Source organism: Leptopilina heterotoma, unplaced genomic scaffold (assembly GCF_015476425.1).
Source record: "Leptopilina heterotoma isolate Lh14 unplaced genomic scaffold, ASM1547642v1 Lhet_11, whole genome shotgun sequence".
Taxonomy (NCBI): Eukaryota; Metazoa; Arthropoda; class Insecta; order Hymenoptera; family Figitidae; genus Leptopilina; species Leptopilina heterotoma.
In genome coordinates this window covers 740722-812810 of record NW_025110829.1, presented here as the reverse complement: position 1 = coordinate 812810, position 72089 = coordinate 740722, and the positions used below count along the sequence as shown (strand labels likewise).

At 29.8% G+C, this 72089-nt stretch overlaps 1 protein-coding gene across 1 annotated transcript; it reads right to left on the bottom strand.

Annotated features, from left to right (window-relative positions):
* Nucleotides 1-31679: 31679 nt before the first annotated feature.
* LOC122503723 (alpha-2B adrenergic receptor-like) lies at nt 31680-70287 on the bottom strand. The gene is made up of 3 exons (XM_043614388.1): nt 70270-70287; nt 68939-69313; nt 31680-33900 (listed from the first exon to the last, which is right to left on the bottom strand). Exons 1-3 carry the CDS (start codon nt 70285-70287, stop codon nt 33307-33309), a joined length of 987 nt encoding a protein of 328 aa, XP_043470323.1. The 3' UTR covers nt 31680-33306.
* Nucleotides 70288-72089: the final 1802 nt, after the last annotated feature.

The window sequence follows — 72089 nt, the reverse complement described above, 5'->3', positions numbered from 1 at the left end:
TATCAAAAATCACTTCTTTAAAAATTTAACCACTTATTAAGGAAGGTTCAAATTTTAAGAAAATAATTTTTCTAGAAAATTCCATGATGTCCTTTACTCTTTTTTTTAACAATAAAAAATTATTGTTTAAACAAATTATTGAAAAATTAATTTTTCTTAACTTTTTTTTAATATTATAAAAAATTAACATTTTTTCTACAATTTTGAATAAATGACTTTTTCTTGTAGAATCAATAGTTTTCGAAATAAAAATTCTCAAAAAAAAGTCATTTTTTTCAGTTTCCGATTTTTTAAATCTAAATATCTTGCAAAAAAAATTTTTTTTTACAAAACTGTTTGGCACAGTTATTTAGTACCCCAAGTACTAAAAAGTTTCAAAGTTTAAGAAAAATCGGTGATCCACCATTTGCTTTTCGTATGGAACTGCCCTATACCTAGCATAGCTAAAAAAAATGAGAAAATAACTAAGTTTCATTCAAAACAAAATGTGCACTTCTGCATGGTGCTGTCAATGCATTATTATTATTATTATTATTATTATTATTATTAATATAAATATTATACACTAAATAAATATTAATGTTTATTTACTAATTGATATCTTAATAATAATAATTTTTAAATAGTATACAAAATTATCATAAAAAATATTTTAATATTAAATAATTTATAAATATTTATATCTAATATTGTTAAGTGCACACGGTAACAAATAAACTATCAAGATTGATTCAAGCTTGAATAAAGATGGGATGTTCAAGCTTCACTCACGAAGATTGACCGAGCCTTGAATCGAGCATGGGACGAACATTGGTGTCCAATGCTGAATCAATATTGAGTGACAGTGATATAAAGACTGCTTCAACTCTGGGTTACCCACGCTGGGCGTTCAAGACTCAATCAAGCTTCAACCCATCGTCAGCATTGGTCTTTCGCGCCTGGGTATATTTGTTCAAAAAATTATAAACCCTCAAGTCTAAAATGAACGAAATAATTTTTCGATATAAATGTTTTCAAAACTTATTGTTTTTAAGAAAAGGCAAAAACCTGAATTAAACATTTTAAAAGTTTATAAATTTCTTTTTCTTTTCAACGTGACTGCCATGTGGTAGGTTTTCTTCCTTAAGGAGATGTCAAAGTCGATGCGATTTTCCCATTGAAGCTCAATGCAAAAATCCAATCGACTTTGACACCGCTTTAAGATGTATCTAAAGAGAAAAACATTGTCCGACCTAAAAGTTAGTTCGTGTTCACTTTTTACAGGCTTGGTGGGGGGGGTGAAGTTTGAGAAACTGATTTTTATGGGAATTTACTTAATTTCTATATAAATAAAGCTGAATTTTTGCGTCTTCTGAATGTTTTTTTGAATTCAGTGACTTTAATAACATATGGATCTAAAATGGTGGATTTAAAAAAAAATTTATTTATTTATTTAGATATATATACGGGCTGTGCCCATTCGTACAGTATACTAAATATAATAAGAAGTATGACAGAATTAATTACAAAAATTAGTTGGCCGCATTTACATTATTATTATTATCATAAACAATAGCTCGCAAATTTTTTATAAATGAATTGATTGAAACACCAAAAAAATCAATTATCAAGATAATTGGTTCTGAAAAACTGAATGCTAAACAATTGCGGATGTCTCATAGGTCTCTGTAGAATATGAAAATTAAATAAACGCAATAAGCAAGAACAATTGATAAAACCGTTAATAATTTTAAATAAAAATAGTAAGTCAGCATATAAAAATCTCTGAGATATGGATGGTATTTTGAGTGATGCTCTTAAGTCAGTATAATCGTGGTTATGATAGTCAAGTACAATACCAATTTTCCTAGCTGTAAATCTTAAAAACCTATTTTGGGCTCTCTCAATATCCATTATTAAATAAGTTTGACAAGGTCTCCACAACGCAGAGGCAATTTTAAGTATAGACCTAACAAGCGCAAAATACAGTGCTAGCAAGGCCCTCACATTATGAAATTGTTTTGCATTCCTCATGACAAAACCCAGGGCTGTAGTAGCTTTGTTAACTATATTTATGATGTGGTCAATGTAAAATTCAATCAGTCAATGTGTAAAATTGTTCAGATTTGTTTGAAAAATTCCTCGCATTTACTTAAAACTCGTTACTCGGGGGTTTTAGGGGTCGCTGATTACGAATATGATGTTAGTTTATAAAAATTCACTATGGCGGTTCCAATATGGCGGACAAAAAAGAACAGATTTCTTAATTTTTATGTCTTGAGTACCTTACCCTCTGGGTTTCAAATGATCTCCGGAGAGGATCTCTTTTTCTCTTCTTTGAAGTTTTAGTATCTGGTATATCTCTTTTTAGCGTCCAACTTTGTTCCTCGCTGAAATCACCAAGATTTTCATCAAATTCATCTAAATGTGAATCCAAAAAGTGAATTTTATAACTCATCAAACATCCCAGCTTTTTTAAATTCTCTACCATTTTTCCTACAATTTCCCTATATCTGTGGCTTTCTTTATTTCTTCAAAATTCCAAGCAAGGAAATCTAAACAATTTTTTTTTAAATCCACCATTTTTATTTTTCTTTATATATTCAATTCTTATATTATTAAAGTCACTGAATTCAAAAAAACATTCGGAAGAAGCAAAAATTCAGCCTTATTTATAGAAATTGAGTAAATTCTCATAAAAATATCAGTTTCTCAAACATCACCCCCCCACCAAGCCTGTAAAAAGAGAACACGAACTAACTTTTAGGACGGACAATGTTTTTCTCTTTAGATACACCTTAAGGAAAAAAACCTACCACATGGCAGTCCTGGCAATCCAGATTTTTTTTGTGTGCCGGTGTTATCAGTCCTAACAACAAAGTTTTAGGGCCATAGTTTCACCAACTCCGATTAAAAGTTAAATCAATGATTAAAGTCAGTTTAACCTCCCATGATTGGTCGGTTAAGGATTTAATCATTGATTAACTTTTAATCGGAATTGGTGAAATTGGCCCTTAAACTTTCTAATCTTCAATTATAAAGAAAAACTAAAATTTATAAAAATATCAATGAATACAAATTACTTATTTTACTGTAAATATATTTTATGTAATTTGTTTTTGTTATCTTCTTGTTATCTATTTTTAGGAATAAGTTTTTTATTATTAAATAAAATAAAATTTTAATTAATTTTATATTATTAAATTAAACAAAAATATTTCATATTTCACTATTAAAAACTATTTTTAAAATAGAAAAAAAAGAGATTGAAAATATGATATAAAGTGATTTACTAAGATTGAAATACATCGAATAGAAAATTGACGTAAAAAATTTTATTTACAAAATATTGAAAGTAAAAAAAAGTTATTTTTTTTCTTCATATTCTTCAGAGAGTGATTTTGACATCCTACAGTTAGTGTTGATAGGTTGATACATGAATTTTCTAGTCTTACACGAAAAGGAAAAGAAATTGCTTTCTTGATAAGCTGTTACAGCCCTATATATAGATATTTTCTTGTATAGAGTTGCTTTTTTTCCTCAAAATATATTCCTTTCTCGTGTGTATGTGATATATGTATGTATATACATATGAAAATAGCCATATAGTAAACTTACTATATTTATAAAAAAAATTGATGAGTTTAAAATGATTAAGAAAGTAAATATACCTAATTACTAATGGAAGTTCTCGTAAATCGAATTTATTTAAACGATCCAGTTCCGGTGGTGGTGAAAATGTAATGAATTGATGACTCTCAAAGATCAAACGATTAGGAAATTGGTTTAATCACTGTCGATAAAAATTTGAATCAATGCGGACAGAAAATTAAATTCTGTTCACCGATTAAAAGATTTAAAAAAAGTGAAATAATAGAATTTAGGATAATTGAGAATTTTTTTTTTTGCAAATATTTATTTAAGCTAATACTTTCTCATGTGATGAGAATGTAAAAAGAAAAAAAATTTTTTTTAAGGGAAGGGAAAAATATCGTCTTTTGCTTTCTTGAGTTATGTCGCATAAGCTAGTTACACTTGAAGTCTTTTCGCATATAACTCCTCTCTATAAACTCGTTCAATTTACGTTGGGGAACTTTCTTAACTTGAATTATGCACTGACGAAGTTTATAATCCTTTTATGTGAAGAGAGCTGTCGAGTTCCTTAGATTCGACAAGTCTCGAAGCATAAGACGTGCTAATGTTTTTGTCTTGATAATATAATAATTGTTGAGAGAGAGAGAGAGAGAGAGAGAGAGTGAGAGAGAGGGAGGGAGATGAAGGGAGAGATGTATACACACAAGAAAATAAATTAAAGGTTTTGCTTATTATACAAATTTCTAATGCGGTATTAAAGTTTCCTTTCTCTCTCCCTCTCACAGAAATTATGTTTTGTGAAAATTATTCTAAATGCGACAAAGGAAGCAAGGAAATAAAATACACAGTTCTCAATATTTGTTTCAATTTAATTATTTTTCGAAACAAATATTTTTTGTTTATTCTGTAATAAAATCTTGTTCATAATATTATTTAAGGAATTCACTTTTAATTTAAATCTTTTGTTTAAATTTAAATTTTTATTTAAATTTTTATTTAATTTAACATACTTTTTGTTACTTTATATAATATTAATTCTTAATTCAACTGAATTTTATTTTAATTTAATAACTATTATTAGGAACTTTCACTGTTAAACTTTTGATTATTAAAACACTTACAAACTAGAATTATATATAAAAATATTTACAAATTTTCATTCTTTAATAATTGAACAAAATAATAATTCTATAGGCAAAAAGAGTAAATATTAGACTTTTTTAATTCAACTAATTAATTATTAAATAAATATCGAAATAAAATTTATATAATACAACAATTTTGTAAAATTAAGTAGAAGTAGAATTAAGTAGAAATAAAATTATTCGAATCAATAAATATTGCATATTTGATTTAACTCTATTTATTCAATTTAAAATATTCTTTAAAAAATGTTAATGTTATAATACAAATGAAATGAAATTTTTTTTTTAAATTTAAATTTATAGCTACCTAAATTATTAAAATTAAAAATTAAAATTTATTTTATAAACAAATAACAATTTTGAAATTGAAATTTCGTAAAATTAAAAATATTTATTTTTACTTTTCGTTATAATTTTTTTCATTGTAGGGAAGTTTTACATTCTTTATTGATTTTTTTACAATATTTAAGACATGCTTTATTTTCAAATTCGCTAATATTTCTTTCAGTGTAAATAATCAATTATTAAACAATATTTAATCATTTAAATTTTTTAGATAAAGAGAAAAAATTTTTTTTTTAATTAAAAGTGAATTCAATTTTTCTACTTTTCCCTTTTTTTAATTTGTGACAGTTTGGTGCAAGTACGACGAGTGATAAAAATAGAAACAATATTTATAATACAGAAGTGAGGTTGAATCCCTACATCAACTTTGATTAGTAACGTACTGTTTTTAAAAGTTATCAATATTAATGAGAATTATAATAATAGCATTCAAATCGTATTATACTTCATTCTCTCGTTTTCTGTATGCATAACGTTTCGCTTATTCTTTTTCTTCCTTTTTTGGTGTAACTTATATATTTTATTTGATTTGTTTAATATATATACATCGCGTGTAATGGTTAATTAGGTTAGGAATTTTCTTTTCTTATCTTTGCTCTCTTTCTGCGTCTCCTTGCAATTATTATTTTTTTTTGCTTAAAAGTTAATAGTATTTTTTATTGGTGATAATAATTTAAAAAGTATACTAACACACAAAGATTTTGCTTCAAAATTTATTTATTTTGTGCATTCAATTTTCAACAATAAAATTTTTTTCATTTTTTACTTCATTTTATTTCATTTTATATTGCGATTGAATGTGATTTGTTTTTATCACACGGAAAAGTCGAAATTTCGTATAATAATTATTTAATTAGTTCTTACTTTTCAATATTAATATAGATTTATTTATTAATTAATTGACTGAAATTATATTTTAAAAACGGTTTTTTAATTGAAATCTAATTTATTTAGAAATAAATGGTAAAATTAATTGAATGGAGAATTAAATTAAGGAAACGAAAGATTAAATTAAAAAGAAATAAAAAATTGTGCAATTGAAGATGGAAAGATTAAAAGTTAAACAAAATATAAATTGAGAATAGAAAAAATTTTGAATTTGGAAATTTCGATTTTCCGGTCTGAAAAAGACACTCATTACAATAATTATGCAAAAATTTCGTATTTTTAGAAATGCCTAATAATTGTTTTTTTAGCAAATTTCACTGTGTGACAGTAAAATAACACTTTAAATCGGACCTATCCTAACTTGTTCGTCTTGAAATACTAAAAAACGTAGTATATAACAAACCCAAACACCTCCAAAATTTCATTTTGGGAACAAAAAACGGTTTTTGTGTGTTCATGTAAAGAATTACTATAACTTCCTTAATCTTCAACCGACTTTCAAAACTGTTTTTTGTTTGAAAGGGAAAAAGTACAAATTTTTAACCGTGTATTGCTTGTTTAGTTAAAATGAAAATTGACAAAACCGTAGTTGAAAATATTTGCAATTTTTCGATATCTTTTCCATTTTTCAACTTTAATGAGATTTTTAGAATAGTATTCGAATTTGGAGATTTTTTTCAATATAATTTTTTAAAAGTATACTTAATTTTGCGTAAAACGGTCATTTTTTGAAAAAATTTTAATTCAAATGAATGAAATATTAAAAGTCCATATTTAAGAGTAGGGTTCGATGAAATTTCAACTTTTCTATATTTACATTGTTTAGGTGCGTCAATGTTTTTTCAAACATTATTTACGATTCAAATATATTCTATATATTATCAAAATTTATAAAATTGTTCAGAATTGTGAAAAAGCATATGAAAAATTCGACAATAAAAAATAATGAAAAAATGTGGAAATTCAAATTTATATTTTTCGAAATTTCCAGGCATTATTTAATAAATTGTCAAATAATTAACGTAGTTTTTGGTGCGCTGAATCCGAATGTGGCAACGAAAACCTCCCATTACGTCATGATTTTGAGAAAAGTGGGGGTAAAAATCCCAAAAATAACTTTTTTAGAAGTTTTTGAAAATTTCTGCCTGGTAAAACCCTCTACTTTACAAAAACATAGCGATATTGCCAACACCGAACTAAATTAGCTGTCAAAAATGATTTTTTTAACAGTTGGCAAGCATAAAAATTGACTCACACTGTCCGTGAATACAACTATTTGAAAAAATGTTTGTATTCGCTTAGAATTTGATACTCAGGGGTTTTTGGGGTAGCTGATTACAAATATGATGTCAAAATAAAAAAATCTGTGGTTAGATTCGTAATCAGCGACCCCGAAACCCCTCGAGTAACGAGTTTCAAGCAAATTGAATCGATTTTAAAAGTCGTCTGCCATATTGGTACATTCTTTGTAAAGTAGAGAGTTCAAGCTTAAATTTGACTTCTATGACAAGTCTCTAGCTCGTCGGACTTACCTAGTAGAAATTTGCAAAAGCTGATAAAAAAGTGATTTTTTAGACTTTTACCCCCACTTTTCTCAAAATCCTAACGTGATGGGAGGTTTTCGTTGCGACATTCGGATTCGGCGCACCAAAAACTGTGGAAAATGACTTCTCGTTCTCAAACAACGGAAATTTTTATTTTTCTTAGGCTTGTGTTATCTGTTTCTTAATTTGAATTAATATAGAATAGATTTGACTACTAAATAATGTTTGAAAAAACATTGACGCACCTAAACAATGTAAATACAGAAAAGTTGAAATTTCACCGGACCCTCCCCTTAAATAGGGGAGACCGGGGCGTAATGGCTAACTTTTCACTCTTTGTTGTTTTACTCGGACATTTTTGTTCTAATTAAATGTTTATCTTCCAGAAAAGTTACTCTAGTATCTCAGCTTTCTTTTAAGACTACAAACGTCCCGATATTACTCTTACTTTTTATTCTACAACAGTTTTTCTGGAGCAATGCAGAGCTCCAAAATACGCCCCGAGCCGGGGCGTATTGGATGACTCCCGGGGCGTAATGAATAATAACACAGGCACACAAAAAAATAAAAAAGTCAAAACCCAGAGGTTACATCCCCCTCTCCCCATGTTTTTGGGGTCGCTGAAACCGAATATGACCATGAAAAATTTTTTTCGTCGGCCATTTTCCCGCTACCACCCCCTTACACCTGCTCCCTGGGGTTGGAATTTCAGTTTTAAAAAAGTGGAGTAGGGTGTCTATTCCTATGTTTTTTGGGTCGCTAACACCAAAAAAGACTACCAAAAACAAATTCTTCCCTCCCTTAACCCCCTACAACCCCCTTAACAACCCCAGGGTGAGGGGTCGAAATTCGAATTTTCGCGAAAAGTCGATTGCGGTGTCTAAACCTACGTTTTTTGGGTCGCTGAAACCAAAAAAGACTACCAAAATCAAATCCTTTCCACCCTCAACCCCCTACAACCCCCTTCAATAATTTTTGATAATTAATATTTAATTTTCAATTTCCCAAAAATCGGTCCGTTTTATTTTAAAAAAATTATTGCAGGGGGTAGTAGGGGGTTGAGGGTGTAAAGGATTTGATTTTGGTAGTCTTTTTTGGTTTCAGCGACCCAAAAAACATAGGAATTGACACCCTTCTCCACTTTTTTAAAACTGAAATTCCAACCCCAGGGAGCAGGTGTAAGGGGGTGGTAGCGGGAAAATGGCCGACGAAAAAAATTTTTCATGGTCATATTCGGTTTCAGCGACCCCAAAAACATGGGGATAGGGGGGTGTAACCTCTGGGTTTTGACTTTTTTATTTTTTTGTGTGCCTGTGTAATAGATAATAATTAGCAAATTATTATCTAAAGTTTTGAATCTTATTGTATATTGCAAATTAAGGTTTATTCGACGGCACGAATAATTTAACAGACAAATGATTACAAAATAATGTATAAAAAGGGCATCTGCCTGATCGGACAAATCTTTGGTTACTTAGACAAGAGAACGGAAGAAAATGACGATTCGGAAGAGGGCTTTCCGGCTTTTATGCAATAGCCCCCATTTGCGGAAAAAGGGCGCAAAGTAGTGAGTAGCCAATACACACGCATAGAAAGGGTTTGCTGTGGCAGAGAACATTTTGCTGCCACAGCAAACCTTGTTCGTTGAAATAGGGACAGCGAACAAGTTCGCTGTGAGATCAAACAAGTTCGCTATGACAGCAAACTCGACTAAATTTTTACTAATGTTTGCTGTCACAGCTAACATGTTCGCTGCCACTGCAAACTTCTTCGCTGTGGTAGCTAATTTTCAGAGATTTTACAGCAAACATCTGTTTACTGCTGCAGCTAATTTCTTTTTTTCCGTGCAGATGTTTAGAAAAATGTATGTCGTCTTCCACACCAATCTGGAGACGAGCTATTTTAGTTAACCAATAAAATTTAACCGAACTGGCCCTAGGTTACTGAACTTTGCTTTGAGTGGGGTCATTATGCGTTGGATATCCCTCTTTAGAGTCGTTCTGATATAATACAAATTCGAAGAATTATTAAGATATTATATAAGTTGAATTTTATTATTAACAATTCATACGTATACTCATATATGATTATAACAATTGATTCATGCATAAACATTACCATAAAGTTGTTAAATATAATTTTTCTTTAGAGGAGAATTTATCTATATAATATAATGTTCACATATGAAATTATATAGTAATATTAATATAATTGGTTGTAAAACTTGTCATAAGAATATCTAATTATTGTTTAAACGATTTCAATTTTAATTTGATTTAATCTTCAAATCTCATATAGTGGAATTAATGGAATATATACACATAAGATGAATTTGAAACAAGAAAAGAAAAAGTTACTGCAAACGTAACAATATTAATGAAACTTCCTACAAACTTGCAGTATACCAAGTACAATAACTTGTGTATCGAGCGAAATTATTTCGATTTACGGTTTTTAAATAAATTACAATTATTCATTACGCCCCTTAGCCATTACGCCCCGGTCTCCCCTACGGACTTTTAATATTTCATTCGTTATTTAAATCAATCAAAAAAAAACAGTTTGACATGCTTGCCTTTCTAGTTAATCAATTAAATTTGGTGAAAACAAAATTAAAAGCGCCCTGATGTGAATTCTATAGGGAGCGTTCACAAATGATATCACGTTTTTGGGGGGAGGGGTGGTCTCTACTAAACGTGACACAATGTATTTTTACATGTGAAATTGCGTGACAGGGGGGAGGGGGGTCAAAATCCCGAAAAATTGAGTGACATCATTTATGAACGCTCCCATATCAAATTTGAAGTATTTGCAAATTTAGCAAAAAAAATCTAAAATCTTAAAATTCACGTAACTCCGTCAATTAATTAACAATTAATTAACAATTAATTAAATTAATTAAATAATTAAATTAATTAAACAATTAAATAACAACGGTTCAATCACAACAACAAAAGAATGTTTACTTTAAAAAAAGAATAAACAATTAGTTTTTATTAAAAAAAATAATTATTATAATTATTTTTTTCAATAAAATTAATTTTCTCACAAAATAATTTTAATTCTTTCCTGTCAGTAGTGTGCCAACATTGGGTCAGTACTGGAATTCCTTTACTGGCACTACGGTATTGGCGCTATACTGATGCATTGTTGCAGTCATTACCGCGCCAATTCCGGCACGCCAGTGTTGGCAGACAAGACTGGTGCGGTACTGCACCTATTGTCAGCAATGGTACCAATATGGAAATTTTTCATTGGGTTTACATGAATAAAAAAAACGGTTTTTTTGCCCCTAAAATGAAATTTTGGAGGTGTTTGGGAAATTTCTTATATACCATAGTTCATAGTTTTACTAGAACTACAATTTGTACTACACGGAAAAAAAAAGTTCACGAATCTCTCGTGAACTAGTATATCACTTTTGGATGGGACACAAAATTCTTGAAAATCAACAAACACAGTTCGTCAAAATTTCATCAACTCCTTCACTAGAAACATAGTACGGTTTCCGAACTTTTCGTCAAAGTTAACGAAAAATTCGTGAACTTTTAAAAAATGCTAAAAACAAGAAAAAATAATTTCCAGACACTACTTTTTTATAGTATTTCACTTTATTTGATAACTTGACGCCTATTACGCACCCAACTACACAGAATACACAATTTTATCGCCATTAAAATTCGTAATTCGCTTCACGGGATTCGAACATAGTACCTATACCCTATAACACAATATTTCTAACAACTAACCGCCACGGCTAAATCTAGATACACTGTCCTTCGACAAACGAAACGATTAGCTTTGTCTGCTGTAAAACTCAGGACCGTGCAAAGTAGAAAAAGTCCCTTATCGTAACTTTTAATTCATTTTATGAATTATTTGTTTCACAAAGGAAATTAGCAAACAAAAATATATTCACTTAGTAATAAAAAACACTGATTCTAAATAATAACTTTCATCAAAGAATTTTCCCGAATGTAAACACCGATGACACCGACTGAATGATGAATGCTTGATCAGCCATATTTGATGCGCATTACGAACTGCGCATACTACTGACACTCGCGAGTTCACGATTTTTTCGTGAACTTGTACCTCTACTTTTGACGAACTACTCTTCATTAACAGTTCATCAAAAATCCATTAACTTTGTTTCAGTTTTTCGTTGACGTTCGCCATTTCTAATCAAAAGTGAAAGAAAATTTTGAAATTTTGTGTCCCATCCAAAAGTGATATACTAGTTCACGAGAGATTCGTGAACTTTTTTTTTCCGTGTAGGTCTCTATATAAGTGTAGGCAACTTTTTTTTGTTACACAGTGTTTTCATTCAGTTCGTCGATATAGATGAAATTAATTAATACATAAGAAATTTTTAAAAAAGTTTAAGTCATTTGCACCTTTAAATTTCTCTATTAATTTACAAATCTACTCTCCAAGAGTATAAACAAATAACAATTTAATATTTTAATTTTAGACTTTAAATCACATCAAAAATAAACTATATTTAACTAATTCATTTTTTCATTCATTCATTCATTTTTTAATTCATTTTTAGGAACTTATTAATGAGTTGACAATTATTGTTTCGTGAAAAATTCTGGGAAAATTCAAATAATTCATTTTTGTTATTTACAACCATCAAAGTTAAATTATATTTCAGCAAATAAATGACTAATTGATTGATGTCTCTTTAAATTCTAGTGAATTAAAATTTTAACTAATCCAAATTATCAATTGTTCACTTCTTGTCTCTTTTACTCTTACACTGAAAAAAAATTTTTATTTGATTCAAATAATCGATTATTTTTCTATTATCAAATAAATATTTACTTGAATCAAGTAAGTTTTATTTACTTAAATTAAATTGTATAATAATATAATAAATAATATAATCATAATACCAGTATTTAAAGCAAATATTATTTAATTGATTTAAATAAAAATTATTTGATTCAACTAAATATTTATTTTATAGCAGACATCATTAGTAATTAATTATTAATTAGTATTATTTTGGTTTATACTGTTGGGCTTTGTTATTTTAAATAAATAAATCTTTAATTAATTAATTATTGATAATTCTTTATTAATTATTATTATTCATTGTTAGCATATAATATTTTCATAAAGTTTTGAACTTTCAAATGAAGAAAATTTATTTAACCCTCCATCCGTCGTATGGTAAGAAGTTTCCTCATCCAGTTTCTTTTTTTATTTATAACTTTTAAAATACAAAAAATTATAATTTCATATTCTCAGTATAGGGTAAATGCACTAGTAGTCGGACACTTAAGCATACGATCTTATATTATCCCGTGTAGAAATGGTGGTCGGGTTCTAGTGGGGACCTCACCAGTTTACCCCATTTGAAAAAGGGCTCCAACTAGAGAAACTGGTGGGGTTCTAGTCGATTTTGTCACGCTCTAGTTGATAGGGCCCCGACTAGAAGTTCTAGTTCACTTCTACCGGTTTTAAAAATTATTATTTTTCAACTTAACTTATTTATAATTGAATTCTCCATTCATATTAACATTATTAATGATTGTTGCACACGAAAAATCTCGTGCCTATGAGGGTTCGAACCTTGGACCTTGGGGACACCAGACGGATACACATACCTCTCGGCCATGATAGGTTGGATGGACTTCCGCTTAAAGTACATCCCGTTTGGAAATTCCGCCATTTGTCCCTATCTCTAGTAGGGCTCTCGCTAGATTCTGACTAGAATCTCTAGTCGAGAAAAACTAGTCGGGTTCCAATCTAATTCTAGTTAGATGATTCTTACAAGCATTATTTATTAAAAAAGTTTGCATATTATTTGATTACTTAATTTTTTAATTATTTAAACAAAATCTTTTATTTATTAAGTAAATTAAAAAGAATAAACCATAAATAAATATTAATTATGTGGATATAATTAATTTTTATTAACTAAATATTGTAATATATTATTTATTATTATATTATTTATTATTATTATTATTTATTAAAACAATTATAGTAAATATAAAAATATAAAAAGTAATGTAATAAATTAGTTATGTTTAATTTTTCAATAACGTTATAGATATAATTAATTCATAATATTTTGAATTTTAGGGAGTTATTATTCATCACTCTTATTTAACTCTGCATTCCTAATGATAGTTAATAATAATTAATTATGACATTATTGAAAAATTAAACATTACTAATTGCAGTGCTTTTTATATTTACTATAATTATTATAATTATATTATTCAATTTATTATTGTAATTATAATATTATAGCATCTTTTTAATTATTATTAAATACTTGCATTAATTGTGAAAAACATTTTAAAGTATAATTGCACATACATATCTTTTTAAAAAAAAATTATTTTTACGAATAATATTACAATATTTAGGTAATAAAAATTAGTTATACCCACATAATTAATATTTATTTATGTTTTATTCTTTTAATTTACATATTAAATAAAAGATTTTTATTTAATAAAATTGCTTTATTGGAATTTTTTGTAAAAATATTCTACAATATTTAAAATTTTGTTTAAAAAATGTTAAAAAATTAAATAATTAAATAATATGCAAAATTTTTTAATAAATAATGCTAGTAAGTTTTTCTATCTATTAATCTGAATTATTTATATCTATAGAAAGATAATTTATGTATGTCATACTTGTACACTAGTTTGTCTAGTTTGAAATCGATAAGGTCCTAGTGAGTTTTTTCCAGTCTGAATTATCTAACTAGAATTTGATTGAAGCCCGACTAGTTTTTCTAGACTAGAGATTCTAGTCAGAATCTAGCGAGGTCCCTACTAGAGATAGGGACAAATGGGGAAATTTCTACACGGGATGCTTTTTTTCTTGAAATAACAAATATCTACTGTGTTTATAAGCACATTATCAATTAAAGGAGTTCTTTAGGATTAAAAATCATATAAATTTGTTACAACACAGGAAATGAAAAGTGTTGTTTTAACCTGAATTCGGGTTAAAATAACACGCAACAAATTTTACCCTACGAGGGTAAAATTTGTTGCGTGTTATTTTAACACAAATTCAGGTTAAAACAACACTATTCATTTCCTGTGAAATACTTGAGTATTTAATAAAATATAAGCATTTTTATGAAAAATTACGAATGCTTTTGTAGTCGGACACCATGATTTTTAAAATATTAAATAAAATATTTCTTGTTTAATTATTTTGTAAAATAACAGTATTTTCATATAATATCAACTTCACACATTCGTCCGGTATACTTTTTAAAGTAATTATCACAATGCATTATTATTTATTTGCCAAAAAACACGAAAGTGTCTGACTACAAGTACTGTCCGACTATACCCGCACTTACCCTACTTTACAGCATTCTTCTTCTTTACATTAAAACAATTTTTGTGTTTTTTTATATTTTAATTTTTTTGTTATTGAATTTGAAAGCAGCAAATGTCGGGGAATTTTGACGCGAAGTGGGAAAACTTCTCACCATGCGTCTGACCGCGTATACTCGATTTCGTTTGTCATTAATTTTTTATTTTTTCAGCAGAAAATAAAAGTTAATTTTACTGCCAATAGGTTGTTTAGAAATTCTAATGAACATTCAAAAAAATTTGCCATTTTACAACAAGTTTGGACTAATTTATGAGGGTGAGAATTTTCCTCATCTGCGACGGATCGCGTTACAAAAAAAGATGCGACGGATGGATTAAATTTATTCTTCAAAATAAAATTTTATTGCAATAATTGTGTGTCACTTAAGAAAAATATTAGTTATAGTTTCTAAATGTTAGATTTCTATTTCTAATTTTTATTGCAAACAAACATATTTGATATTAAATATTTTAATTGATTTAATTTGAATAAACAAACAAACATGCAAATTAATAAACATATTGCAAACAAAATATTATTAATGACAAATTTTTATCTTATTTGAAAATTCAAAATTTGTGGATCATTATATAATAATTATTATAAGAATGAGTAAATAATATTTATTTACGACGGGGCTTTTTCCATTTATTATTAAATGAATAAATGGTAAAATTAACAAATAAAGAAAAATATTTAAATTTGTTACATTTGGTATAAATTAATTCATAAAATATAATTTGTAAATATTTAATAATTAATATCAATAAATATTAAAAAAATATCACAATCATATGTTAATGGTTGTAATATTTATGTAAAATTAAAAAAATTCGTATAAATAAAATATAAATTTTGTTTCAAAATAATAAAGAAATAATGAAGACAATATTATAAATAATTTTGTCTTTTAGTAGAAACAAGAAGTATCAACTAATTTAAAAAAGTCAGAATTTCTCCATTGAATTTAGAGAGTATGTTTTATTTTGTAGTTTTATGGCACATTTTTTCCTCATGTCCTTCCTCTTCTTTATATAAAATTGAAGTTTTTGTTTTATTTAGAATTTTTTGTGAATTGAAATCAATACGAGTCACGATTGTATTCTTTCTTTTTACTTTTTTTAATTTTCTGGAATACAGGTCAATTTATCGATCGATGCAGTGCAAAAAAATAACAATAAACTATCGCTTCTATTCTATACTATGAGAAAGAATGAGGCGTCATTAACCATAGATTACTATAGTAAAGTAGCTCGCCGATTTGCAATTTTTATGGACAATGTTGTCTAACTTTCATGAGAAGAAGCATCAGTGGAAGCGTGTATTTTATCTTGAAATAAAAGCAAACGCCTTTTTTGTGTAAATTGAAAATGAAGACTGAGGGAAAATAAAAAAGTCGAGTTTCGTGATTTTTTTAAAAAAAGAATTCTTTAAGGAATTTCAGGTTTTAAGTTAATTGAATCTTTTACTTTTAGATTTATTTATAATAGGAGTACATAGAAATAATATTGTTCAGTATTTTTTTATTGATTGAAATTACATTTCTGTTCATTTAGTTTTATTATTTTATTTTATTGTTTCATTTATTTATTATCTGGTTGTATTATTTAATTAATTCATTATTATTATTTCATTGTATTATTTATTTAATATGTACTCTAAATTTGAATTAGTAAAAATATTTACTATTTTGAATTAGTGACTGACTTTTTGATTTGAATTATATAATAAACTAGCTGTCGAACCCGTCATCGACGAGTTTTAGTTTCTATATTAATATATTTAAATGGCTGTCTACCCTACGTTGCGACTGATAAAATCTAAAATAACACGTCTATATTGTAGGCTGAAAATAGGGCTTAAATTTTGACAAATAAAAATTAAAATAAATAGCAATTTTTTAAAAACAAATTAATATAAAAAACTTGTTTTAATTTGATAAGAAAATCCCTGTTTTGGCAAAAATTTCCCGATTTTTCCTAGTCAAATTAAATTCCCGGCTATTTCTAAATTTTCTCGCGCGATTGGTAGACACTTTGTTAAATGTATTAGTAGAAACTAAAACCCGTCTTCGATTTCCACATCGAAATCTACATGCACTGAAAAACTGTTGGTAGAGCTGTTCGCCCAATGCGGTGAACTGCTGCGTTAAAAAGAAACGCACAGCTCACTTTATTTTTGGGCGAGCAACTCTCCTTTTTGATAGAGCTGCTGACCTTTTTGTCAAGCAGCCGCTCGCCAACGCCATTGGTAGTCAAGTTTAGGAGAGCAACTCGCCTAATTTTGATAGAGCTGTGAGTTTAAAGTTAAGTAGCGCTGCACAACAGTCAATAGCGGAACTGCTCTATACCAACAGTTTTTCAGTGTGGGACCCTATATAAAAAACCATGTAAAAGCCCACTTTCATAAAGGAAACCACATGGATTTCCATGTAAAACTGTATAGGAAATTGAGATACGATTTTAGGTAATAAATATACATGCGAAATTGTAAACGTTTGTCTATAAAACCATATGAATATTCATACGTAAAATCCTACAAATTTTTCGACATTTTTCCTGTTAATTTCCTTAAGGTTATGTTGTTCAGTGGTCACATGACTTATAGTAAAGTATATGGATCACGTGACCACTAAATAACATGACCTTAAATGAACCCAAAAAAACCTATATTTCTTTAAGTACATTTTTAATACATATTTCCCATGACAAATCCTACATCAAACCTCATGTGAATTACACTTTCATTTCTCGAGAGTAAATTTCCCATATTATTCCTCATGTGAAATCTTTTTTCATTTTATGAAAAATATTTCCATATTAAATCTTACATCAAATCCCATGTAAAATATATTTTCATTTTTCAAGTATAATTTTTCCATATTCCTATTGAAACTTCCCACATGGGATTTCACATTGGGTTTTATATGAGGTCTGACTTAGGCTTTCATATAAGGTTCGTCATACACGGAAAAAAAAGTTCGAGGATCATTCGGGAACTTCGTTCTTAACTCTTGGATACGGCGGGTAGTACACAGATAACTAAAGGTTGCCTCGTTTAAATATGTACAGTAGGATCTTTCAATAGAGCAGTCGTCGGGAATATTGTGCACTGTTCGAAGCAAGCAAAAACTAAAATATTCAGGTCCGTGTCAAGAAAATTAAGGGTCCCCCACTACTAAATACCGGGCACCACTAAATTATACTAAATAATGAAATGAGCGACGGCACTGTATTTGACGTCATAGATTCCCTTTCCCTTTACCCCTCGAAACCCCTTGTCTACTCAACTCACTAATGACTGCACTGTTCAGAACTGCACTATTGAAAGATCCTACTGTAATTTACTATTTCTCTACAAAAAATTATAACTATTTCAACACTTCTCGGCAAACTGTTCTTGAAAAAGTGGGGAACTGTTCAAGAAAATCGAAAAGTTAGGCGAATGCAAGAAAAAATGGATTCTGCTTCCCCCCTCCCACTTCCCCTCCTTGACACGTCCGCACACACACACACACATTTATCCTTGAAGGTCACATACAATTTTTATTTTTTATTAAGTTTCTGAAATAGAAAAAACCATATTAGAGAAAAATCGACGGCGGCTGAAACAGAACTCGCGTACCCGAGAATAGAAGTCCGGCGTCTTATCCAGCTGAGCTAAACAGGCGAGTTAAATACCTCAGCATAAAATAAATATACACGGAAAAAATCTTGGGTGACGTGCCGTTCCAAGTAGACCGAAAATGTACGAATGCGATACGACTTTAGTTTGGAGGAGCTGCATTTCCAACTTGGGCGTGCTGAACGCCCAAGATGCGGCTATTGCAGTCCCAAGGTTTTGAGTCTCAAATCTTGGGTGTTCAGCGCCACCAACATGGGAACGTAGATTTCCCGAATTGAGAACGTAGCACATCCAAACTATAGTTCCCCCACTTTCCGACGATTGGGATTGCACGTCACCCAAGATTTTTTCCGTGTATAAGGCACGCAAGTCTTACTGACGGTGAGACTTGTTGAGACTGGTGCGCACAGTTTCTGCGCACCAAGATTCCTTGACAAGTTCCCGAAAATTTCAGAAACAGTTGCGGCCAGTGCCATGAACTTTACATGAGAAAGTAATGAAAAAGAGACTAATGGACTATTTATAGCTTTTTCTAATACAGTTCCCGAATTTCTTTCAAACATTCATTGATTACCATTGAATGTTCGTCGCTAGTTCAGAGCTGTTACCACGTATCCAAAAGTTAGGAAATAATTCCTGAAATATCTGGGAACTTTTTTTTTCCGTGTAGAATTTCATGTGAGATATTATATAGGATTTTATATCACATATTTCCCGTATGATTTTACATGGAAATCCATATGGTTTACTTTATGGATGTGGGATTTTACATGGTTTTTGATATAAGATCCCATGTGAATTTCCATGTAGGGATTTTCAATAGGGAAACTAATCAAAACTCCTGAATCGATTCACCCGTTTTTGCCTAATGCCAGTATAGAGTTTTGGAGAGCAACACATTCCCCAAACATTTATAAAATTCAAGAAGAAAAGTTTTAATATATAAATAAGAATTTGTTATTTCTTTTCAAAGTCATTTCTAAAACATTTCTATAGAATTGAAAAATAGGAAAATTTTGATTCATAAATCCTAATTTCCTCTAATGTCGCTTTAAGGACTATCTATGTTCTAGTGCTGAATTTTTAAACTTTAAACCTTAAAATATCAATATAGAAATTGTTTGCAAACTCACGTTCATAGATTTTAGAAAATTTGTATTGAAATCAATTTCTTGACTCTAAACTTTTTAATAAAATAAATATAATGAACATAATTTAAAATTTTTAAACATCAACCGATAACAATACTAACATTAAAAAAAATTAAACAATATTCAACAAACAAATTAATTAAAAATTTTGACGAAAATCTAAAATATGATTTTTGCTTAAAAATTCGGATTTATTATTTATATTTCCTTTTTATAGTGAAAATTAGTTGTATTTATATTAAAAACTTGCTACAGAAAGTGTCACATCAATTTGACAAAAAATTAAAAAATTTGCATTTTTTTGATTTTTTGAATTTTGTGAAAAAATTTATAACTTTTGTTCCTCTTAATATTTTTCAATCGGATATGGTTAAGATTTCAACTTAGACTAATACTTAAGAGGCTGCAAAGTTTCGTTCTAATCAGTCAAGTAGTCTTTGTATAATTTCCGGACAAAATATTGCAGACATACATACATACATAATTTTTTTTATTGTCCTTTTTGGAATTCTTACTACTCGAACAGAAAAACTAAACATGAATTTACAAATTCTAAGCAATGTACAGACAAAAGTCTGATTTTATTTATATAGAAGATAGATAGATAGTAATTTTTACTAATAAATAGTAATTTCTCCTAATTTATTAGCAAAATTGACTAAATTCAAAAGCAAAAAGTTAGTCAATAATTTAAATTAGTAAACTTTTTTACTACTTCAAATTTTAAGAGTATAACAATGATTAAATAAATAAATGATCTATTATTCATTAAAAAGTCAAAAATATATTCTAATCTAATATTGATAAAAATCAAAGTCTTTTTTTCGTTCATGGTCAGAAAATGTTTTTCTAAATATTAGAAAGAAAAAAAATGTGTGAAAATTAATATTTCTCGACATGTTGTGACAGATTTATAATTTGAAAGTGATGATGAATGTCAAAAATGCAATTTAGTGTTTTTGATGTTGATTTAGGTGAGCTACGTTGAAATCTGATAAAAATGATATTGCAAATATCTCCGAGGAAGAGGTAAAAACGTTTTTCGTTTGTTTTTTTTCGTTCACTTTTGATTTATAGAGTAGAGAAGAGAGTGACAGTATAGTAACTTTTCTGTGGCATTCTTTCAGTTTGATTTTAATAAATGAGAACTGTATAATATATACCTGGAAATATTGAATTCCAATAGATTGTGTTTCAAAAGGTGTCAATAGTCTTTTATCCGCTGGAAGCGTATTGTCGTGAATGGATGATGTTTCGGTTCTTTGATTTTTAATTCTGAACGCCGATTTCGATAGGCCATCTATACATTGATGGTATTAAAAAAATTTTTTAATTGTTAGTTCACGTTAAGTCTTTGAAAATTACGTTTTAACGATGACTTACGAATAGAGGATGTTTTTTAAATTTTTATATTATATATATTTTTGCTTTCTTTGATTTTCAATTTTTGTATCTTTACATTTGGATTTTTACTTCGGTGAATTTTCGTTCGGCAAAATATTCAATTAGCGGAATTTCAAATTCAAGATTAATCAAATTTTTTTAGCTGGATGTAAATTTAATATTATTTTTATTAACTAAACTTTCGCATAAATAGAATTCTCATTTAGCAGAAGTTATATTGTATATCAGAATCTTCAGTTATTTGAATTTTTGTTCAGGATATAACAGAATTCTCATTCAGTCGAAGTTTTAGTTAAAATAATTTATATTTAACCAAATTTTTATTTAGCAGAAATTCTATTTAATTGAATTTTTATTTAGCGAACTGAATATTTTATAAAATTTCCACTTAGTATCTAAAGTTTTGTATTCAACCAAATTTTTATTTAGCTGAATTTCCACTTAATAGAATTTTTATTTAGCCCGCAGTTCCATTTAATTTTTATTTAGTCGAAGTTTTTTTTCGCAGAATTTGTATTTATTTCATTTGCTGAACTTAATTGAATTTTTATTTAGCGAACTTAATATTTTATAGAATTTAGACTTAGTAGCGATTTGTATTTAACCAAATTTTTACTTAGCCGAATTCCCATATAATAGAATTTTTATTTAGCTGAAATTCCGCTTAATTGGATTTTTATTTAGTCAAAATTTTATTTAGCTGAATTTCCATTTAGTCAAATTTTCTACTAATTGGAATTTTTTATTTGGGATAATTTCTATTTAACAAAATTTTCATTCATCAGAATTCTTTTCAATTATGAATTCCAATAAAATATAAGTTCTATGTTTCGACGGCACCGCCGCCCTCTTCAGGACTGTAATTTATTATAAAAATTTTGGTATATACAAACAAGAAGGGCTTAGTAATCCTGACTAAAAAAAGAAGCAACAAGAAGGTTTTTTTACCGTGTAATAAGATTTTTATGTCAAATAGACATTCGTCAAAGTATTTTAATATCACGGTACGACCACATCGTCAGAAACTTAGAAACAGGCTGAAGGAGATATCGTTGAAAGACGTAGTATGTAACAGAATAGCGGTCAATGAAGTTAAAAAAAAGGTAAACACAGAATAAAAGAATAATATATAAAATTGAATGACAGAGAAACAGCACCGTAGATTTGAAATCAAAATGAGATAAAGAGTGTATATATAAAATCAAAATAAATAGAACCACGTGTAGTAATTAAAAATCCTCTATTTGATGAAAAACTGTTTGTACCTGGAATTCAAATTATTGGTATTATCTTTTTTATTTAAACTATAGCGTTGCAAATTAATGTGCAACATTTCAGAAATCAATCTTTTATTAAGTGAAGGTTCTCTGTCAAGAATTTTGAAATTTCGCCAATCAAAACTATGTCCATGATTCTGTTTATGCACAGCAACGACATTGTCTTTAGAGTTCATATGCTCCTTGATTCGTACACCAACCATCCTTTTTGTTTGTCCTACATAAGAGGCAGAGCAATCAAAGCAATTAATTTTGTAAACAGCATTGGTGGTCTCTGTTTTAGGAGTGGGATCTTTTCCTCTTTTTATTAATTTATTATTATAACAATTTGTAGGAATAGATGTTATGTTAAAATTGTTTAGAAAAGATGAAGTTTTTTCAAACACACTGGGAGAATATGGCAAAACAACCTTGGGTATGGGACAAAAAATTGTTTTCTTTTTAGGGACATATTCTTTAGATTTAAGCAAATTAATTCCCTTTTTTACGTGTTTTTCAATTAGAGAAAGAGGATATGAATTTTCAATAAGTAAGGACTTTATAATATTTAGATTTTTTTTATGAAATTGTTGATCTGCTAGTTTTATTGCACGATCAACTAGATTATAAATTATTGCAACTTTTTGTGAAAAAGGATGTTTTGACATAAAGTTTATAAATCTCCCAGAAAAGGTCGGTTTAGTGTACCAATCAGAAAGCAGTACATTATTTTGTTTAATCGAAAGCACATCCAGAAAGGCAATAGAGTCATTACTCTCAAGTTCATAAGTAAATTGTAGTCTTTCATCATAAGAGCTAAACACATCAATAGTTTCGTTTACACAGTCACAGACATGCAGTTTCACAATCGGTCATAACAATGTCTCCGAACAAACCCGATATGGGTGAACCCATTGGAGTGCCGTAATTCTGTTTATAAAACTTCCCGTTGAATTTGAAAAAAATGTTATTCATTAAGAATTCACAAGAAGTTAATAAAAGATCCAACGGAATGTTGTAAGATGTGGAAATGGTGGCATATCGTTTTTCAATACTTCTAAGAACAAGTGTGGTACCAACATTTGTAAACAAAGATTTGACATCTAAACTGATGAGAACATGGTTATCAGGAATAATCATGTTCTTAATTTTTTCGCTAAATACAAAACTATTCGGGACATATGATTTAAGTTTGCTTATGGCGGATGATAAGGCATTACATAATTTTTTTGCTAAAAAGTGCGTAGGAGAATTACAAATAGAGACAATTGGTCTAAGAGGGTTATTTTCTTTATGAATCTTAGGTAAACCATATATTCTCGAAAGTTCGGTATCTGTTTGTGTCAATTGGTTGTTCTTATATACTTTGTCAAGACATTCATTCTCATTCAAAACTTTCAACAAACAATAGGTGTTTTTTGTAGAAACAAAAGGGGGTTATAATTAACATTCAAATAAGTGTCACTATCAGATAGCAGGTCGTTCATTCTGCTAATATAATCAGACTTCTTGATAGCAACAGTAACATTTCCTTTGTCCGCCATTGTGAACATTAAGTCATTATGCTGCTTTACAAAAAGTTGTGTTTTGTTCAATTTGTTTGTTAAAATTCGATCTTGTATTTTTGTGTGTTTAGTCTTGTTACGAGTGTGGATCTTAATATTATCAAGGACATTTGATCTTATATTATCAGCAATATTGGTGTTAATTTTATTTAAATTAATGAAATTTTCAATAGATTTTATGTAGTTGACAATGTTGGAAGAATTAAATTTGCTGTCATAAATAAATTTGTCCCCAAGTGAAACAGTTGTTAAAACATCAGATGGTATATCAATATCTGTGAGATTAACAAACCATTTTTTTTGATATTTTTAGTTCAGGTGGAATGTAAACTAAATCAAATTTACTCTTATGTTTTTGGTTTAAAGAAGAACGCCAATTAGAATCCAACGTTTGGCAATTGTGTGTTAATTGTTTTAGTATGTCAACTGAGAAAAGATTTTTCATTTAGATGGTTAAGGTTTTTGTTTAAAAAATGAATGTGTATACATTTATCTTCAATAATAATATTAAGTAACTTGATCTTACAATTTTTAATTAATTTTTGAAACGACGAATAACCAGACGCACTGTGAAGAGAATAGTGTTTTAAAGATGTTTAAAAAGAGTTGATGTGTTGAGGACAAGCATCATATGTTATGCATTGTAACAGGTATTGTAACTGAGAATTGTGTCGAATTATTCCTTCCTTCGTCGATAGCCAAAACTTCAGCACTTTTTTCTGTTCGTAATCCAATTTAATTGTGGAGAAGATACTCATAGGTGAGACCAAATTAGATTCACGGTCTATTGACTATTGATATTGACTATTGATGTGTTTAACTCTTATGATGAAAAACTACAATTTACTTATGAACTTGAGAGTAATGACTCTATTGCCTTTCTGGATGTGCTTTCGATTAAACAAAATAATGTACTGCTTTCTGATTGGTACACTAAACCGACCTTTTCTGGGAGATTTATAAACTTTATGTCAAAACATCCTTTTTCACAAAAAGTTGCAATAATTTATAATCTAGTTGATCGTGCAATAAAACTAGCAGATCAACAATTTCATAAAAAAAATCTAAATATTATAAAGTCCTTACTTATTGAAAATTCATATCCTCTTTCTCTAATTGAAAAACACGTAAAAAAGGGAATTAATTTGCTTAAATCTAAAGAATATGTCCCTAAAAAGAAAACAATTTTTTGTCCCATACCCAAGGTTGTTTTGCCATATTCTCCCAGTGTGTTTGAAAAAACTTCATCTTTTCTAAACAATTTTAACATAACATCTATTCCTACAAATTGTTATAATAATAAATTAATAAAAAGAGGAAAAGATCCCACTCCTAAAACAGAGACCACCAATGCTGTTTACAAAATTAATTGCTTTGATTGCTCTGCCTCTTATGTAGGACAAACAAAAAGGATGGTTGGTGTACGAATCAAGGAGCATATGAACTCTAAAGACAATGTCGTTGCTGTGCATAAACAGAATCATGGACATAGTTTTGATTGGCGAAATTTCAAAATTCTTGACAGAGAACCTTCACTTAATAAAAGATTGATTTCTGAAATGTTGCACATTAATTTGCAACGCTATAGTTTAAATAAAAAAGATGATACCAATAACTTGAATTCCAGGTACAAACAGTTTTTCATCAAATAGAGGATTTTTAATTACTACACGTGGTTCTATTTATTTTGATTTTATATATACACTCTTTATCTCATTTTGATTTCAAATCTACGGTGCTGTTTCTCTGTCATTCAATTTTATATATTATTCTTTTTTTCTGTGTTTACCTTTTTTTTAACTTCATTGACCGCTATTCTGTTACATACTACGTCTTTCAACGATATCTCCTTCAGCCCGTTTCTAAGTTTCTGACGATGTGGTCGTACCGTGATATTAAAATACTTTGACGAATGTCTATTTGACATAAAAATCTTATTACACGGTAAAAAAACCTTCTTGTTGCTTCTTTTTTTAGTCAGGATTACTAAGCCCTTCTTGTTTGTATATATTAAAATTTTTATAATAAATTACAGTTCTGAAGAGGGCGGCGGTGCCGTCGAAACGTTAACAAAATAATGTGTTAATCAATTGTGACACTACTTGACTCAGAAAGATTGATAAAATCTCATCCTCTATTCATTTACCGAGTGATAAATTCTTAAATTTATATAAGTTCTACCATTTAAATATATTTGGTAAAATATTTATGGAAATTGTTTTTAACCAGAGGTTGATTAGGGTGAAGTTTTATTTAATAAAAAATTAAAATCCATTCAAGTAGTAATTCTGAAGAGTAAAAATTTATTTAAATGAAAATACGTTTAGAATTTGAAAGAGTGTGAGATTGATTTTGTTTTGAAATGGGTTTAATAACTTAAAATGTATACGCTTGTGTGCTATCGATCTCACGCTGGCGCTAATATAATCCCATCGAGTGAAAGCTATTGTCTTATCAGTGAATTCCATATTGGCTTCGTCTGCCATTAGGCTACGACCTGGTCATAAAGCCGTTCACTATACGGAAAGAGAGAGAGAGGAATATGGGAATGTTTATCGATTTATCGCAGCAGTCGTGGGATTGCATTCAGTATGTGGAAATGCGTACATCGGTAAACCCTATGTAAACAAACACTCGACTATACTCAAATAAGTCCCAGTGCGTGCACTTGTCCTGGTACATTTACCTCCTCACTCTCTTTCTCTCTTTTCTCTTTCTCCTTCTCTTTTACCCTCAAACATCATTTTCATTTTATTTATTAAAATTTTTACTTGATTTTAACATTCGATACTTTTATAAGACAGCCACACAAAAAAAAAAGTTCTGATCTGGGGGTCTCAATATGTAGACTTTATGTTTTTTGGGTCGCTGAATCCGAATCCGAGGTCCATTTAACCTCATCAGATCAGGATTTTGACATAACCTCAAAAAACCAATGTGGCGGACACATTTTTGAAAAGTTCATTGGATTCGCTTCAAATTCGTTACTCGGGGGTTTTTGGGGTCGCTGATTACGAATTTGAAGTCTGATTTCAAAAATTCAAAATGGCGGATCCAATATGGCGGACACGTTTTTGAAAAATTCATCGGATTCGCTTGAAATTCGTTACTCTGGGGTTTTTGGGGTCGCTGATTACAAATCTGATGTCGGTTTTTCAAAATTCAAAATGGAGGATCCAATATGGCTGACACATACATATTGGATCCGCCATTTTGAATTTTTGAAATCTGACTTCAAATTCGTAATCAGCGACCCCAAAAACCCCCGAGTAACGAATTTCAAGCGAATCCGATGAATTTTTCAAAAACGTGTCCGCCATATTGGATCCGCCATTTTGAATTTTTGAAATCAGACTTCAAATTCGTAATCAGCGACCCCAAAAACCCCCGAGTAACAAATTTGAAGCGAATCCAATGAACTTTTCAAAAATGTGTCCGCCATATTGGTTTTTTGAGGTTATGTCAAAATCCTGATCTGATGGGGTTAAATGGACCTCGGATTCAAATTCAGCGACCCAAAAAACATAAAGTCTACATAGTGAGACCCCCAGATCAGAACTTTTTTTTTGTGTGGCTGTGTAATTAATGACTAAATTCAATAAATATTTATTTATTATTTTACATGGAATTCATCCGATCTTTAATACGTTTATAAACAATTTATAAGTTTAGTATGTGAAATTGAATTATGTTATTTTGTTTATTTGCTATTTAAAGAATTGAGAAATTAAATAGTTTTTTTAGAATAATGTATATAGTTAATTTATTCAAATTTACAGTAGGATCTTTCAATAGTGCAGTCGTCGGAAGTATTGTGCACTGTTCGAAGCAAGCAAAAACTAAAACATTCAGGTCAGTGTCAAGAAAATTAAGGGTCCCCCACTACTAAATACCGGGCACCACTAAATGATACTAAATAATCAAATGAGCGACGGCACTGTATTTGACGTCACAGATTCCCTTTGCCCCCGAAACCCCTTGTCTACTCAACTCACTAATGACTGCACTGTTCAGAACTGCATTATTGAAAGATCCTACTGTATTTCAAAACATTTGTTTATTTATTTTTTTAATAGTTAGGTATTTTTTAACAATTTAAAGCAGTTTTTAGTAATTTAAAAATAATACTCAAATGTCAAAATAATTCCCCAAATGTCCGTCTAGATGGCGAGAAAACTCGCTCATAAACGAGATGAAATAGGCAGAATAATCACCGATCAAAAGCTAATCTTTTCAAATTTGAGTGCAATTAAAATTTTTTTTAAATCATATATAATAATTGATTTATTTATGCCTACATGGACTTTAAAAAATATAAAAATGTGCCTTTTCGGACAAGACAGAGATATTTAAATAATTTACTTATCAATTAAATAAATACATTTTACCTAATAATAGTTAAAAAAATTGCTTCTATACTTACATGTTATAATTAAAATAATTATTTTCTAAGAATTATTTTTAATTTTTTCCGTGCACAATATATAATAATAAAAAAGAACAAATTTAAATTAAGTTCTTTATAAAAAATTAACAATTAATTTTTTCAATAACTGCTTTACTGACATTATTTTTCAAAGAGGAAAAATAAATAAATTTTGCATTGGGAGGTTTCAAATTTTGTTGTTACAATTTGCTTCTCACCCCCCTCGAAAAGATTTACTTGAATGAGAAATATAACTTTATCGAAGAAAACGTAAAGTACTTTTTGTTATTGATAAAGTAAAATCTAAAGTGGAATTCTTTCCTCTTTTTTGTATAATAATCATTACTTATTTTGAAGTAAATTTTACTAAACCGCTTACTTTTTACTAAAATTTACTTCGGAAAAAGTAAATATTGCCCTAGAAGTATACAAAAATTTCTGATAGTTTAAATTTTACTGTAATTCTAGTAAATAGTACATTGCACAACTAGTGGAAAAATCATTATTTCACCACGTGTTGTGCACTACGTTTTCTCCAATGCCTTGCGAGGAAATGTTTCTTCGTGAGTTTCGTATAATTTTAATTTAACGTGTGCTTATGTTTAATATAATAAAAGACGAATGTTTTGAGTGGGGAAGAAGTTAGACACAAAATATATCTCGGTCAAAGAACAAAAAAAAATTAGGTCATGATTTACTTTCGCCAAGCCAAATTTACTTTCGCTACGCTAAAAATTACTTTCGCCACGCCAAATTTTACTTTCGCAACGCTCTTCAGAGGAGTTGAGAAATGTTCTACTTTCGCTACACTTTTCTAACAAGAAAAGTACTCCTTTCAGAGCAGGCGTTGGATAAAAATACTTTATTCCATTTTTGCTTCTTTTTCCCTCAGAAAGAGTTATTCTAATGAGAAATATAAAGTAATTTTCACTATTTCTAAAGTAAAACCTAACTGAAATTTCTGCGTATTTTTGATAATGTAACTTTTACTAATTCCAATATAAATTTTACTATACGGTCGAAGTAATTTTTACTAAAACCTATTTCAGAAATAGAAAAATTAAAATTTCTAAATAGATTAATAATAAATAAATTTGAATATCCACTATAAATTTACTTCGAAAATAGTATTTTTTCTATAAAATTTACTTCGGAAATAGTAAAATTTATACACTACCGTCCACGAGTATCAGGACGATTACATTCGACTCTATGAAAAAACATGGCATCACTTTTTCAATCATATCTCGGAAATAAAAGGAGATACAAAAAAAACTTAAATACGGTTAGAAAGCTGATTAAATTTTGCGTAAAATAAGCCGTCTTTAAAGTCATTTCGTTAACTTTTTGTTGAGTTGTAAAGTGAGAAAGAAATAAAAAAAATGATGAAATTTTCTCATTATTGCCTCTTGACTTCAACTTTTTCAAAAATCAAGAAAAATTTAAATAAAATTTTTCTAAAAACACAGAAATCTTCGTTCGAATTTCAGCTTTAAAATATGCCTTCGAAAATTAAAAAAGGTTAATCCGTCTTCGATATATCATTAAAAATGTGAAGCCGTATTTCGACCGATTGGTGCATTGAAATTCAACTGTGACTACTTGATTCTAGCTTCGCGCGACAGTGAATGAGAGAGAAAACAAGAACGAATTTATGCTGGAGAATAATAAATAATGATGTTTCACGAGTAATATAAAGAAACTCAAAAGTTCATCGTTCCCCCGCATGAATTCGTCCCTGTTTTCTCTCTCATTCGCTGCCGCGCGAAGCCACAATCGAGTCGTCACAGTTGAATTTCAATGCACCAATCGGTCGAAACACGGCTTCTCATTTTTAATGATATATCGAAGACGGATTAACCTTTTTTAATTTTCGAAGACATATTTTAAAGCCGAAATTCTAACAAAGTTTTCTGTGTTTTTAGAAACATTTTATCTAAATTTTTTATTTCTTTCTCACTCTACAACTCAACAAATAGTTAACGAAATGACTTCAAAGACGTCTTATTTTACGCAAAATTTAATCAGCTTTCTACCATATTAAAGTTTTTTTTGTATCTCCTTTTATTTCCGAGATATGATTGAAAAAGTGATGCCATGCTTTTTCATAGAGTCGAATGTAATCGTCCTGATACTCGTGGACGGTAGTGTAATTCTAAATCAATTAGTAATAAATAGGTACTTAAATAAATTTAAATAAATTTAAATTTTCTTCACACTTCAAAAATAGTAAAATTTGCTTATTTTTACTAAAATTAATATTTCGAAAGTAGCAAAAATTTATATAGAAAATACTCAAAAATTTCTAATAGTTTAAGTTTCACTGTACGAATATAGTTAAAAGTTAGGTACTTTAATCGATTTTTTCCATGTGCAATAATAAAAAGGAAAATATTTCTTTTAAAAGTCGCACTGAGACGATTTTAATACTTAGAGAGGAAATCTTGGCTTCTCAGCAGGTGAAATGAAACGTAATTTTCGATTTTTCAACTCTCTGCGCGCTACGTATAAATGTAGCAACACTTTTTACAAAGTTACATTTATGATAAATTTTTATATTTTAAAACAGGTACACCATTATAAACTTGCATGTGTCCCAGAGCGTAAAAAATCAATCGCAACTCGTTAAATTTAATTGAAAAAAAAATTTAATAAGTATCGTATTGTAATAATTATGACACAATAGAGAAAAAACGGTCGTGGTTATTGAAATACTTTTGGAGATGACGCGTTTTTTTAATTATTTATAGAAAAAGAGTAAAGCACTTTTTTTAAAACACTAAATCATTTGTTTATTATTTTTTTTGTGGATTAGATTGTAGATTAAAAAAGTGAATAATAAATAGATTCAAATTTTAAAATTAATTTGCAAGACGAACCGAAAGAGTTATTTGTGGATTCAATTTTGCAGAAACAAGGAAGAGCAAGAGGCGAAAGAAAAGGGACACGGATAAAAGCAATAAAGTAATTTTTACCATACTTTTATAGTCAAATATATACTGTTTGGAATTTTTACGTATTTTTTTTGTTATTTTTACTATTTTCAGAGTAAATTTAACTATTCTTATTGTAATTTTTACTATTCTTGTAGTAAATTTCACTATTTATTTAGTAATTTCTACTATTTCTGTTATGAATTGTATTACTCCTATAGTAAATTTGAATTTAAATTAGCAAAACTTACTTCAGACGTACAGTAAAATTTACTATCCAATAATAGTGAAAGTTGCCGCAGAATGGCATTAGTTTCGTTTTACGTTGTAAATATAGTAAAAATTACTTTATAAATTTTTTCCATGATTTTTTGTTTATTTTTAGATATATTAAATATAGAAAGATAATTTTAATTTAATAACAAGATAAATTTTCAAGTAAAACATCATTTAAAGGGCGACTACATTTTCTTCATGACTCGCAGGCTTTTTATAATTAATTAATTAATTTCTTTACATTTTTTTATTATATTTACATATATATTTGACGTTCAGGATCCTTCGGAAATTCTATAGAAGTCATTAAGAAATGGACTATTGACATATTTGTTTAAAAATCTAACAATAAATATATTATTTATATATTGTATATCATGTAGAAACAAATCTAACAATTAGGAAATAGTTTTTTTTGTTAATTCTATACGTTTAATATATCGCTTCACAATTTGATTGGTCTCCAGTTTATTATTATTTATTTAATTTTATTTTTCGATGAATTTAATGCATTTGATGCGCGGAAGACTACTTGTTTAAATTTTTTTTACAAAGAGAATTTCTATAATTGAAAATTTTTGACATAGTGATTATTTTACTTCTATAGGAATACTTTTTAAAGGGATGAATTTCTTTTTTTCGAAAATCTTGTACATTTTTTTATTATTTGGTCTTGAAGTGTTAGTTTTCTTTTTTGTCAAATTATTTCTTCTCTTCTAAGATTTCCAAAGAAGCCGTGTCGTCTATTCGAATTGTCACTATACACAAGTATTTTTTTAAAAATTATTTAAACAAGATTTTTTTCTTTCTTTCTGTATCTTACATTGAGAGTCGTTCTATTTATGATTTATTTACACGGACATTATAGCGATTTCGATGTTTTGGAATTTCGAGTTAGTTAACTCGATGTTTTTTTTGTTCTATATAGGAATAATTTTTAAAAAAGTCTCAAAACTTTCGGCATTTATTTTTTGTTTTTCGTCATTTCGCTTTTTATTTATGTTTGTTTTTACGAACCTGCGTTTTATTTTTGTTTATAGGGGGAGATAATATCTATATTAGGTTTATTTGTTTGTTTTTTTGAAATATACACTCGAGTGCTTATATTCTTTTTTTGAGAAAGTAAAAAAGTGCGCGAGGACACTAAGTAGTTTTCGTTCGGACGTCGTACCACAAATATTTTACTCCGGCGGAATTTTATGGATTTTGCAAATTCGCAAAAGAGACCGCAATTTTATTTTTATGTTTTTCTCTTTCTTCTCATTTCCGTTTTTCAAGCCACGACACCTCGTTTACAGAACACTCCCTTTTCTTTTTTTCGGCGAGGAAACTGAATCTCGGTTCTTTAGAGAAAATTTTATCAAATATTATCTCAATGAGAAATATCATTTTTCGAAAATATGGATTAAAAATGGACTGTGATTGATTTAGTTGGTAAAATTAATTTAATTCTGGGTTCAAATAATATTTTTTCCATTTATCTTTTTTACCGTTTTTTAATATAAGGTATTATTAGATATTTAATATCTTTATATTTAATTGAAATTTTCTCATTCTGATATTTGATAAAAAATTTCTCTTTTTAATCGAGATTCTCGATGAAGATAAAGTCTTCTTTGGTCCGTTAAAATTAATCAAAAAAGAAAGAATGAAGAAAAAAGAATTATTATACGGAGGTTCGAATTTCTCATTTGATGAGTATAACGAGGTGAACACGCGCAAGCACTGAGTGAATTTTCAAAGATTCAATGAAAAAATGTTCAATTTTTTTAATAACTGTTTTAAGGTGTCAATATGACACCAGAATAGGCTCATTTAAACAGTATCCTTCGAAAGGCTCTTCGGAAGTCCTTGTTAAAGACGGTGTAAATGACTGGATTGAGCGCTGAATTCATATAGCCGAGCCAAAAGGCAATTGCAAATGCCTCAGCTGGTATTGCTAAATTGGGAAAAAGGGGCTTAACGATATAGAGGAAAAAGAATGGTAACCAACAAGCAATGAAACTGCCCATGATTAGACCAAGTATTAATGTTGCACGCTTCTCCTTTTTCCTTGCCAGTCTTCGTTTTTCCCTTTCTGGATCGCGTGGCTTTGCTGGTTTTGCCTCAATGGAAGAAATATCCTTTCCATGATGACGTCCATGTTCGCCGTGTTCACGTTTTAATTTTCCCATCATTTTCTTACCGAAAATTGGCTGGCAGAGACGTATTTTTAATGGTTTCACCACTGCACATCTTGATACAACTCCACTGTCTGATGACGATGGATCAAATTCGGATACCATGTCCACATCGATACCTACACTTGGTGCACGACACCTTGACATAACACTCGATTGACCTTCACCATTCGATGATAGACTGGCTTTGAGATTTGTCTTCTGTACAGTCATTACCATTGATACCTATTGGATAAAAAAAATTGTGTCATTAGTAAGGAATTTACTACTTCTTAACTTAATAATTAGGACAACAAATGTAAAGAATATCTGCACAGTTTTTTTAAGGATATCAAATTGAGGCAAAAAACGAATCAAAACGTTGCTTTGCAACACTTTTTATTCGTTTTTTGTCTCAATTTGCTATCCTTAGAAAAACTGTGTAGGAAAAGATGTGTCATTTCTATAAATTTTTTTCGGGGAAAATTCTAATATATTGTGAATTATGTTTGGCTCATTTTTCTGAATTTTTGTTTTAAAAAAGGAAAAAGATTGTAGATTTTATTGAATGAAAGAAGTTGGTATTGAAACAGTGAGAGGCTGCGCATTGTGGCACTCTGAAAATAGGCGCCGCGCATGAGCTGCAATGAAAGTGGGGAGCCCCCCACTACTCAAGCCCATTCCTATATAAGCCTAGCGCGCGACGCGACTGGTACACTTGCGGCGGTACCGGTCAGTACCGCTGCGAGAAGTGTTGTGCATCAAAAAATTACATCTCTTATTTTCACGTTTCAAAAAATCGACTTGACTTAAATATTATTTAATGTGTTTCTTTCCTTCTTTATAAATTCAAGAAATAAATAGTCAACTTCCAACTTTTTTAATATGAATCAGTTTTAATTTATTTACTGTTTGTACAAGAAACAGTATTAGTTATTTACTGTTAATTACTGTTTCTACAAACAGAAATGAAAATTTTTTGTTTTGTGTCAAAGTACAATAATTATTAAAAATAATAATATTGTTAGGATCAAAATTATTATTACAAGTAATAGTGATATTGTTAGAAATAATAATTATTATTTTACACACTACTGACCATATGCGAACCAATAATTGTTTAAAATACTAGTGTCTGTGTTATAAACAGCAATTATTATTTTAAATAATAGTATTGTTAAGAATCATAATGATTTTCATTTTAACTTATTCAAACAGTGCGAATAACTTTGTTCATAACAATAATTATTGTTATTTTAAAAAATATACTGACATTGATAGGAATAATAATTATTATTTGAAATAATAATTGACAGTGTTAGAAACAATAATGTTCATTAAAATCATGCAGATATTGATAGAAATAATAATTAATAACAATCAATATAATTTGAAATAATAATTATTTTGTTAATTATCTTAAATATTATTTCAAACAATAACCTTATTGTATATGTTTTTTAAAAAAATTATTATTCTTATTAGGGAGCGTTCACAAATGATGTCACGCAATCTTTTGAGATTTTCAACCCTCCCCCCATCCCCCTGTCACGCAATTTCCCATGCGTTTAGTACAGACCCCCCTTCCTTCAAAAACGTGACATCATTTGTGAACACTCCCTTATTAGAGGAGATTGGGGAATTGTGAGCCATCTTCATTATTTAATAATATACTTATAAGTTTGATCATTCAATTTAAAAATTTTTTTTTTGTCTAAAGTAAATTTGTTATTCCACTAGCTCCTCCGACGGCCGCAAGCGGCCGTCTACGGTGCTAGTTTTTATATGTCCATTGTCCAAGTCCATTATTTCATTAATAATAATATTCAAATTCTCTCAGTTAATAATTTGCTTGTTTATATTTGAAATGTTGACGTTTTTTTGACAATGCAAAATAAGATTTATTATGAGTACTTTCTCTTAACAAAAATAAAATTTATATATTCGCGCTCTTTTTAAATAACATACGACTGCAGCGCCACCTTCACATGTACAAACAATTTTAAAAACACCCTTCTATTAAGATTTTACATTCTCATTGCCCATTCTTTACTTCGATACTTTTCGATACATTCGACCTTTCCACTCCATGTCTTTTTTAAGAAAGGATTTCATAACTTTACAACGCTTTAGAATTAGGGAAGAGTGGGCTACATTGAACCAGTGTATTCAGTAAACCACTTCAATTTTCTAAGAAATGACTAAATGAAATTTTGTCTTATTATATGTATATAATTTATTTTTACGCAAACAGACTATTTCCAAAAATTTCCGGCACGTAGGTTTATTATTTACAAAAAAAAACTTTAAAAATTATAAAAGTGCATGTATGTAAATAAGTTTATTTAATTAACTTTTATTAATAGGCTGAGAGAGAGTAAAATTTGATAAAATTTCTTAGTCGAGGATTAATTACCGATATAAACATTAAAGACTAAAATTGTTGTACCTACACTGTAAAAATAGGTGTCTTTTTTGATATCTTAAAATAAGATGTAAGATGGAACAATGGTATCTTACATCTTAAAATAAGATGTTTTCTAAAGCATCTTACTGATATTTAAGATGCTTTATATGTTTTAGCAGTGATGAAGATATTTCTTCCATCTTAGAAAAGTAAGATACTTTTGTAAGTTCTTTAAAGTATCTTAAATTAAGATGTTTCTGTTGCAATAAGATGTTTAGCCATAAGTTACTTGAGAATCGTAAGATGCGCCATAAGTGTAAGTTACTAAAAACTAAGATATATTTAAAGTGTTTTCCATAAGAGCCCATAGTTAACCTCAAAACTTTTTGCCCCAAAAATACCACAGAAAATGTGTACGAAGATACTTTTAACATCTTAAATTAAGATGTTTCAAGTAAATAAAAATGGTCTACCAAAACATCTTAGAAATGACTACCAAAACATCTTAAATTAAGATACTTCTTTTTGCAGGGTATCTAATATTGAATTGCTTTACTTTTGAGTAATGAAAAAATGGAATATTTTTTTTATACACGACATTTCTAGTCAATTTAATTTTTTTCCTTTACTTTAATATATTCTTTCGTTTTCATGTCTCGAATAAAAAAAGAAAAAAAACAACCCTCTTTTGTTTATTACAAAAGAATATATATTCTTTTTCAGAACAAGTTAATTTATATTCTGTACACTTTCAATTTAAATTCAAGGGGAATATAAAATGTAATGTTATTATTTCACTTTTTAGCAAAATATTTGTTATTGAAAAAAGTTTTTATATTCTAGATTTTTCATTTGAAAGTGAACATTTCAGGTCTGACTTTACTGATTGCACTTTGTTTATTGAATTCTAGAGAGGAAATTGACTGTAAAAGAGTTGTTAAACAGTTTGAAGAATTTTTTGTTTGTTTTTCTTTTGACTTTATCGAAAAACATTCATGGATTTATTCTGTAAATTTTCTTTGAGCTTTATGGTCAAATAACATTTTAAGCGAAGGAAATTTATTTATTTAACGTTTTATTTTTCAAATCAAAATAAAACCAGGGGAGATATTTTTTAGAGAAAATGTTTCTAAATTAAAATAAATTGATTTTTATTCAAAATATTTTCTTTGTAAAATGATTCAATAGGGAAAAATTGATTTAAAATTTAGTTCTTTTTAAATTAAAAAGTGGAGGAAATGTTTCGTAAAATATCACTGAGAAAACATTATACTTAATTCAAATAGAAAAATAATTTTAAGTGATTTTGTTTAATTGAAATTAGTTTGTAAGCTTAATCCCAATATATAGAAAATATCTGCTGCTTTGATTCAAAAATATTATTTGTTTGAACAATTATGTTTAATTCAAACATATTTTTTGTTTTGATTTAAACAAAAATTATGTTAATAAATTTTATGTTTGATTCAAACTTGAAAGTTGATTATATAAATAATTTAAAATCAACCATAACTTATGTTTGAATTAAATATATTATTTATTTAAATAAACCAAAAAATATGTTTGAATTAAACTTAAATATATGTTTCACTGTATAGCAAAGATATTTTAAGTTTGATTTAAACAAAATATGTTTGAATCAAATAAATCGTTTTCTTAGTGATTTTTCTGGGTGTATATTTTATTGTAAAATGTGAATTTTAATGCTAGTGAACTACGTTGAATGTATATTCTGAGAAGAAAGGGGGAAAAAGTGAATATCTGAAACATCTTTTACTGAGTCTCGTGCATGCCTAACAAATTTACCGAGTCTCGCAACTTTGTCTATCATTCCGCGAAGTATGAAGAAAGGAAAATGGAATCCATTAGGTTTTAGTCGACAATCCTATTATAGATAATGGGATCGTCTACCAGGATAGTTCTAATGGCTAACGCGCGATGGATGCTTTCTATAACTTGAAAGAAATGGTTTAACGTTCTTATTACTGTCCTCATTTAAAATTTACATTGTTCTCCGATTTTGTCTCACGCCCATAAATCGATCTTATCTCTCTCTTTCCCTTTTTCTCGCTCCTAAAAAACATATTGCACAAAATACTCTTCTGTTTATTGTTTTCGACAAAAATACTTACATTATTATTTAAAACTTCTAAAACATTTTTTTGTTTCATCAAATTTTGATAATTAAAAATTTTTAAATTCAAAGCTAATGAGCTTAAATTAACTTAAATTTTTATAAATAAAATAAAATGTTATTTAATTTTATTCATAAAAATTTAAGTTCATAAAATCTTTAAAGTAAAAGAAAAACTTTCTTTTATAAAAAGAATAAAAACAAAAAGGATAGGACTTCTTCACAATTTTGTTTTGTACAAATAGTAAATTTTTCTTGTTTTGTACAGAAAGTAACGAAAAAACTATTTAAGGTAATGGTGACAATTCATATTTTCGTATATAAAAAGTTTATCATCCAGAATTGCTTGTACAATTCGCCTTTACTTATTGTTCATACAAAAATTCTATTCTATGCGAAAGTCATCAAAATAAAGTTGCAGAAGGAATTTTTTTTCAAGCGAAAACCTCGTCTCGCAGTAACGAATTAAATTCAATAGATTTCTATACGGATTGGGATATCGTTATCTCTCAATGAACTGCGGTGATATTTTTTGGCCTTTGTCCAGAGAAAAACCACATAATAGAGTTCTCAGGACATCATTAAGGAAGCTGTTTATTTATTTTATTTACTCCTTTCCATTTTTTCCCCCTTCTTTTGGCAAATCTTTTTGAATGCTAACAAATAATTATTATTATTTCTCCCCGACAAAAAAAATAATAACAGTATGGAAAATAAATGAATTTCAAAATGAAAAAAAGGAAAAAAATACTAACAAACATTGTACTAATAATAAAATTGAATAATAGTAGAAATAAAACAGGGAGCATTAAAATTTCATTTGCCATTAATATAATAATAAAATGATTAAAATATTCAGTCATAAAATACTGCCTCCCCCCAAAAAAAACATAAATCCTAAAATGGAAATTGAACTTTATGAATTTTAATGCGCTATATCGTAAAAGTAAAAATTGTAACTATAGATAATATTTCTTACTGAAATAATAAATTAGTTTTACACATTTATAAATTATAATGTAGGTACAATTGTAGTGGATTTTTATAGAATACGATCAATAGAGAGACCTTTTTAGTAAATATTAATATTTCATGAATGTGTGGAAAAATGTTTTAAAAGTCAAGTATATATGTTCCGTATAATTTTTGTTTTTTGTTATTGCGCTTTTTGAAGAAAAAAAATTGGTTTACTGATCGGTAAACATGTTTTATCTGTGAAACAGTGTCGAGGCACAAAATTCGTTCGGTGAGAATCGAAGAGAGAGAGAAAAAAAGAGAATGGTTTTATGGAAAAATCAGTCGTTTGATTATTTCCGCCTGTGGTTTTATAGAATGTTAAACAAATTTGTCTTCAAATACTATGTACTCAACGTGGGGAATTGATAGGCAACGACGTTTATTTACATTGGAGAATATTGTTTAAAATTTTCAGATTTTTTTATGCAAAAATTTCAAATTTCCTATTTACTATATGAATTTTAATTATTGAAAATGGTCAGATTTTTCGTAGTTATTGTTTTTAGAAAATTTTTAGAAAACTGAAAATAATAAAGAGAAACTTTAAAACAATATAAACATTGACTCTTATAGCTCCTTGACTTTATCTTGTTTACGAGTGAGTTTTCTCGACATCTGGACAGTCAGTTGGAGAATTAATTTGGTGCGGAGTTCAAATTCAATAAAACAAAAAAGCTAAATAGTAAAAAGAATTCTTGGTTTGATCTTGGCTCCAAAAAATTAGTCCAATCTTACGTAAATCGTATTTTTTCACTTTGAAAATTTAAAGGGAAAGATCAATTACTCAGAAAAAAATATTTAAAAATGAAAATTAGGCAAAAGTTTTTTAAATATTTATTTATAAATTTCTCTTTTTCTCCAATAAATTCTTTTTAGAGAATATAAAAGATTACTACATTTTATTATTATTTTTTATCTAGATTTTACAGTTTTATAAAAAAGAGGTTTAGTTTCACGAAAAGGAGTATTGAGAACTAAAATCTTGACGTCATCGAGCCAATATCATGACTAAAAGTAGGTCGCTTAACTTACACACAGAGGGAGGGAAAAAATGAAACGAGAAGTGCCTAAAAAAGCAAAGCTCGCATAGGACTTTGAGAGAGAGAGAGAGAGAGAGAGAGAGAGAGAGAGAGAGAGAGAGAGAGAGAGAGGAAATATTTTCATCTATATTAGTGTCGGGGAAATAGTGCAATATTCGTTTTATCAAAATCATCGATTTACAATATCTATTCAAACTCATTTTGAATTTCTTTTTTTTCGTATCGTAGAAACTTTTTTCTTCTTTTTTAAAACCTACGTTAGTTTTTCCTCTTTTTGCAAAATAATACAAAACTATTTCAAAGAATGAGTTTTAGATTCAAAGTTTTTTCGATGAAAGAAATATTTCGAGAATTGCATTTTTTTCTCTCAAAATGCCAAATTTGTATTATTTACAATTTTTATCTTTTTTAAATTTGTATAAATTGTTTAAAATTTATTTGTATAAGGACTTTTATTTCTTCGATGAAAAGTAATTTCTTATGAAAAAATTAAGAAAAATTTTAAAGATATGATTTTAAAACTTGATTTTTAAAAGCAAGGATTTTTTTTGCAATAAATTACAGCTAAAAATGGATTGCTTTTAAGTTGTAAAACTTTAAAAACTGTTATATCCGGTGCCATTAAAAGTCCTTTAGGAAAAATCTCTGAATCTTTAAAAGATATTTCAATAACTTAGTACTTAGAGTTTCCGTGTTGAATTCAGGTTTTACTTTGGTAAAGTTCACAGCGTTAATGATCAAAAATTGAGTAAAAAAATTTCTCTATGCAAATTATAAATGAATACAAAAAATTTAGTTTATTAATGTACTATAAATCGTCAATATTGGCCAAATGTGGAAATTTTTATCAAGTCAAGAATTAAAATAATTGAATCGAGATTTTGTTCCTGTAGGAAAATTATATTTGCAAAAAATGAACTAAATCTTGTCCAATTTCTCATCGCTGGTATAAGCCCAATGTAGAAGGTTTCAAAAATTCAAGACTTTGAATTTATAAAACTAATGTTAAATTTAAATTAAATTTATAATTAATAATTGTAAATATTCAGCAAAAAATTCATTGTTAGAAAAGTAAAATTGGGTTTCTAGGTAGGGGAAAGGTGTACGAGATGGGCCCCCTAAGGGAAAAAACCCATTATTCAAAGCAAAATAAACATATTTGAGTTTTAAGTAGTAGAATTTAGGGGAGCGTGGGGTAATGGGAGCTTTTAAATTTCACGTACTTAAAAGCCTTCAAATTCGCTGTTATGTCTAGAAAATCTTCTACAACCTTTGTTTATATCATTCCAAAACAAACAATCACATTCTTGACAAATGTTTAGTAAAGACAAGGGAAAATGTATTTTTTGAGTTTTCGTTGTAAAATGCAAAATATTTCTAAACATCACCATAAATAGTTAAAATCGTATTATTTAGTTCTATTTTTTCATTATATTATAGGTGAATATGTGTGAATATGTATACTTGTATAAAAATCAAGATAATAATAAAATTTGTTTATGTTTTTATTTTTTTATTCAAATTTTGTCCTGTAAAAATTCTGTGGGGTAATGGGAGAAATAGTGTCAGCCCAAAGAATTTTCTTTACTATGTTACGGCTTTCGTTATTTCTTTGAAAATTGTAAAAGATATCACCTTATGAACAAACTTTTAATTAAGAAATAATTTTTGGTAGAAAAAATAAAAAAATTAATTTTTTTTCAAAAATTTTGTATTAAATTGTAATTTAGAAAAAAATATATTCTAAGTCTAAAGTTTTGGCTTCATTGTAAGTATTAACACTTTTTTCTATTAGAAAACAAAAAATATTCCTAAAAAATAAAAAAATTTTAAATTTCAAGTGAAAGCTCCCAATACCCCACAAATTGGGTAATGGCAAAAAATGTATTTTTTTTTGAAAATTTTTTTTTCCAATTTACTTTCTCTTTTTAAGTTTCTAATTAAACATAATTAAAGATAAATAACAAAATAATTAGAAAATAACGAAAACAATGTATTATTATAAAGATTAGTTGGTTTTTTTAATAATTTTCCTTAAGGGGCTCCAATTCCCCCACGCTCCCCTATCACTCGGTGAAAGATAATATTAATTGTCAAGAAATTTATCAATCCTCCAAGTCAAATATTAAACAAATATTAAAACTCAATTTTACGTTTCGACAGCCCTGCTGTCCTCATCAGAAAACTGAAAATATTTATTAAAATTTAAAATATTATTACAAAATTAGAATATAACGTTATAAAAAACATAAATTGATAAAAGAAAAATTTACCGCAAATTAATTTAGATTTTGTGCGAACAACACAACCGGCTTAAGTTGACTGACAAATATTATAAATATAAATGTATAAAAGTACGAAATCAAGGGTCAGTGAACTTATCATAAAACAAAGGTGTCAATCATCGAAGAAATACAATAAGTGTCAATGAATACACACACACACACTTAACACGGAGATCGAGTATTGTATTCTGAAAATTAAAATTTAAATTTAAAAAAAAAAGTTTTATAATGTTGATTTAGATTGTTAGTGTCATCTTTTCTATTAGGCGATTTTTTATGCAAGTTAATATGAATCATTTCGGAAATCAATCTCTTTTGCCACACTGGTTCATTGTCGAGAATTTGAAATTTATCATAGTCAAAATCATGTTTAAAACTATTCTTTACTGAAAAAAAAGTTCTGGTTAGGGTATATTTAACACGAAATTCTAGTTAAAAACAGGTTTTCTGGTAATTCCAACCAGAACTTTTTTTTCAGTGTTATATTGGAAAATTACATTTGTTTTTGACTTCATGTGTTACGTTATTCTTTTTTTAATCATTCTTTTAGACTCGCCAATATAACAAACTGAACAATTGTTACAATTTAGTTTATATACACAGTTCGTCCTATCGCATTTTTTTGTTACATCTAGACTTATTAAAATATAATTATCAGGGATAATCAGAGAACTTGTGTTAAGGAGCATTGAGTCGAGATACGCCGATATATGTACACAAATTAATATTTCCTTAGACGAATTGTTAAAGGTAGTGTCTTTTCTTTTCAATAATACATTTTTTCAATTTAATGAAAAATACTATAAACAAATTTATAGAACCCTTGTGGGCTCACCAGTATCAGGTTTATTTGCCGATTCAGTAATGAATGACTTAAAAAAAATTGTTTAGATAAATTGACTTTTAAACCACTGTTTTATTTCCGTTATGTTGATGATACAATTACATGTATTCCTGTGAATAAAGTCGACGAGATGTTAAACATTTTTAATTCATTTGACGAACGTTTACAATTCACTTATGAACTTGAGGAGAATAACTCAATTAGTTTTCTTGACGTCCTTGTCATTAGACAAAATAATACTTTAACCACTGACTGGTTTATGAAACCTACATTTTCTGGTAGATTCCTAAACTTTTTGTCTCAACATCCAAGATCACAAAAAATTGCAATTGTTTGTAATTTGACAGATAGAGCCATAAAACTTTCTAACCCTATTTTTTATCAAAAGAATTTAAATATTGTAAAAGAACTGCTTTTACAGAATAGTTATTTTATTCACTTTATTAACACACATATTAAAAAACGTATACATTTTATCGATTTTAACCAAGAACGACCAGACTCAGAATCTATCTATCGTCGATTAAAAAAGATTTGCTTACCCTATGTCAATGGTTTTTATGAAGATACTTCATCATTGTTACGTCAAAACAATATAACAACCATTCCTTGTAACATGCATAATAATAATCATATTAAAAAGGAAAAGATGTAACAAAAAAATGCGATAGGACGAACTGTGTATATAAACTTAATTGTAACAATTGCTCAGTTTGTTATATTGGCGAGTCTAAAAGAATGATTAAGAAAAGAATAACGGAACACATGAAGTCAAAAACAAATGTAATTTTCCAACATAAGAATAGTTTTAAACATGATTTTGACTATGATAAATTTCAAATTCTCGACAATGAACCAGTGTGGCAAAAGAGATTGATTTCCGAAATGATTCATATTAACTTGCATAAAAAATCGCTTAATAAAAAAAGTTAAGTGTGTGTGTGTGTGTGTGTATTCATTGACACTTATTGTATTTCTTTGATGATTGACACCTTTGTTTTATGATAAGTTCACTGACCCTTGATTTCGTACTTTTATACATTTATATTTATAATATTTGTCAGTCAACTTAAGCCGGTTGTGTTGTTCGCACAAAATCTAAATTAATTTGCGGTAAATTTTTCTTTTATCAATTTATGTTTTTTATAACGTTATATTCTAATTTTGTAATAATATTTTAAATTTTAATAAATATTTTTAGTTTTCTGATGAGGACAGCAGAGCTGTCGAAACGTAAAATTGAGTTTTAATATTTGTTTAATATTTGACTTGGAGGATTCATAAATTTCTTGACAATTAATATTTGAGTTTTTTTGTACGCACTACCAGATAATTAATCTATTTAACTATTCTGAGTTGAAATATATGCAGCTAATTAAAATTTTACTATTAAATTTAATTTTTCTAAAACCTTACATGGTAAGCCTTGCCCATGGTATGGGCAAGATTATCCGTAGGGTTATCTTACCACAATTATTAGAAGAGGAGACTAAATTGAAGGAATAACAGTATATTAAAATTAAATATGTTTTATTTAGGCTATAAATGCATTTGACCACTCTCCACGATTCGTTTTCCTATTCTATATTTACGAGGCATTGTCTACAACAAGAAAATTAATAAAATAGATGTACACTGAAAAAAAAATTTAATTGATTCAATTAACCGATTAATCGACTATTATCCATTAAATATTTAATTGAATCAAATAATATTTATTGGAGTCAATTAAATGGTATTTGATTCAAATACTGAAATTATTGGTTCAAATACCATTTAATTGACTCCAATAAATATTATTTGATTCAAGTAAATATTTAATTGATAATAGTCAATTAAATAGACATTTGAATCAATTAAATTTTTTTTTCAGTGTAGATGTCAACTTCTTATTTTAGATACGTTAATTTTCATAATAAAAACATATAAGAAGCGAGAAAAATTGAATTTTTTATTAATACTAGAAAATTCACTTTGAGGTGAGACTCTGTTATTCCATAATACCAATCGGAACACTTAATTGAAGATATACTGAAGCTGTGAGTACAAGAAACATGGAATTTTAGCTGCTACAACAAAAGTTATCTATAAGCACAAAGTTAAGCTTTCCTTAGATCAAAAGTATGAAATTTTTATTTTTTCCAATAAAATTTTTTTAATACCGCTTGTTGTCATGACACTTTGACTGATTCGTAGGTATGTCATTGGCAACGTACGACGTATTTGCCTGAAAGATGACGCTAATAGGCTCTCCAAAATTCAAAAGGATCATCTTGCCCCAGGGGATTATCTCGTACACCTTTCCCCTAAATTATAAATTTTTGTCTAAAAAATTGGATTAATAGGAAGAAATTCGTTATTACCAGTATTGGCTCAATGAAGAAACTAATATTAAGCGTCGAATTTTAATATTGAACCAAGATCTCGATCTTTAGAAAAGTTGGTTCCGTAAGCAAAGTGTATTTGTAAAAAAATTGGCTAAATGTTGGAAAATTTTTTATCGACAGTACTGACCCAATTTTAAAAACAATGCTAAGTTTCGGATTTAAAAATTAAAGTAAAATTCAGACAAAGAAGATAAATATTCAGCCAGAATTACTTTGACAAAAAAAGTAATATTGGTTTTTAGGCAGAGTATAAATTTATTTGCAAAAAATTGGCTATAGGGTAGAGTGGGGTGAACAAGCCATGGTGTAAAAAAGCCATTTGAGTTTTATTTAAAAACTATTAAGCCGATTTATCAGCTGTTTAGAATATAAATACTATTAGGTAATACGCAACTTTTGAATCTAATTTGAATGTTGTACCTAGATTAATATTGTTTTTATTGTAATTTTAATTTTTTGTTGCTTTTTTCAAAACATTTTGGTGAACTTTTCAAACATATTGCAATCTGATTAAGTGAACGAATAATAAAAGTAAATGTTTGTACATAAGGAGAAAAGTATACCGAAAACGTATACAATGTTAATTTTTGTAAATTAAACTGAATTAAAAATTTATTTTTACTTTTTTAATAACTGGTCTTGGGTGTAAAAAAGTTAGGGCAAAAAATCCATTGAATATTTTGTGAAATTCACTTGTTTTCTATTTAAACTAATCTTCTTATTTTATAAAATTTCTCGTGTTTATTTAATAAAATTAATTAAACACGACGAAAAAGTAGTTCAAAGTGCATTAAAAAAATAAACAATGAATAAACGGTTGCAACGAAATATGTTATCTGTGGTGAAACTTAAAGAGAACTTCTAAAAAAGGTACGAAAAATTGGCAGTGCAAATCGAAAACAGGTAAACTTAATATAATTTTCAATTTTGCTTGCTAAAAACTCTTTCATAATTATTAAAATATTTTTTAAATAAGACTATTTGTCATATAAATAAAGGAAAAATATAAAAATACCTAAATTGATAACATGTTTTGTTAAAATCGTAGGGTGGCTTTTTCACCCTACCAGGTGGTACAAAAAAGCCACTTACAGTGCTTTCGTAAAACTCTTATAACTTAGTCCTTTCATGAGATAAAAAATATTTCCGTCAAGAATTTTCAAGCTTAAGAACTAAACTTTCAATAACAATTGGAAATAGGAGAAAAAAAATTTAAATACAGATTTTACAGCATCAAAAGTAAAAATGTGGCTTTTTTACCCCACTCTACCCTATGTTAGAAAATTTCTCATCGCCAGTAAGGGCCCAATGTAGAAATCAATGTTAAGTCTTAAATTTAAGTATTAAACAAAAATTGAACTAAAAATTACAAATATTCATCCAAAATTTCGCTGTTAAAAGAAGAAATATTGGTTCTTTAGTCAAACTGCAAATTATTGTTTAAAAAAATTGGTTAAATATTGTACGACACACGACGACTCTATGAAAAAACATGCCATCACTTTTTCAATCATATCTCCGAAATAAAAAGAGATACAAAAAAAACTTAAATACGGTTAGGAAGCTTATTAAATTTTCCGTAAAATAAGACGCCTTTGAAGTCATTTCGTTAACTATTTTTTGAGTAGTAGAGTGAGAAAGAAATAAAAAAACTCAAATTTTCTCATTTTGGTCTCTTGACTTCAACTTTTTCAAAAATCTAGAAAAATTTAGAAACAATTGTTTTAAAAACACAGAAATCTTCGTTAGAATTTCAGGTTTTAAAATATGCCTTTGAAAATTAAAAATTGTTAATCCGTCATCGATTTATCTTTAAAAATGTGAAGCCGTGTTGCGACCAATCGGTGCATTGAAATTCAACTGGGACGACTCGATTCTGGCTTCGCGCGGCTGCGAATAGGAGAGAAAACAGGGACGGATTTATGAGGCGGAATAATAAATTATGACGTTTCACGAAAAATATAAAGAAACACGAAAGTTCATCGTCCCCCCGCATGAATCCGACCCTGCTTTCTCTTCCATTCGCAGCTACCGGAAGCCAGAATCGAGTCGTCACAGTTGAATTTCAATGCACCGATTGGTCTCATCACGGCTTCACATTTTTAAAGATAAATCGATGACGGATTAACATTTTTTAATTTTCAAAGGCATATTTTAAAACCTGAAATTCTAACAAAGATTTCTGTGTTTTTAAAACAATTTTATCTAAATTTTTCTAGATTTTTGAAAAAGTTGAAGTCAAGAGACCAAAATGACGAAATTTGATAATTTTCTTTATTTCTTTCTCACTCTACAACTCAAAAAATAGTTAACGAAATGACTTTAAAGGCGTCTTATTTTACCCAAAATTTAATAACCTTTCTAACCGTCTTTAACTTTTTTTGTATCTCTTTTTATTTCGGAGATATGATTGAAAAACTGATGACATGTTTTTCATAGAGTCGCGTGTAATCGTCCTGATACTCGTGGACGGTAGTGTAAGTTGTTTGCAAAATAAGTTTTTCATAACGATAACCCCTAGGCAGCTTAGAAGAAAAATTAATTTAAAAAATTCCATTTATTTCTGTCCAAAAATGTCCCTAAAATGTTATTGTTTATTAAAATTGTTTAACCCTCTGCCTACGCTATGGCTTTTCCCCACTCTAGCGCTTTTGAATGTAATTCCCATAGTCCCCACCAGGCGACCGAATTGTCGTTTTTTGTCGTTAACGGTCACTTGCGTAGGCAGAGGGTTAAATAACACTGTTCGACAAAATTTTGCTACAAAAATAAACGAAAGTAATTTTTAGAGGATTTTTTCCGTAGATGTGAGCTCGAACCCTCAACTTTAACATCCAAAAGCAAAAAACCATGTAGAAATAAATCAAAATTGTGGGGGACAACTTTTTTACTAATTTACCCCATAAGATCGCTAAAGTAATAGCTGTTGGGCGCGCACGCGGTAAAAAGTTCTTTCCCACAATTTTGAGTTATTTCTACATGGTTTTTTGCTTTTGGATGTTAACGTTGAGGGTTCGAACTCTCATTTAAGACATATTTGAGATTTTTATCACATCGCGTTTTTTTTATAGTGCTTCAAAAAGTGCCAAAAATGACATTTTTTGACACTTTGATCCCGTTTTTCTCAAAATTGAGACGTGATGGGTCAATTTCACTTGCAGATTCGTAATATGCGACAAAAATCCTGTAAGAATCATTTTCGTTTATTCTTGTAGCAAGAAAAAACCTTAATTTTGTCGACCAGTTTAATTAACCCGTTGCCTGTTTCCGACCCACGGGTGGGTCGTGAAAAAGTTTGGGCTTAACTGTTTCCGACCCACCCGTGGGTCGTGTTCACTATCACTCAAAATAAATATAATTTGTATATAAATTGATAGATATTTTTCTTAATATGAATATTATTAGACATTATAAGGGTCATTAATGACATTTGGATCAAGTTTTCTCAAAAAAATCAAAGTTGGTCATGGGTTTTTCAATTTTTGTGGAACTTGGTATAAAGGTAGTGTTTTATGACAGAAGTTTTATAAGAAAAAAAGATTTTTAAAAATTTTCAAAATTGTGGATTTTACCGGGCATTAAACATTAAAGCACATTTTTTTTGAAAAACGAATAACTTTTATTCACTTAGAGAGAATTTGTTTATTTCTTAGGTAATAATAGTTAATTATCTAACAATTTAAAGTGCAATATTAAAGAAAAAAAAATCCAAAATTTGCCCGAGAAAAAAGTCAAAAAAAATTTTGATTTCATTTTTTCGGGCATAAGCACCCCTTCTATTTTTTGTAACTATAATATTTGGATTCGTTATCTTCTCCAGAATTTTTTGCAAAAAAAATCCTTAGAGACTTTAAAACTAACCGAAATATCGAATTTTTTGTCTCGAGGTGCACAGATATCGATCTCGCGTAAACACGCCTCTGAGATGTGCACCAAACGTTTTTAAGCATAAATTTTCGCATTGTAATATTTTTTTGTTAATTTTTAGTAAAAAAGGAAGGTTTAAAAATCAAGTTTTGCAATTATAAATTTGTTTTTAAACAATTTTGAATCTCAAAATGTGTATGTAATATATAAAGGGCAAATTTTCTCAAGTGTACCAATGTCAAAATTGCAAGTTGTTAGATCGGGCAAATATTTTCCCAGTATTTAGAACTATGAATGAGTACTTAAAACCACCAAGTAATTATGAAATTTTATAAAAAATTGTAGGGGGGGTTGAAGATTTTGGATACGTATAAACAGTGAGTTTTATAAAAAATCGTAGCTTTTATATAATAAAGAAAAAAAATTGAGATCTATGTTTTTCGTAGGTTTCTTCTGCTCTTTCAAATGGTGAGAATTTTTTTTCAAAAAATTCAAAACTTAACCCTTTTTTGAAAATTAAAATTTTTTTTGATTTTAAAAGAAAAAAAAGCCCTTTCGGAACTGTCGTAAGACTTTAGCCTTCGAGGGTGGCGCTTCAACTCTGTCGCTGGTACGACATTCTTCTTTTTCTGCGGTTGTCCTGCGTCCATGGTTAAAAAATTTAAAACTATTTGAAAGGCTAAGCGGAATTCACAGCACAACAATAATAAAAAATTATTTTTTTTAATAAGTGTAAAAAGTCAAAAGATAAAATTGTAAACGGATATATAAAAAAAAGTAAACACGTATATACTATTGAAAAAATAAAACTGTATAAAGACAGATAAAAACATAAAACAAATTAAAAAAAAGTATAAGGACAAATAAATCACAAAATGAATAAAAATTGTATAAGGACAAATAAAACACAAAATAAATTAAAAGTGTATAAGGACAAATAAATCACAAAATAAATTATAATTGTAAAAGGACAAATAAATCACAAAATAAATTAATATTAAACTAACAACAAATTAAAAGCTGATTAAATTACGCTTTTTGGCGGCCGTCTAAATCCTTCCTCGACATAGCCGGGATTATAAAGTTTTTGACTTGCCACCAATTCTCTTCTGTCTGGGTTTTCAGCGATACCATGTTCTCCGGTGTAACTTGACTGTTTACACCATCGAACATGGCCCGCCTCTCCAGGTCCCATTTTCTGCATGAGAAGAGGGTGTGCTCTGCGTTGTCCACAGGGAACACACCTCGTCCTCGCGTAATTTAAAGCGACACAGGTACGAGTTAAAACACCCGTGACCTGTGAGCGCCTGAGTCAGATAATAGGAAACCTGACCGTGTTTCCTATTTATCCAGGTGGCGAGTGCCGGGATAAGGCGATGTCCATCGACCTTTTTCCTCATTATCCCATCTTTCTTGCCATCTTTCTATGAGCCTGTGCCTCGCTTCTTTGCGGATCAGGCCCTTGCTTGGTCTCAATTCCTCATCCAAGGAACTGCTTTCTTTAGAAAAGAGATACATTTCTTCCCTTTCCCTCGCCATAAGATCTGCTGGCGGAACACTTGCAAGCACCTGCACAGCACTCGTAGATACCGTCTTATATGCAGAGATGATACGCGTTGTTATCGATCTCTGCGCCGACAGTATCTTTTCACAGATGGTCGCACATCTTTTACTCCTCAGGGATGGGGCCCACGCTGGTGCTGCATAGAGCATTTTAGCGTGGGCGACACTCGCCACCAGTCTTCTTTTTTGTTCACGGGGTCCGCCAACATTTGGCATTAGCCGTGAAAGATTAGCCGCATACTCAATCGCCTTATTTGACGCTGTAGCCATGTGCTGGTGGAAGTTTAAGCTTCCATCTAACTCCACACCAAGATATTTAATTTGCTTACTCCACTTGACCTCGAATCCGTCTATCACGATTCGTGGGAGCTCATAACCACGTCTGTGACCATCAGTGCCTCGGTCTTTTCCAGAGCCATTTCAAGACCTCTGGTATCCAGCCAGCTTTTTGCTAGTCGCAGACATTCGTTCACCAATGTCCCAAGAGCCTCCTCACTTTCGGCAGTGCACACGAACAACGCGTCGACCGCAAAGCCGATGATCACCGCACCTTCGGGCAGATCTATTCGCAGAAAATCATCGTAAGATACATTCCATACAAATGGACCCACCCTCGAGCCTTGAGGAGCCCCACGCTGCATCTCTTCCCTGAGTGTGCAGGTGTCTCCCATAAATATAACCCACCTGTCGCTAAGATAATTATCCATTATCCGCAACAAGTAGGGCGGAATGTTTTTCTTTTTCATCGACTCGATGAGATCTTTCCATCTTGCGGAATTAAACGCGTTGCGTATGTCAATTGCTACCAACGCGCAGAAGCTCTTCTTTTTTCCGGGTCCAAATTTGTTTTCTCCTGCTTTGGCTATGTCCACAACTGCCTGGATGGTCAAGTGGCTTTGCATTCTCTGTAGAACCATATCCTCTAGGAGTTTACCCATAGTATCTAAGAGGCATATAGGCCTGTAGGATGAAACCTTATCTAGAGGTTTTTCACCTTTCCTTAGGAGGACTAACCTCTGTTGCTTCTATTCGCGGAAGAACTTTCCTCTCTCAAGGCAAAGATTGAAGCATCAAAGCAGAATCTCGGGTGAAGTGTCGATAACCAACTTTAGGATCTTATTACTTATCCCATTGATTCCAGGTGCCTTGCTTGTTTTAAATCTTTTGCCTGCTTTTTGTAGTTCACTAAGTGTGAAGAGTTTTTCCTCTTCGACTTTGAAAAAACTCCAGTCCATTCTAAGGTATGGCTCTGCCGGAGGAAACAAAGAACTTTTTATCTTTCTGACCCAATCTGGATTGTCCAGGCCGGGGGTCTTTTGCCTCGCCACTAATTTCTTAGTCAAGATTTTAAAAGCCAGACCCCATGGGTCCTTATCGACTTCCTCGATTAGGTCCTTCCAGCTACGGCGTCGCGACCTGCGAATCTCTTTTTTGAGGTCCTTTTTCGCCTCCTTGAAAGCCTCTTTCAGCAAGGGATCTCCCTTAGATCGGGTATATGTCCTTCTTGCTTTGAGGCATTCCTTTCTTAAGGAGGCTAGCTCCTCTGACCACCAGTGCAAGGATTTTCTTACGGCAATGGCGCCTTTGCGTGGCATTGACGCATTGCAAGCGGTGACTATCATATTTCTCACCGCTCTAACCTCCCCATCCAGACTGCTCGGCCTCTTCACTAATCTTAAGTCCTCAATTAAAAGGGCTTCTCTTAGGGTTCGGCCGAACTCTTCCTTGTCGAGTCTCTTCATATTCCACGAGGAGGTTTTGCGACTAGGAACATCCTGTCTTTTTCCTCCTCGTGTGTCTCCCATCGAGACTGAGAACTCAATGTACTGGTGGTCACTTGCGGTATATTCCTCAGAGACCCGCCAGTCGCTTATGCGGCTAAATAGTTTAGACGATGCGATCGTTAGATCTATAATTGATCCGATCGCACCTCGTCTAAAAGTCCATGTATTACCTCGGTTTACAGCTAATAAGTCGTTTCTGGAGATCATTTCTCCAATACGAATTTCTCTCTTGTCGAGTCTCATCTCACCCCACTCTGGCGACTTTGCGTTAAAATCGCCAGTGATAATGACATCCAGCCTGGATTCTGTGAGGCTCGCTTCTAGGTCTTTGATATTGGCTTCGAAGTTTGTCAGTGGGTCGTTGGGTGATTGCAACGATTGTTTAAATAAAATATTCAACTTCTTATGCGAGTATCACGCTTGATATTGATATTAAAATAATAAAAAAATTTCTGATAAAAAAAATCATTTCTTCTTATATCAAAAATGTAAAAATTAAAAAAATGTACTTTAGAAAATGTCAAAAAATATTAAGCCGGGAAGTTTAATTAAAAAAAAAAATTTCAAAATCCATTATAATTTTCAAAAAAAGGATTAAGTTTTAAATTTTTTGAAAAAAAATTCTCACTATTTGAAAGAGCTGAAAAAAACCTACCAAAAACATAGATCTCAATTTTTTTTTCTTTATTATATAAAAGCTACGATTTTTTATAAAACTCACTGTTTATACGAATCTAAAATCTGCAACCCCCTCCCCCCTACAATTTTTTATAAAATTTCATAATTACTTGGTGGTTTTAAGTACTCATTCATAGTTCTAAATACTGGGAAAATATTAGCACGATCTAACAACTTGCAATTTTGACATTGGTACACTTGAGAAAATTCAAAATTGTTTAAAAACAAATTTATAATTGCAAAACTTGATTTTTAAACCATCCTTTTTACTAAAAATCAACAAAAAAATATTACAATGCGAAAATTTATGCTTAAAAACGTTTGGTGCACATCTCAGAGGCGTGTTTACGCGAGATCGATATCTGTGCACCTCGAGACAAAAAATTCGATATTTCGGTTAGTTTTAAAGTCTCCAAGGATTATTTTTTGCAAAAAATTCTGGAGAAGATAATAAATCCAAATATTATAGTTACAAAAAATAGAAGGGGTGCTTATGCCCCAAAAAATGAAATCAAAATTTTTTTTGACTTTTTTCCCGGGCAAATTTTGGATTTTTTTTCTTTAATATTGCATTTTAAATTGCTAGATAATCAACTATTATTACCTAAAAAATAAAACCGACAGATTAGCTCCGTCGGATAGATGCCTCGCTTGGCTGTCGTTTAAGGACCAATGGTAAGTATTAGACGGGTGGTCCGGGCAAATGCGAGTACTCCTAATTTTCAAGTCGCTCTGTAGGCGCAAAACTTAGTATTAGAAAATGAATAATAAGAAATATTTGTAAAGAGAAATTGTAAGAGAAACACTTGTATAGCCAAGTATGTAAGGCTGAAGACAGATGTATAAACCAATAAATAATACCTAAAAAAATAAACAAATTCTAACTAAGTAGATAAAAGTTATTCGTTTTTCAAAAAAATGTGCATTAATGTTTAATGCCCGGTAAAATCCACAATTTTGAAAATTTTTAAAAATCTTTTTTTCCTAAAATCTTCTGTCATAAAACACTACCTTTATACCAAGTTTTACAAAAATTAAAAGACCTATGATCAACTTTGATTTTTTTTGAGAAAATTTGACCCATTTTAGAAAATAACTGAATAATTAGTTATAATTTAAATATATTATACTATTTGAAAGAGTATCAGATTCCGCTGGGCATTTTGGGACAATCATGTTGTATTTTTCCCAAACAGTTAAGGGGTTAAGCAAAAATTATCGCAAATCATGAATTTCATTAAAAGAAAGTTTAATCTCAATAAGCTGAAGTAAATGTATAAAAGAAACAAACTTTTTTTAGTCATACTAGAATCAAAACGGCGCACGTCGCGCGCCCAATCCTAATCATTTGTGACAAAAGAAAATCTTAATTTAAGAACACAACAATTATGCAAAATTATTTCACTAATTGTGTTCATAATATGTAAATTACAAAGTAAAAACACTACAAATTTTTTTATCAGTTTATTATAACTTTTATGATATCTTTACTAATATTATACGCTACCGGTCAAAATTGAGAGACCACCCATTGTCAGGTAACTAAAAAACAGTTTAAAACATAAAATGTATAGAAACTAAAATTTTTTTCTTTCTTTTTTTGAATGATGTTAAAATTTTAAAAAGCGTAAGGTTTTTCAAAAGTCATATGGACAATATTTTATTTAGATATTTTTAAAAAATCGTCATTTTCAATGTTTTACAAGATTTACAAGATTTAAATGTCTCGATTAAATAAATGTTTTGCGCGAAACTTTCCTGAACATTTATTTAATCGGGACATTTAAATCTTTACACAATTTTCACTAAACTTTTTAGTTAAATATGCCGAATATTTCAAGTAAATATTTAATAAAATTTTAGGAAAGTTTCGGTGCTGTGGGGGTGAAATCATTTTTTAGACATAAAAAATGGTCAGAATCAGCGACCCTATTAACCCCCGAATAATAAGATTTAAACGAACCTAATCAAATTTTAAAAACTATCAGCCATATTGGATCCGTCGTTTCCAATTTCTAAAAAGTGATTTCAGATTCGTTATCATCGACCCAAGAACCCCCAAGTAACAAGTTTTAAAAGAATCTGATCAAATTTGATAATTTTGAAACAATCTATTAATTTTGTTTGTTAGCATTTATTTATTTATAACGCTACAGTTGCTTATAAAAAATTTTAATTAAAAAAGCCATACGGCAAAAGAAACTATATATTACAAGCTGTAATCTTTGAAAAACTGAAAATGTGATTTTTGTATAGAATTATTGATTTCTTTAATAAATAGATAATAGATTGAAACTTCTGAGAAAAATGTATCCCAATTTAAAAAAAGAAAGAGCAAAATCGTTCAGTTGGTTTAAAAGTTAGAGCAACTTTTCCGAATTTGAAAAGTTGGTATCAATTCTGGTGTGAGCGATTGCTGCCGCGTGTCGCTGGATAAAATCTCGCACACACATTTACCTCTATTTTAAACAACTAAATACTGCAGTTTGGATTCCAGAATTTTTTTGGTGATAGTGTAGTTAAAAATATTTATATTTGTTTTAAAAAAATTAAAAAATATTAATAAATAAAATGTTACGATTAAAAATATAAAGATTTTTAACTACACTATTACCAAAAAAAATTATGGAATCCATACTGCAGTATTTAGTTGTTTAAAATAGAGGTAAATGTGTGTGCGAGATTTTACCTTCCTTAGGTGGGCGGAGTGGGGGAATCCAGCGACACGCGGCAGCAATTGCTCACACCAGAATTGATACCAACTTTTCAAATTCGGAAAAGTTGCTCTAACACTTAAACCAACTGAACGATTTTGCTCTTTCTTTTTTTAAATTGGGATACATTTTTCTCAGAAGTTTCAATCTATTATCTATTTATTAAAGAAATCAATAATTCTATACAAAAATCACATTTTCAGTTTTTCTTTTTTTATTTGTATAAAAAATCCTTAATATGAAACGAGTAGATATGCAAATCAGGTGAAGAGAGACATTCTTATTTATATTGCCTTTATAGAAAGAGAGAAACCAGAGCCGGCGTTACTGGCGCCGTTACCCAGACGTTACCTTTTGTGTTTCAATTATAAAAGTATATAATTATATATATTTATATATATATATATATATATATATATATATATATATATATATATATATATATATATATATATATATATATATATATATTGACTTTTATCTATAGTTTTCCTTGCGATGAAGGAAGAAAGAAAATATTATTACCTGGGTCCCTTATTTACAAAGGCTATTGTTCAAGGGTTCGTATTGCTTGTGGTAATCCTTCGTAGGGTCTAATACAGATGCGTATATATATATATAATATAATATATATTGGCCTCAAAATCAATCTACGAGTACAAAAAGGACACGCACGTTTAGGGCCTTGCACCTAAATATAAGAACGAATATTTTTTTTTATTTAAAAATCATATTCCTAGATTATTTTCTTTGGGACACGTTCTACGTGTCTTCAACGAAAATTAGATTTAAAAAACTTTTTAATTCACTGGTGAATTCACTTACTATATGTAAGTGAATATAAAGTTAAATAAGTGAATTATTAGTGAATACTTCGTGAATTAGTAAATAGTGATTTTGTGAATAGTAAGTATTAGTGAATATAATTAGTGATAATAAGTGAATAGTAAATAATAATAGAATTACATTAAGATACTGTTTTCCTAATTTGTTCAATCATTAAATAATTAATTGAGTTGTGTTTTGTTTTTGATGTTAATTATTAATAAAGTTAAAAAATTTGTTATAATTTTTTTGATGTTTATTAATAAATTAAAAATTTTGTTATAATTTGGAAATCGTCTGTAATTGGATAAAAGGCAAAATTAGAAATTGGTTATATTGGATTAAAGGAAAAGTTGGAAATTGGTTCTATTGGATAAAAACAAAGCTGAAAATTGTTTAAATTGGATTAAAGGAAAAATTGGAAATTGATTATATTGGATAAAAACAAAGCTGGAAATTAGTTAAATTGGATAAAAGGAAAAATTAGAAATTGGTTATATTGGATAAAAACAAAGCTGGAAATTGGTTAAATTGGATAAAAGGAGAAATTGGAAATTGGTTAAATATTGGATAAGAGACAAAATTGGAAATTAGTTAAATTGGATGAAAGACAAAATTGGACATTGATTATATTTGATAGAAGGAAAAATTTGAAAGTTTTGAATACGGAGAGAATTGTAAATTTGTTGTTTTTTTCTATAAGAGGTAAAATTTGGTAACATTGGAGAAAAGGAAATTATAAAATTTATAATTAAATGTATAAAACTTGATGTTAAAATTCTAATGTAATATTAGTATTTTTAAAATTATAATTCTTTGATATAAGTAAATTTTATAAAATAAAAGAACAATGTCTAACAAAGAAGAAACTGGTAATTCGACTACTCATGATTTAAGTATTGTTGTCACTGAAGGAGCAATGCTAAATAATGATCATATGTATGAATTTCAAAAGCTATTGGGAAAACAATCAAATTTTTTTTATAATATGCAAAATACTTTGTGTTTGCAAACAATTGATTTGATAGTTCCAATCGAGAAAAGTAAGCAGCACATTCAAATACTTTTTAGTGGATCTAATAAATCTGGTCATTGGATTTGTACTTATTATAATGGAATAAGCCTTTACATTTTTGATAGTCTTAATAAAAAATGTTTAAATCATGATCAAAGAGATTATTTAATTAGATTATATCCTTTTAAACCACCAGTAGTTTTCACAACTGTTGATTAACAACCTGAATACAGTCTTTCTTATGGATTATATGCAATAACATTTGCAACATCGTTGTTTTTTAATATTCTACCCCACTCTGTCAATTACTTTTATTGTAATATTAGAAATCATTTAATGTTAATGTTCGAAAGCAATAGTTTATGTAAATTTTCCTCTGTACAACTTTCTAATAGTAGATCTTGCATAGTTGTGTATGAGTGAAAGTGCCTTTTAAATGAAAAAGTTATTCAACTTCAGTATGGAGAATCAAACATTTCTAAAAACTCTATTAAGAAAGAAATTTCTTTCTCGAGAATAATAAATGAAATAAATGAAGGAAATACTGCATCAACAACACTTAAACAAAGTAGAGCTAAAATTCAAAAAAGTTATCGTGAGAGGCAAAAGTTAAGACGTATAATTGATAACATAAATTATTAAGTGAAAAACACACTTCAACTAAGAAAAAACTTCAAGTCGAATCCAAAATAGAATATGCTGAGAAACTTAAATTAAAAAATAAAAATAGTGATACAAGTTCTTTGTCAAAAACAAAGAATACTCGATGTCAAAGAAATTATTGTGAAGGAGTATTAAAGCATCAAATTCAAAATGAATTGAATGTTGAAAATTATCTAGGTCCGAAAAATAATTACTGCACACATTGTCAAGCTAAACATTTTAAAGATGAAAAAGTTGCTGGTAAAAAATTTAGTTTTAATGACTGATGTAGTCATGGAAGTGTTGTGTTAACTTTAATACAATATCCAGATGAATTAAAGCTTTTGTTAGAATAGTTTCGAAAAAAATCAGATCATTTTAAAAAGAATATAAGGCTGTAAAATAATTCTTTTTTATCTTTAAATGCTAATGTAATTAATTTTAATGGGAGAAGAAGAGGACCATTCTGTTACAAAATTCAAGGTCAAATTTACTATCAAATAATTAATAGTGCTTTATATCCGGATAAAGGTTAGGATCCATGTTTTAGTCAATTATTTATTTATGACCCAGAGAAACCAATCAGATACAGATTAAAAAGTAACGAAAATTTGGATAAAGACGGCTTAAAATCTATAGAAAATATTATGAGAAATTCTAATGCATACACAAAATCTCACATGATGATGTCAGAGGTAATTCAAATAGATGCTGAATTAGCAAGACAATTAATGAAGAAATTCCTGAGTTACAATTAATATTGTTCACGTTGAAAAAAGGCTTTAATAAAAATAGATACAATTATCAAAGTTTTAATCAAGTTGCTGCAATTTTTAATACAAACTCTGAAGGAGAAATACCAGAATCTTATGAAACGGTTTATAATAAATCTACAAAGGAATTAAAATTGGTTAGTAATTTAGATCCGAATGTTGAACCATGGATTTATCCCATATTTTATCCACTTGGAAATAAGGGTTATAATATTAATATGATTCGTAGTGATAGTGATTACAGAATTAGAAATTATACTATTTCTAGGTCTGCCTACATTAAATACCAAATTGCTGTAAGAGATAAAGAATTTAATAAATTTTTATATGGAGGTAGATTGTTTTAACAGTGGGTGGTTGAAAATGATGTAAAAATAGAAAAAGATAGATTAAGATTTTGTGCAAATAATCATGCTCAAGTAGGAAGTGAAAGATATAAAGGACTGATGGATTATTTACACAATCATGTGTTTGAAAATGATGTACACGTGTGAAAAACGCTTATATTGCCTTCTACTTTTATAGGATCACCGCGCAATATAATGCAACAATATCAGGATTCGATGGCTATTGTTGCTCGTCATGGTAGACCAGATTTATTTATCGCAATGACGTGTAATCCAAATTAGAAATAGATACAGGAAAATTTATTCCCCTATCAAACTGCTGCTGATAGACCTGATATAGTAACTAGGGTTTTCGCATTAAAAGTTAAACATTTACTAAAACCTATTGTTGATAATAAATTATTTGGAGAAGTCAAATTTTATGTTTATGTTATTGAATTTTAAAAGCGAGGATTGCCACACATTTATTTGTTAGTTATGTTTGAAAGAAAATTCTAAAATATTAACAGTTGAAAGTGTTGATCGTTATATTTCTGCAGAAATTCCTGATGAAAATATCAATCCTATTTTATATAAAATAATAATGCAAAATAATATTCACGGACCTTGTGAAGATTAGTGTTTAATTGATGGGAAATGTTTAAAAAAATTTCCAAAAAGTTACCAAGAAGAAACTACAATTGAAGAAAATTGCTATGTTCATTGTCGTCGAAGAAATAATAATAAAGCGTATGAACGACTAAATGGATTTATTGTTGATAATTCTAATGTTGTTCCGTATTTCCCTAAACTTTTAGAAATATTTAATTGACATATTAATGTAGAAATAGTTTCGAGTATCAAGTCTGTTAAATATTTATATAAATATATTCTCAAAGGGCATGATGATGCATCTATTGTTATTACAAATGCGAATGGTGAGGTAACTGTTAATCATAATGAAATACATCATTATGAGGAAAATAGATATGTTGGTCCAGTTGAGGCAGTTTGGAGAATTCTAAGTAAACCTTTAGAAAAAAAGAGTCGTAGAGTTAATCGCTTACCAATACATTTGCCAAATGAACAGAATGTTATTATTCGAAAAGAAAAAGATAGTAACGGCATTTCTTTCGATTTAAATACAAAACTTTTGGATTATTTTAAACTTAACCAACGAGATAGTAATGCTCAAAAGTATTATTATTCCAATATACCAGAGCATTATACATGGGTAACAAAATCTCTTGAATGGAAACAAAGAATTCGTAAAGTAAAAGTATAGGAAAGAATGTATCTTTTATAACTGCTTGTTTGGCATTTGGACTTGTAGAAGATGATAGTGAGTGGAATAGGACAATCGAAGAAGCTGCATTATGAATGATGCCTCATTCACTTCGCCAATTATTCACAATAATTTTAATTCAATGTCATCCTGTACATCCGGATAAACTATATATGGGAACAATTTAAGGGTCAAATTTCAGAAGATTATTAAAAAATAAACGACATTAAAGCTGAACAAAGGGGTTGTAGAAATATTAAAACAATGTTATTTAACAAAGGATATAATTTAACTGACTTTAAGGGGTTATTAGATATACAAGATGAAATTTTTACTCAACAAGTTAATGATATAAATATTGCAGAACATATTAACATAGGAGAACAGAATTATGCTAAATTAAATGTAAAACAAAAACTTGTAGTTGATTATGTACTTGATGCCCTAAAGGATTCTTCTTTTGATGGTTCTATGGCAATTGTTAAAAAGTAAAGGAATAAATGTTTGCAACATGGCATTTACAGGTATAGCTGCGACTCTGCTTCCTAATGGAAAAACTGTTCATAAAGTTTTAGGCTTACCCGTTCCATTATACAGCGATTCATATTCAAACATTAAAGTTCAATCTTTAGAAGGCCTCTTTTTAAAAATATAGATGTTTTTATTTGGTATGAAGCACCAATGGCTCCAAAATATGCTTTAGAAATTATGGATTATCTATTCCAACGAACCTTTTGGTGGTAAAATTGTAATTCTAGGCGGAGATTTTCGACAAACTTTACCAATTAAAGAACGGGGTACTAAATCAGAAATAGTAAATTTATCAATAAAAAATAGTAAACTATAGAAATATTTCAAAAAATACACATTAAAAGATAATACGAGAGCTTTACCACAAGAAACGGAATTTGTAGATTTTTTACTTAAAGTTGTCAATGGTGAATTAAATTATGCAGATGATAATGTTATATTACCAGAAAATATTTTTCAAAAAGGGAATAGGTACACAAAATTTAAAATAAAATTTAATCCTTTAAAGATAAAATGTTTTTAATAACTATGTGTGTATCTTTAGAGTAATATTAGAAACTTTTCGGTGTTCCATTTTTAATAGCAGAAAGAAAAGGGGCGTGCGTAGCGCGCAAAAATAGTGACTAGTTTAGTATAAAATAAATTATATTTGTTCAAAAGTTTATATAAACATTAAACTATGTTTAAAAATTAATGAAGCGCAAAAAAGTTTCACATTTTTCAAAAATTAAATGTATATTGCAATAGCGCGAAATCGCATGGGAACCGCGCTTTTTATCGTTGTCTGCCTCGATGTTATCATCCGACCAGATCATCCAATTTAATTGGCTGTAGATCCTTTTTATTCCACTTCCATCTAGCCTGGAGCCCTGACAGATATTCGCTGCTCCACCTCTTCCAAAAATGCTGGACCATCTGTTGCTGTCTTTGAAATATGGAAAGACGATTTTCAGGCAGATTTAATAGGTCCGGATCAGGCACCGATGATAATGACTCTCCTATCAGGAAATGTGCGGGGGTAAGGGATTGTAGGTCATTTGGATCCTCAGATAAAGGACTTATTGGACGGGAATTCAGGCAACCCTCTATCTGAATGAGAACCGTGTTAAACTCCTCATAAGTTAAGTGAGAATCCATTAACACCCTTTTAAATGCGTTTTAGTGGACTTGATTCCCGCCTCCCACAATCCGCCGAAATGCGGTGCTCGAGGGGGAATAAAGTGCCATTGAATGCCCTCATCGCTAGTTTGTTTGTTCATTAATACTTTATTCGATTCTATAAAACTAAAAAGCTCCGAGAGTTCCTTCTCTGCCCCGACAAAATTAGTGCCATTGTCGGAATACATATTCGCGGCCTTACCACGACGAGATGTGAATCGTCTCAAGGCTGCTATAAAGTAGAGTCTACATTGCATGAACGCGAACGTTGACGTGCTGACGTCATCCATTTGAATAACATTGTGACGTCATACGTTCGCGTACACGTTCACGTTCGCGTACCATGGAATGTAGACTCTACTTAAAAGCTTCTAACGATAAGTCGCTCACGAGTTCTATGTGAATTGCCCTTGTCGCGAAGCAGATGAACAGGCATATATAACATTTTATCATTTTTGATCCGCGTAACTTTCGATCCTTTATTAAAAAAGGACCCGCGTAATCCACCCCACATTGCAGGAAAGGACGACTTGGAGTTACTTGAGATTCTGGTAAATCTCCCATAAAAGTTGTTATAGATTTTGGTTTTGCCCGGAAACAATTATAGCACTTGCCAATTACCTGCCTAATCTGAGTTTTGCCATTTATTGGCCAATATAAATTTCTAATCGACGCTAGAACCGCCTGAGGCCCGGCATGCAATAATCGCTCATGTTCATGTTTTATTATAAGTTTTGTTATTTTATGACCTCTGGGCAATAATATTGGGTGCTTTTTATTAAAATCATAATTAGAATTCTTTAGGCGACCACCCACTCTCAAAATACCATCTTTCAAAAACGGACTCAAGGACAGCAATTTACTCTTATTATTTAATTCATGACCTTGATTCAAGGTCATGATTTCACGCGAAAATTCCTCCCCTTGAGCTATCTTTATTAAAATGAGAGATGATGCATTTATTTTACTGGCGTTTAAAAATCCCTGCTTTCTATTTTCCTTACTAGCGATTGAATTTTTTATAAATCTCAAACAATAAGCTGTTATACGACGCAATTTTGCAAAACTATAGAACCAATCGATAAAATCCACCCTTGTCTCCGAGACAGTAAACAAAGTCTCGATTTATTGTTCTGGAATTGAATCTTCGTTAATAATTTTGTCGTTCAACGGCCAGCTTTCATTTGGCAAAGTCAACCAATTTGGACCATGCCACCATAATTTTTCATTTATTAATCTCGTTGGATCTACACCGCGCAACAAAAAATCTGCAGGATTCTCAATACCGCTTACGTGATACCAATTTGAAATATCAGTATTTCCCTGTATTTCGGCAACTCTGTTGGACACAAAAGTTTTCTACCTGCTCGGACAACCCTTAATCCATGCCAACGCTACTGTGCTATCCGTCCAAAAATACTGAGCATCGAAAGTTACGTTTAGAGAATCTCGAACCTTTATTATCAGCTAACTCAAGGTCATCGCACCGCATAATTCAAGCCTTGGAATCGATAATTTTTTCAGAGGAGCAACTCGCCTTTTAGAAGTGAGCAATCTGACTGTGACATTTGAAGCAGCATCACTTGAACGTATATATACGCAAGCACCATATGCTGCTTCGGAAACGTCACAGAAACCATGTAGTGCAATGCGAATAGGATTTTGACAAATCACGTGTCCAGGAATGCGAATTGTGCTAAGACTACTAAATTTTTTTTTTATTGATAACCACTTCGTTCTAAGATCCAATGGTATTGCTTCGTCCCATGCTAATCCCAATTGCCATAATCGTTGCATAATAACCTTCACATTCGTTGTAATTGGGGTAATTAAACCTAAGGGATCGAAAATTTGTGCCATGCACGAGAGAACTTGACGTTTCGTAATTTGTGAACCTTTAATTTTAAGATCCACACAGAAGGACAAATTATCCGTTTCTTGATTCCAAGCCAATCCTAGTTCCTTGAAATCCTCCACCGAAGTAATAATAAGATTTTCACATTCATTGGGATTATCACAGATTATTTTCAGAAACTCTTTATTATTCGAGGACCATTTTCGAAGTTCAAAACCTCCAGAAGCCAATATGCGCGTTAATTCACGTTGAATGTGAATTAGTTCCTCGAAATTGTCCGAGCCAGACAACACATCATCCACCGAAAAACAGTTCATGATGATATCACTAATCAATGGGTGATCTTCCCTATTTATTTTAGCCAATTCACTAAGGCACCTTATGGCTAAAAAAGAAGCCGAAGCGGTGCCATAAGTGACCGTATTTAATTCGAAACAATCGAGAGGGAGTGATGGATCCGATCGCCAAAAAATGCGTTGAAAATTCCGATCATTTTTATTTATTAAAACCATGAGATACTATTTGACTATATCGGCCGAAAATGCAAAAGTATATTTTCTAAAACACAAAAGAATAGCAACTATGGCCCTTTGAATTGTAGGTCCCACCAATTCAACATCATTTAAAGATTTTCCATTTGTTGTCTCTGACGAAGCATTGAAGACAACACGAAACTTAAGAACAGATGGCGTTATTCTAAGAACGGGATGGTGAGGAATATAATACGCTAAAACAGTGTTATTCTTATCACTAATTTTTGACATATGTCCAAGATCAATATATTCCTGCATAAATTCTTCATATTTCTTTTTTAAAAAACTATCCTTTGCAAGCCTTCTCTCTAACGAATGGAATTTTTTAATTGCAATTTCCCTAGAATCGCCCAAGATATTGTCCCCTTTTGACACAAATGGAATAGAGACAACAAACTGACCATTAGGCGTACGAAAAGTATTTTCTCTAAAATTTGTTTCACAAAGTTCTTCCGATGACGTCATCGGTTTCGATTCTAAGAATTTTTCCTCGACTTCCCAAAATTCGCGCAGTTGACGATCGAGAGCAGTATCCATACTAAAATGGCACAATTCATTTTGCGAACTATTTTTTGGAATCATTATTGGACCAGAAAGAATCCAACCTAAATGGGGTTTTTGCATTAATGGTAAATCATGTCCTAAACGAATTTGACCTTGGCTTAATAACTCCCAGAACAAGGATGCACCGATCAACATGTCTACTTGCGCGGATTCATTAAAATCAGGGTCGGCCAAAGGCAAATCATCAGGAATATTCATATTTTTACAATCAAATGTCGTTCCTGGTATATTTGAAGTGATGAGCGGTAGAACAAGACAGGACAAATTAGCTTTAAAGGAATTTAATCTTGAATGGATATTGACAGTCACGCGTTTGTTTATCTTAGTCACTCCTGTACCTATCCCGGAAACACCGATATGTACCGGCCTTGTGGTCAGCTGTAGTCTGTCACAGAGCTCTTGGGTTACGAAATTTGATTGAGAGGCGGAGTCAAGCAGCGCGCGCGCTTCACACATTTTTCCCTTTCCATTACTGTCTTTTATAATCGCAGTTGCTAATAAGATTTTCTTACGCATTTCGTTCAAATTGCACACTGCTACAATGTTTGATGCAGTTATTTGGGGAGATGGGCTTGCAGTTTGCTCTGTACCGAATTCCAAGTGCAATATGGAATTATGACGTTTATTGCATATATTACATGATAACTTGCTTCTACAATCCCGAGTTTTATGTCCCGCCTTTAAACAATTTAGACAAAGATGAAGCTTTCTTGCTTCTTGTATTCGTTCATTTTTAGGAAATTTGAGAAAATCGGAACAAGATTTGATTTGGTGAGAACCCTTGCAAAAGGAACAATTTTCGCCATTAGTAGTAAGGAGAGTTTTGGTGGAATGACGCATGCGCTTAGCACTCGGAATTGAATTTTTATTTGACTTAACATTATCCTTTTTTATGCTTTGGAGAACTTGACATCGATCATTTAAAAATTTTAGCATTTCTTTGAGAGTGGGGATTTCATTAGCATAATTTATCCCCTTCCAATCCCTGAGTGTGATAGAGTCTAATTTTGACGTGATTATATATATAATTATAGCGTCCCAGGAATCAACAGACAGTCCTAACGCTTTTAATAAACGCAAATGCTTTTCTACAGTGGCATATAATTGGCGAAGGCCAGAATATGATTCCTCCTCCAAAGGAGGTATATCAAAAATCGCGTCAAGATGACTTCCAATTATTAAATTTTTATTTTCGTACCTCTCCTGCAATAAATCCTAAGCTATGTTATAATTTACTTCGGTAGTTTCTAATGATTGGATTTGATCCGCGGCTTCCCCGGTTAATGCTGAGCGCAAGTAGTGAAATTTTTCAATTTTCGAGAGTACCGCGTGATCGTGAATCAGCGATTTGTAAGTGTCCCGGAAATTAAGCCACTGTTCATATGCCCCCGAAAAGGTGGGAATGCTTATAGTTGGTAATTTTACTTGGTTTTGAAATGAATAACTTGGCGATTGAGCACGAATATCATTGCCGACATTTGTCGATTCATTTGAAAGCGAGCCCTGAGACGGAATGTTAAGTTTTCTTTTAATTAAATTATTCGCAAAACCGATCGCGGCATAAAAGGACTTCCCAAAGGATTCCGTTTTCAAGACATATTGCTCTTCACAATTCTCTAATTCAAGAATTTCGTTTTCAATCTCGACAAAATTGTCTAAAAATGTATTAGCTTTTTCTACTCTAGCTTTTAATTCTTCGATTTCGTCCTCGTCAACTTTGAAAGCACTCAAAAAAGTTCTAAAACGCGTTAAGTTCCCTTTAATTATTTTTCTTTTTTGTTTAAGTGATTCAATGCTTAAAGACATTTTGACTTTATTTTAATTTTCGACAATGCAAATTTTAAATGAGATTAAAATCACACAAAATATAAAGAAAATAACAAGAATCATGACACAGACAGCAATTTACCATTTACAATTTTACAATATTGCGAAATTGAAGAGGACTGGCAGTTGATAATCTCCGGTTTCGAAAGATGGAAGAATGCCCCTTGTAGGCTCCAAAAACTAGACGCTGATGCTTTGCTGTACCCACGTAGCCGTAACGATGAACAGCTCCAACATGGCGATGATCAAAGCGTGATTATTTTTTATTTAATCCGGCTCGAAGGACCATGTATTTTTTCTCGAATTAAATCGTACGGCGTCAGGACAGGTAGAACTCAAAAAAGAAGACTTCTTCTGTTGCTGCACGTTTTCTCAATATGAGAAATATGGTTTTATTTGTAAAGACAAATTTGTAAATGCGTGTGACTAGTTCACTGGTTACTTTACAAGAAGAACGAATCTCCCTTCAATCGTCACGAGTCTCGCGTCTTGGCGCGAAAAAGAATATAATTTTGGTGAGACTTGCGCATCAAAATACTTTGCGAGACAGTTCATACGACGGCCGGTTGGGAACGTAAACATCTATTTTCTTGATTTAGGGTAATAAAGTTTTGTATGATAAAATGATAAAGTGGCGAATAATATTACCAATAATTAAAATTGTGCTAATTTCAAACACAATTTGTAATCTTAATATCACTTTTATTACTCCTACTTACACACCATCTGATATAAGATGTATGCAATATTGAGTATATAAAAAAATGTTTATTAAGAATATATTGAAAAGTTTAAAAAATCATTTTTACACCTCACGTTAACATTAAAAATTTTAAAAATCGATTCTAACAGGTCTCTCTTTAGAATTTAGTTTTAAGTTAGGGGGAAAAGAATTTTTAATTTGTGTGAAAATTGTGGTCTAAAAGTTAATTTGAACCAAATTTTGTCTTTTTATCCCACTGTGGGTAATTAAATTATTAATTTTTTTTAATATATTAACAAAAATGTTGTTAAGTTTTTCAATATAATTTTTTTTCTTTTAAAACGCTATTCCAAACAATATAAATTTATTATAATTATTATTGATTAAAAAATTTAATAAATACGCTTAAGTATTAAAAAAATATGTATTATGCTTTGTAAAACATGTGACATCACAAATGCGTGATTACCCCCCTGTCACATTCTGTCACATTTAGAGTGTGATGGAATATGTGGATGGCCCCTTACCTTAAGCGTATCTTTTTCCTCCATGGCAATGCTTCCGCCGGGATCAGCCTCGGAAGTGCTTACGTCACTGGCAAAGTCACAGGTGACAATTGGAATTTGAACTGGCTGATTTTCGATTGTCGCCACGTTTTCCATGGTTGAACTCGGCATTTTTCTTGTGCCAGTTGGTGGTGTGCTTTGAGTGAAACTCGTCTGTCGGATATCCTGTGACTCGAGTTGTATCGTAGGTCGTGGACGAGGCTGCTTCCGGATTCCACGTCTCGCTCGAGCTTTTGCAGCAAAATAAATGCGTATGTAGACAAAGACCATAATGCACGAGGGGATGTAGAAACTACCTAGCGCCGAGTAAAGCACATATCCTATGTCTTCCGATAACTGAAACAATAAAAAAAAGTTATTTTTAATCATAATATACCGTTTTTTATTTTATTTATTATTTATTAAACCAACTTTGGATATTTTTAATAGGTTTTGGATATTTTAATCCAGGAATAACATTAAATTCGTCAATATAGTACAAAATTAGTAGTAAATGTGCACTAGTAGTTAATGACATATTTACAATTCATTTTCAAGAAAGTAGTTTAGCCAACTTCACAGGCTTATTTTGTATTAAACTAGCTGTCGGACCCGTCTTCGACGGGTTTTAGTTTCTGCTAATACATTTGATAGGGTGTCTACCAACCGGGAAATAGCCGGTAATTAAATTTTACTGGGAAAAACTAATAATTAGTTACCATTAACTATTTCGTTAGGAAAATATTACTACACGGAAAAAAATTATCTGTTAATGATTACAATAGTCGAACAGTACTGTGTGGACCGTCCAGATAAATCCCATATAATCATAGAATACAGTTAGACCGTCCAGATACATCTAGTTTTGTCAATAACTGGACACAAGACTGCCCCGAAATTTTTTTACACAAGAAAAAGTGAAAATAGAATATATTTTCTCAAAATATCGTAGCAAATTAAACGAAAATATTTCTATGTATAAATTTTTGAATGTAAATTTCACGTATAATGCATCGTCGTGAAATAAATTTCTTATCAACGTTCGTATGTACACTGTATAATATATTATATGCCCTTTTATACAGTTTCCTGCGTATAACTATTACACTTTGATTTTAAACGATGGCCTTGGGGGCTCGTATTCTTCAAATAACCAAATTTAAGGGGCCTTTAACTATAAAAGTTTTAGTGCCTCATTAATATATAGAGAGCGGAAGTATATACATAAGTACAAAAGCACTTTTTATCGATTTCATATAAAAATGACGTGTGGCCCAATTTCAATTTTTCCTCATTTTTAATATAAATTTTACGGTCCACATGACAGTCATGTCCCATTATAAAAACAAAAAAAATGTGTATGCGCATGTGTATCCCGTAATCGTACACATCCCATTAGAAAGAAAATTTTAATCATATACATACAGCTATTCTTTATTTTGTGAATGATAATAATACCTTGTATTGTTTGTCTTTTTTAATGAAAAATTTAGCGCTCTTTGGGGTATTAAAATTATTTGTGTTTGTTTTTATCATTTCCGGTTAATGGCGTATAAAATAAGGTATTTAGTATAGGTACGTATATGAGTGATGATAAAAATCTTTTTTCAATTTAATAAATCTGAATAGGCGTAAAATTGATAACTTTACCTTTTGATTTAGATAACTTTTTTTCGTTATTTTTGTGCTTTATTTGCAAAATGTGAAAATTTATGATGGAAAAAGTAAAAAAAAAATTATTATTGTACAGAAAGAGGGAATATGACATATAAAAATATGACGTATTTTTGTTCATGATATGTAATGGTTTCGATTTTATTTGAAAACGTTAATATATGTATATGTGCTTACGGAGATGAGTTGAGAGAAAACTATTTTAGGTAGGGGAGAGTGGGGCAAACCGGACCCCCCTCAATATTTTCGAAATGGCGAAATCGGAAAAAGTGTTGTTTACAAATTTAAAACAACCATGTTTAGTATACCTTATTTTTTCAATCTGACAGTTTTAGCTTACGTTTGTGCGACAAAGGGAGGAAAAGTTTTTTTCTTAGTTTTTTTCTACACTTTTACGAATTTTTTCTTAAGGAAATTCTGAGTAAATCGTGTAATGTTTTCAAATATTAGGTCTTAGGTTCTGAAGGTACACACCTCAGGAATATTTACCACCAAAAATTTTGATGAATTTGCAAAGCGTTTCTTTTTGACAAACATTTATTCTCAAAATGGGCCTGTGGGGCAAACCAGCCGTAGGATATTTCCATTGAATTAGTTTCATAAAAATTTTGTTTAATTAAAATGTTTCTTTTATTAAAATATTTACTTACAATGAAAAATAATTGTATTCCAATGAGAATTGCACTCTTTAATATTGTTTCTGTGATAATGACAAACATTTTAATTTTTTTATTAAAAAAAATATTTATTTAATTAAAATTCAATCCCGTATTATTATTTTCATTACTACAACCATTGTTTACATGATTCTTTATGTTTTTTATTATTGTAGATTATGTAAATGCAATATTATAAATAAAAAACTAAACGGTCCGGATTGCCCATGGGGGGGTCCCAGGGGGTGGGGCAAACCGGACCGTTTGCAAAATTTTTTAAAGTTAACACAGCAACTAAACAATAAAAGATAAAGTATAGGTGTCTCTGGGAAAAAGTTGCGCAATTAAATGATCTTTCAAACAAGCCATCGAAAAATGAAATCGGTTGATTCGTTTTGTCAGAAGAGTCAAAAAACCGTTAGGGGGTCCGGTTTGCCCCACTCTCCCCTATATAAATTTTTATTTTCATATGAAAAAAGAGATCTTTTAATTTTTTTAGAATATAAAAGTTTTTTTTTATACTTACATTTCTTCAAAGCATACGTGAGTTTTGCTGTAATTATTGATTTTATGTAGAAAACGCTTTTTTTGGTCGGTTACTTTTTTTAATCCTTTTTTTTAACCCGGCAAGCGTAAGGCAGGGTATTTTTTACCCTGAATTGATTTTCTATTTGCATGTTAAAAAAAATCTGCTATCTGAAATCGCCACTTTTGTGCATTAGGAATAAAAAATATCGTAAGTAACACGAGAATCAAGGCAGCCAATTTCTTTACGATGATTTTTGTGACACGAGTGGAGATCT

Excerpts from the sequence above, each read along its gene's own strand:
- LOC122503723 (XM_043614388.1), bottom strand. Across the intron at positions 33,901-68,938 it reads AGGAAAAAGATACGCTTAAG|GTATCAATGGTAATGACTGT; the intron begins GTAAGGGGCCAT and ends TTTATCCAATAG.